The following is a 71,085-nucleotide window of genomic DNA, read 5'->3' as shown; positions in this document are numbered from 1 at the left end:
TGATCCCTGTCTCCTGTACAATGTCATGAACCTCTGTCCATAGTTCATCAGTCACTCTATCTATCAGATCTAGTCCCTTAAATCTATTTCTCACTTCCATTGTATAGTGTCCATGTGAGCAGAGCACTGTCCTAAGTCCTCAGAGGGGCAGAACCCTGACATGTTAGTAGGAAAGAGTCCGATATTTAAGACTGCTGTTCTCATTGACAATTTTTATATTTTTTCCATGTTGAAATGGTATTTTGGATATATCTGGTTGAAAACAAATCTTGGTGACTGTGTGTCCACACCTGAGCAGACACACACAGCCCTGAACACAGACACACACACACACACACACACACACACACACAGGTCTGTCCATGCCTTCCTCACAGGGGACCCATCTCTCCAAGGTGCTCTGACTTCACATTATAGTTTGGTGTCTTTGCCAGCCCTTTACAATTTGTTGTCTGAGCCTGGGAGCCCCAGAAGCACACCCTGAGGCACAGAGTTGAATGCAAATAATTGTTTGGGAGATGATGCCAAGAAACCCTGGGAGGGCAGTGGGAACCTGGGGCAGGGGAACAATGGACCAGTTGCTAGCAAGCAAGCCACCTGGGTACACTTGAAGGCATTAGGAATGCTGGGCACATGGGGAGCATCTTCTTGGGGTTCCCCACAGAGGGTGGGGAAGCTGACATGCTTACCCTCCACTCCCATCCCTGGAGGAGGCTGCTCACACCTGTGTCAGTCCCCCAGGCTATCTGGCCTGCAGCATGGTGGGCAGAGAAGCTTCTGGACCAGAGAAAGCCTCAGGCACCAGGGCTGAGGAGTGTTGGCTGGAAGCTGGACCCATGTGGACAGACATGGAACTGGTGAAGCAGGTTTCCATACGATGGGGAAACCAGTGGCATCTGGCATACAGTTCTCTGGACAAGTCACTTTTCTTGGGACTCAAGCCTCAAGGGGTTAACTAGCTGGAAAGGGACAAAGGGCAGATCAGATGATTATAGAGCCAGACCCTGACTCCATCCTTTGCAGCTTCCCCTGACTTTGCTCACGCCTGAAAAGAGCAGGCAGGAGTCTAACTCCATGAATTTTAAAAATTCATTTTTGCATTTGCTCACTCGATCAAGTTAGATGCTTTTAAAGACAAATTTAATTATTTTGAGCTCAATAAAAGCCTTTTAATAAGCTGAACATCATAGTTTCAGCCTTCTGCTTTCAGGGTTATCAGTCATGGCAGGGAGGGGGCACGAAGGGGAGGGAGAGAGGTGGTGGAGGGACGTGGAGAGGGAGAGGGGCAAATCACACACATGGGCATGAACACACACACACGCACACACACCATTCACACATACACACATGGATAGATATTTATTTTAAATTTTTATTTGCACATTTAAACCCATAATTTGTTCTAAATCATTTGATCGTATAGCTTTTATAATATTTTGTTTTATTTTTAGAAAAAGTTCTTTTACTTCGGGACAACTGAACGAAGTGTTAAAGAAAATGCGATGCTGGTTTGGCACAGACTTCTTGTGTGTTCTGTCTCTCCCGCTGGCTCACACATTCTTCCTCACTCTGAACGTTCCGTCTATGCCTGCGACTGAGACAGGAAGCCAGACACACATGCTGAAATAATTTCAACAAATATCAACTCTAAACCAACTTCAAGCAGTCAAAATGGCAGGGCTGGTTCAGGCACTGCTGCCTTCCCCAGTTGGTGGAGACAGCATGGACCACACAAGGCAAGAATGTTGCCGTGTTCATAAAAAGCTTTCATTTTTCATTATCGATGCATTTACTTGTCCAGTGTAATAGCCACCTACTGGTTTCGACTATCTAGCACCCAGCCCCCTTCTTCTGACACAATCACTCCAGTTTTCCTTTGGTGAACTCCCTCACTCCCATCTCATCCACAATAGATGGGAGTAAGTGACCTCAGCTCCAGGTCCACAGCAGGGCATACAACTCAAACCAGGCCAATCAGAGCACGCTCTTCTTGTGACTGCAGTGATTGGCTGAGAGATCGGTGCATGACCTGAGCCAGCCAATAGGATTCTATTCTGGGACTTATGATGGAAGATTGGGAACAAATTTCTTTTCACTTGACTTAGAGCTGTCAGGAAATGAACGTGGACAAAAGGCAGGGAGAGAATAATCTGCCTGAAAGAGAAATGGAGAGAGATGATGACCAGTTTGATGGAGACAGACACCTTCCTAACACCATGGTGTGTGCATCTGGACCTGGTCTAGCCCTGCTCCCAGCCAGTTACAAGAGTCAACAATTCCGTCTTCTGCTGAACACAGTGGCAGCTGGTTTGGGTCACTTGTTTTTGGCCATCTGCACGGCATGCAGGATCTCAGTTCACAACCAGGGACTGAATCTATCTACCCTGTGTGGAAGGGCAGAGTTTTAACCACTGACTCACGAGGGAAGTCCCTGGGTCACTTATTATATAAAGAATTAATGAGAGCATATATTATTATCAGACAGAAAACTAAAATACTGGAGGACCTGATTCAAGGCCACTTGGTGGGCATCTAGGGATGGAAAGCATTTTTGAAGGAGGAGAGAGAGGACAAGAACCCTTTTGCCACATGCTTGGTATGTGGCCTCAGCTTTTTCACTCTCAGTTTGGAACACTCTGTTCTGTAACAACATTAGTATTAAGTGCTTCTTTCTTTTATCCTGATGAGATAATATTCCCTATTGTATGCATGAACTATTCATCACAATTTAGCTTATAAAGGTATTGTTGTTCAGTCGCTCAGGGTCTGAGTGTCTGACTCTTTGCAACCCTATGGACTGTAGAACCCAAGGCTTCCCTGTCCTTCACTATCTCCCAGAGCTTGCTCACACTCATGTCCATCGAGTTAGTGATGCCATCCAACCATCTCATCCTCTGTTGCTCCCTTCTCTTCCTGCCCTCATCTTTCCCAGCATCAGGGTCTTTTCTAATGAGTTGGCTCTCTACATCAGGCGGCCGAAGTATTGGAGCTTCACCTTCAGTCCTTGTAATAAATATTCAGGGTTGATTTACCCTAAAGGATTTCAACCCTGAATATTTGATCTTCTTGCAGATATATATATATATATCTTTATATATACACAAAGGTGAAGGAATTATAAACCTAGATGTCCAACCAAAGGAGACCAGTTAATTTGGAAATCTGTACAGTAGAATGTTCTGGACGTATGAAAAAATGTGATATATAAAACTGATTTATGGAGAAAAGTGTTCATATTATATTTAAAAAAGATGTTTATAAAACTAGAGTATGATTTCATTTTTAAATACATGTGATTACGTATAACACAGAAAAGTGCCTAGAGAGAGTATGGATTATCTTTTAGCAAAACATAGGTGATTTGTATTCCATATTTTCTAATATTTTTCTACAATACATGTGGATTGCTTGTATGTCTTGTCCTCTGTGGCTGCCGTAACAAAATATACCAAAGAATGGTGAGTGGGGAGGCGGTGCTTAAAAAACTGAAATTTGTTTTCTCACAGTGCTGGAGGCTAGAAGTCTGAGATTAGTGTGCCGACCTGGTTGTGTTCTGGCGAAAACTCTCTTCTTGGCTGTCACATGGCTGCTTTCCAACTGTGTCCTCGGAAGATTGAGTGAAAGAGAAAGAGGTAGAGAGAACATGAGGTGGGAGTTTGGGGGAGTTCTCTGGTGTCTCTCCTTATAAGGACACTAATCTCCATCCTGGGGGCTTCACAATCACTATCTCACCTAAACCTAATTGCATCTCAAAGGCCTCATCTCAGGGGTTGTTGTTGTTCAGTTGCTCAGTCGTATCCTATTCTTTGTGACCCCATGGACTGCAGCACATCAGGCTTCCCTGTCCCGCACCATCTCCTGGAGTTGGTTCAAGTTCATGTCCATTGAGTTGGTGACGCCATCCAACCTTCTCATCCTCTGTCATCCCCTTCTCCTCCTGCCTCAGGCTTTCCCAGCATCAGGGTCTTTTCCAATGAGTCAGCTCTTCGCACCAGGTGGCCAAAGTATTGGAGCTTCAGCTTCAGCATCAGTCTTTCCAAGTTTTCAGGGTTAATTTTCTTTAGGATTGACTGGTTTGATCTCCTAGCTGTCCAAGAGACTCTCAAGAGTCTTCTCTAGTACCACAGTTTGAAAGCATCATTCTTCAGCACTCTGCCTTCTTTATGTGGGTTAGGGGCTCAATATTTGAATTTGGAGGTAGGGGACAAAATTTAGTCCATAGCTCTTTGTAATAAAAAATAGCAAAACAGTTCTTTTTACTGAATGAGACTTTGCAACACAATGAACAATATACGCATAGTCACAACAATGTGAAGCGCATTTACTGAGTTTCAGTTTTAGGATCAACTCACAGATAAAGCACAGAGGACTGAATTATGATACAGGGCAGAATAGGAATGTCACTTGTCTTGATAAGTTGGAAGTAAAAATGGAGAGAAGGCAGGTAAAAAGGAGGTGAAAGAAGATTGGGGGGAGGGGGCGAGCTAACGACCAGGCCAGCGGCCGCACAGTCTCAACTTGCCAGGTGGGGAGTCCAGAGATCCTGTCCCCTTAGAGGGAGCACCAAATAGTGTAGATAGCAGTAGCTGAAGTCACAAAGACAATCATAAAAGGAACCCCAAATAAGAACATCTTTATTGGGAAGTAGGGAGATGTGTCCATGTGTTAGATCCTCGTTTGTCAAAGCAAGAAGCCAGTAGGTAATGTCTAGACTTCGGAAAACCACAGACTTTGAGGCAGAAGATTATTGTTTTGATGATGAAGTGGTCACTCTCAGAAGGAAGGGGTCTAAGGACTGTCGTCACCTCCAAGAACTGGGCTGTGAGTTTGGGGAAGATGGAGCATGGGCCATTGCTTTGGACTTGTTTTACTTTGATTAAAAATGTAAAATATACACAATTTAATAGAACTATAACTTCGCCTGTGACAGATGATAAGGGACAACCTCCTGCTGATCTCAGGGGAGCTCTCAGGGAGGGGACAGGACTCACTGACTCACTGCCCAGGCCTGTTTCCGGGAGGAAACTAAGATTCAGATTCATAAAACGACCCACATCTGCAGGACCTTGGGGGGTGGGTGGTGGAACAGGTGAAAGAAGCCCAGGGGAGTTTCTCAATACAGTGGATCTCTCGTGTATGATACTGTACCGGTGGATACATGACACCATGCATGTGTCAAGGCTTGACAATATAAAGAATGAATCTTGAGGTATGTAAAAAATCATTTAGGAGGTCAGAGGATCCCAGGATGGCAGAATGCAGCAAGACAGTGGAACTATCTGACAAATGTGTGTCACAGCCTCAGGGAAATGGGTTGGGGGAAATGGTGCTGAGTATCTTTGGAAATGTGTGACCAAGGGGTTGGGGGAAATGGTGCTGACCTAAGTACCGTTTCTTTGGAAATACGTGACCCTTGATAAGTTGTGATGAGAAGGGCACTTTACCTTTGGAGTCTTCCTCCCCAAAAACCATCACCCCGGTCTAAACCATGAGAAAAACATCAGGCGAATTCTGATACATCAGACATCCTACAAAATACCTGACTAGCACTCCAAACTGTCAAGATCATCAAAAACAAGGACAGTCTGAGGAACTGTCACAGCCACAAGGAGCCTGAGGAGACGTAATGAATAAAAGTCATGTGGTGTCCTGGGTGGAATCCTGGACCAGGAAAAGAATGGTATGGAAAAGCTAAGGAAATCTGAATAAAGTTTAGACTTTAGTTAATGATAGTATATCAACATTCATTAATTAATTGTAGCAAATACACCACGTTGGTACAAGATGTTAATAATATGTGAAGCTGGATGTATGGAAACTCTACTATTTTATCAGTTTTTCCATAAACATAAAAGTGTTATAAAAAATAAGGCTTATATTTAGCTTTATGTTTTTTAATAAGATGCAAAGAAGAATGGGATTCTTTTTTACCTTTGAGTGTGATGCCTGGAGCTGAAGTGGTGTGATGTTCTAAAGCAGAGACTGAAAACTTTCCTGTAATGGGCCAAATAGTAAATATTTTAGGCACTGTGGATCATTTAGCAACTGGTCAATTTTTTCAATTGCACCAAAGCCGTCCTAGATGATGTGTAACTAGACTGATGTGGCTGTGTGCCAATAAAACTTTATTTCAAAAACAGGTAGCTGCAGATTTGATCCATGAATCATAGTAGGGTAGAAGGCACTGGCTTTGGGTCTTGAGGATGGTGGGTGATGAGGCAACCAGTTGACTTGATTTTTAGGTAACTGCTGAGGCTCCAGTCTCCAGGAGGGCCCATTGCCTGCCCCCACCCCATCTCAAGTCAATGTGAGACCTGCTGGAGGCCAGGGAGGGTCTCTTCCTGTTTCCTGCAGCAGGCACCAGCCTTGGGGCTGCAAGAGGGCAGAATGTATCTTGTCACCCTGTGTCCCTGGCACACGGAAGGTGTGAAGTACCTGCTTATCAGATTGTCTCTAAATGAAACTTTCACGCCTCTCTTGGTCACGTGGTCTACCTGGTGTTCCTAACCCTGCTGGATTTCTCTGTGCCCCGACTTCCACCCTGTCTGGTGCTCAGCCTCCCCCCTTCCAAGGCATCACAGTGCCTGGTGAATCCCCTTGCTGCCTCTGCGCATGCAGTCACCTGGTTTGGTCTGTACCATCCTGGTCTTCCTTTCTCATGTTCCCTAAGCTCCAAATCCAGCCTTCATAAAACTCTCCTGGCTCCAGACAGTCCAGTCTTCTTGCCCTCACTGGACTGGGCCATGATCCCGGGCTGTGACTCTGTCTCTAGAACCAGAAGGTGAGCTCATTGACTTCAGGATTGGGTCTGATGCACCAGCAGCCCCCAGCAGGGCTCAGAAAATGCTTTTTTTTTTTTTTTTTGCAGGAGCCGAAGGGCAGTGAGTACAAGGTGAAGCTGCCCCCTCCACTCAGATCTTAGCATCATGCTTGGCAGCTTGTAGATGCTGTTTCTTGTTGGTTTTGTTTAGTATGGTTTTTGTTGTTTAGTCACTAAGTTGTGTCTGATTCTTTTGTGACATCATGGGCTGTAGACCTATTCTTCTGTCCATGGGTCTCTCTAGGCAAGAATACTGGAGCGGGTTGCCATTTCTTTCTCTAGGAGATCTTCCTGACCCAGGGATAGAATCTGGGTCTCCTGCATTGCAGGCAGATTCTTTACCACTGAGCCACCTGGGAAGCCCTTCAATAAGTAATAGCTATAGTGGTTTCAGCCATTATTGGGCCAATACAACAATGTCTGCTCTAGCTAAACTCAAAGTGGAGAGGAGTGTCATCTTTTTGGTTAGAACTCGTGACTCCCCTCTCAGGTGCGGAAAAAGCTCTACTCTGACACTATGGCTTGGGGAGGTGGTGTTGTCTGTGTGCTTGGGAACTGAAAACTAATCCAGAAGCTTGGAGGGATATTCAGTGATATGAAAACTGTCCCAGAGAGCCTGTTATTAATAAATGGCTAATATTTACCTCTTCCAGGCACCCTTTGGCATTATCCAATCAGACCCCACCTCACAAGCACTGCTGTTAACCCATTCTGCAGACCAGGTGATGAGGGATCAGCAAGGGAAGTGGCCACCAGTGAGAGGCACTTGGGTTCCAGAGCTGGGCTGGGCACAGCACCATGCCCTGCTCTCACCAGCCGAGAGTAACGAGCTCTCTTGGTGTCTCCCCAGTTCTTCATAATCTGAAGCTTATCTTCACTAGATAAGGGGAACAGGTAAGGCAGAGGTGTGTTCTGGCTTGATCATAGGGCTCTATGGCCCAGAAGATTACAAAAACCCTGGAATGAGGCCAAAGTGTTCATCCCTGGAGACTGACTCAGTTTTGGCAGATTAAAAAAAAAAAAAAAAACACAAACTTTGACCAGACATGAAAAGTGTTAGTCGCTCAGTTGTGTCTGACTCTTTGTGACCCCATGGGCTATAGCTCGCCAGGCTCCTCTGTTCTTGGAATTTTCCAGGCAAGAATACTGGAGCGGGTTGCCATTCCCTTCTCCAGGGGATCGAACCTGGGTTTACCCACACTGTGGGCAGATTCTTTACCATCTGCGCCACCAGGGAAGTAATAACATGTGTAGTGGGCACTGCCTCACCCAGACCCTCTGGCATCTTGTCCCTGCTTCCATGTGAGTGGCTGCTAAGGGCTTGCACCTGGGAACGTCTTCAGGGGGCCACCTTGGGACCTGGGGGACCCCTCTCTGCCCCACTCTTAGGCAGGAAGAACCGGGAGCATCTGAGAGCCTGCCTCTCCTGGGGGTTGAGGGGGGTGGATCTGCATCTCAGAGCTTGCCACAGATCCCCTGGAGATCATCAGCCTGAGGCTGGGGCTTTGCCTAAAACAGTCCCCCTTGCACAACTTTTCCCTCTGCCCTTTTCCTGACCCTTCATTGTCTCCCTTGGGAGCACAACCTGGATACGTGCCTTCACACAAGTACACGCCTCTGGGAAGAGCCCCACCTGAGACAGTTTCTTGCAGCCCTTATCCGAGCTTTCATCATGTCCTGGCAGATGATATCCCAAGAGGAAATATACAATGTTTTGCAAACTCTTTACCCCTATGAGGCCCAATGTACTCCCTGCCTGTGCAAGTGCTTTCACTGAGCGCCCTGAAAGCTGCCTGAACTAAAACAGAGAGGTCGATGGAATTGCTTAAGGCCACACAGCAGCCCTGCAGAATTTGCTTCCTGCCCTCGAAAGGCATCCAGGGTTTGGGGCTGAGGGCGGCAGAAGGGACAGGGGAAAGCAACGCAGCTCAAGAAAGCGGAAGAGCCTGGCTCCAAAGAATTGTAAAATTTATTGTATAAGTATTGCAGCTTTTCAGAATGTCATCATTGCCACTAATGATTACTGAAACACAACAAGCGATTTCATCAGGCCTGTGGATTGGCATCCAAATACAGAGTCTTACGCAGCAGCAACGTGGGCACTGCACCCAGCGTGCCACGGAGTTTACACACATGTAACTTGAACAGAACTTGGGAAACGGGGCTGCAAAAGAGAGCGGTTCCAACACCAAGGGAGCAACGTAAAAGCGTCGCCATCAGCACAACCACCGTGGAATCAGGCAGGCAAATGAGAGCGCAGCGGGTCCTTCTGAGCTCTATAGTACAGCAAAATTTGAAGCGCAGTTTCCAGAAAACCAAACTGAACATTTTTCTCTCCTTTATCACTAGGATGTTTTATGGATCTGGAAGCATGGTGTTGCATGTAGAAAAAAAAAATTCTCTGAAATGTACAATTCACAGAGCAGACAGACAAGGAGGGGAATGGGTTCGGTCCTTGGCCTGCCCCGGTGTTCGCTAGACGTGGAGGGGAGTCGCTTTCAGCTCCTGGCAAAAACGTGAGGGAGCGAACGGCTCTGAGTGCACTCTGCTAAGGCCGTCTGTGTAGACCTGGGCTTTGCGGGGGAAACTTTTCCTCCACAGGACATATGATGATGGAAAAACAGGGAAATAACGTGAGTAGAAAAAGCTGAGCTCTGCCACCTTCTCTGAGCCCAGCCTGGTCCCCCTCCAACCAGCCACTGCTGAGGACCCCTCCCCTTCAACCTTCTCCTGGAAAAGGGGGCCCTCCTAAGGGATGCTCAAAGGCTTTTCAAGAGTAAGAGCATGACAGCCAACACCGAGAGGAAGGCTGTATCCTCAGGGCTCTGGGTTCGGCAGGGAAACCAAGAGCTCTGCAGAAACACACCCATAGTCTTCTTGGGAGGTGCCCTGGCCCTGACAAGTTGCTCTACCATGAACTTCTGCAACTGTCGTCTGCTGGGCCTGGAGCCCAGGCATGATACTCTGGCACCGAGGACTGGACTACAATACTGGGGCACAAGGAGAGGGATGCTCTGCCCTCAAGCCAGCTGAGGTCAGTAACCCCCGCCCCTGTTTCCTTTTCTAATTTGTTGCCCATCTGGCAAATGCAGACCACACATTCCCCCTCACAACCCCAGCAACAAGATGCAAGTTTTGGCTCAAGAGGAAGGACCCCAGGGGGACCTCAGGGACCCCTCGGTCTGGCCTTCATCTAACTCTAGAAACAAGGTCCGCATCTAGGCTTTTGACCCGGATAGGAGTTAAGTACTGACAGGAGGCTGGAGGGGTGGCCTGACCAAGGGAGGCACAGCCAGGGAGGAAGGAGGATAGGTGGGGCACGGCACGAGGGTGATGGGGGCGTTTTTAAAGCAGTCACCTCTGTCACCCACGAGTGAGAAAGGCAGGCCCGGGTGAGTAAGGGCGCTGTCCAGGAACGCTGCTGCCTGGCGACAGAAGGGGTCAACCGCTTCCTCAGTAAGGCACTAGGGAGACGCTTCACAGAAAGGAAAGATACGTTTTTTTAAAAAAAACTTTATAAATGTGTCCCTGTACCTTTCAGGACAAACTCTAGGGATGTCTCTGCATGAATGACCTTTACAAAGAATCTTCAAGAGAGAGGCAGAGGTGAGGCTGAAGACCCCACAGAGAGGCAGGTTTTATTGTCAAGGGACCAGAACTTTCTGCCAGGCTGGTGAGCGGGCACTCAGACACCTCGGTCACCTATTGGTCACCATATTCTTAAAAGGTATATAATAGAAATAGTTCAAATGGTCAGAACTTCAAAACTCTTCTCAAGTTTTTCAAGCAATAAAAAAGGTTGTTTAAAACATAGTTACTGCCTCTTTTCCTTTTCCTTTCTGTTAACCGGCTAGTCGGGATTCTGTCGAAAATGAAGAGACACTTCTGCCGGATGGGTAGGGCGGCGGGGGGAGGGTGCTACTCTCTTGCCAGGGGTGTCACCCCATGGAATATGAGCCCGTCCTTGGTGGCAGGAAGGACTCTCATTTGCTCAACTCTCTCCCAGTCATCTCCATCTACACACACACATGCCACCAGCGAGGGGTCCCACCAATATCTAAGCAGTAAAATCCTGGTAAACAAGAGTTGTGTCTGACAAAGACGCTTGTGAAAACAGACACACAAAGACACCAAAAACGATGGTTTCCACGGGGAAGGGAATGAAAATGCGAAAAGAGAGAAGGGGAAGAATTCTGCTTCTACGTCCTAAAGCTTGAGTTTGTGTTGGTTTGACGGTTTTTCTCATTTTCACCCTTTCGCAGTGTCCTGGGAGAAACCTGGGCATACCGCTCTTTCCTCTCTGGTCTTCTGGCTATGGGCCTGTTACGTGAGAACCGATATAAAGACAGGGGTGAGGTCACGCAGCTAGTCCTTTGGGCCTTTCCTACACACCAGCAGGCTGCACCCACCTCAGCTGGCGCAGTGTGGAGCCGGCTGAACTGCTGAAGCACCCTGCACATCTGAACCACCTAACTGCCTCTGGCGGGGCCCTGGCGATGCAGGCAGGGAGCACCTTGGCGAGCCCCTTCCTATGGGGACCTTCATGGTTCAAAAAAGAAGAGAAAAAAAAACCCAAAAACTAAGATTCCTTCAGTAACAGTTAATCTTCATTTCGGGAAGAGCAAAGCCCACCTTCCTGGAACTTGGGGCCTGGAGTTAACTTTTCCTATTTCATTTGCGATCCAAAGGCTGTCCTGGCCCAGAGGAGGGCTAAACACGTCTCCTTCAGGAGGGAATGTAGATCGAGGTAATAACCTATCACTAGATGAAAGCTTCTACTCTGCAGGAGGTCAGCCCTGGGGAGCCTCTCTCCAGCCCCAGCGTGGAACCCACGCTCTGCCTGAAGTTGACCGGGAAATTCCGACATTTCTCCCTTAAAAGTCTTGACACACGTGGATAGAAGTTTCCATCAAACAAGCACTGACATATTTATATTAAAAAATAGTGCAAAAGCTCAACATTTATATAAATAACTCTAAACCCCTGCTTTGTAGTTTTTTTTTTTTTCTTTACAAGGTAATACACACTTTCTCAGTTGGCACTCAAAAATTGCCATTTTTTTTTCTCTTCTAGTTCAGAAAACAACTTTTTTTTGTAATAGGCCTCTTCTAATACAAAAATACTCCTGCCCTCGCACATACAGTTTCTCTTATTTTATATATATTTATATATATAATATTGCAGATCTTTAAACAAAGGTTTTGTGCAAATATGTCTTTAAAGTTAAGTGAAATCATCATAAACAAACAAAAGAAAGTAAGCATTCACGCACGCAGCTCAACTAGAAACAGAAAAGACTAGTGTAGAATATTTTTTTTCTCTTTTGCCTTCAAGACACAGCTCAACAAAGAAACGTGGAATTTTTTTTTTTTTTGCTTTTTTTTTTTTTTGCAAGCTTTCTTAGCTTGTGCATTCAGACCAGACAGAACACGTAAATATTTATACACAGAGAGGTGGGGGGGTGGGGGGGGGGGAGGAGGATGGTTACGCGTCGCATTTTCTGTGTGTCGCCCCGGCCTCCTCTCTTTTCTTTCAAGAAGTGCGGAGTGATTTGCGGTTTTACCTACTGCGGCCCCGGCCCGCCCTCGGGACTCCTAGAGGGGGTGTCCCTTCTGTTTATCCTTCTCTTTGCTCCAGGCCGCTGTGCTCTCCAGGGGGGCGATGTGTGCGGGGTGCAGCCGGGTGCCCTCCAGCAAGGAGGCCGGCCCGCTGCTCTGCTGGTGCTGGAAAGTGGAGGTGCCGGGGTAGTGACCGATGACCTCGCTGTAGGTGGGGGGCGGCCCCTCCATGCGCCCGCCGCCCCCGTAGCACGTGGCGCTGATGCCCGAGTTACTGCTGGGGGGGCAGGGGCCGCCCAGCATGGCACTTTCCATCAGGTCGCTGTCGAAGATGGTTCTGTTCGGGGGTGCGCGCACCGACTCCCGGTTCAGCTCCAGCTGCTGCTCGGGGTCCCGCAGCTGGAGCGTGCAGGGGCCCTGGTAGGGCGGGGGCTCCTCCCCGTCCGACAGCGAGATGGTGGGTGGTAGATCGATCTCGTGCTGCAGGTACGGGTAGGTGGGCTGGAAGCGGTGGAAGCGGTCCCGCTGGGCAAAGGCGGGCACAGCCAGGCGGTCGGTGGCCCGGGGTGGGGCATACACCTGCGGCTGGAGGGCAAGAGCCAAGTTAGGGTCAGGGCCCAGCGGGGGGGGTGGGGGTGGGAGTGGGGGTGTTGGGGTGTTGGCGGGGGGCTGCTGCTTATGACTCTGCTCTCTGGGGAGTGAGGGTGGGGGTAGGGAGCAGAGCCCGGAGTCCAGCGCCCGATGCCTGGAGAGCCCTGGAGTGTCACACAGTGGCGTCACACGGTGGAAAGAGGGGCAGTCCGAGTCCTTCGGTGTCGCAGAGATTAAGGGCTGCTTGCTGGGGGTGGGGAGCGCACAATGTCCCGGCGGGGACCATCCCGGCTGCCCAGAGGGTTCTTCAGAGAAGAGTAGGAGTGGGCCTCGAGCAGCACTCTACTAACAGGGGAGGTGCCTCCGGCCTGGGGAAGGGAAGCTACTGGGCAGAGGGGCGTCCACGACAGCGGCCTCGGGAGCAGGCGACTGAGGGAGTCCCCCTCCATCACTTGGGGGAGTGATGGAGGGTAGGCAGCGCTAAGACTCACCTCTGGAATTCCATTGCCTGACACCGTGCTCTCTGAGGGCCAGAGGCATCCTTCCTGTATGGGTGGAAGGCCACAATCAAGATAATGAACATATCCATCAACCCAGATTTTCCTTGGGGACTTGTTTTCTTGAGGATCCCCAGGTAAGGCGGTTATCACCTACAGGGAGTTGGGGGCGGGGGGCGGGGGGCTTCGCCTGGAAGATTGTAATTTCCTATGAGGCCGCTAGGGGGCTCTGTGAGTCTCAAAACCGTCCCATCAGGAAAGCCGTTACCCTACACAGACTCACTGGGGTCTAGTTTATTCCCGGCGTGTGGATACAGAGAGCAGATACATACGGTTACTGTTAATATGGTCACGCAGGGCCCTTTCGGTACTGATGTTAGGAATGCCTTGGTGCCAGGCACTGTGCTCAGCTCTTTAAAGCACTAACTCAATTCTCCCGAAAAAACAGCGTGTAGCTGAACAGCATCCACCCAGCTGGTAAGAGGCAGGGCTGGTATCCACACCTTTTCTGCTGCTGCCAGACTCATTTGGACTCAAGCCGGCCCTACCAGGCTCTGTGGCCCCGGGGTGGGCCCCTGGCACAGCCCACATGGGCATCAGGAAAACATGAGGGCACACCCACCTGCTCCCCATTCAAGTTGGGAGCCCCGGAAAGGGGTGCAAGCAGCCAGGGTCAGCTTGGATCAACATGAACTTGCCTAAAACCCCTCTGTGAGGCCCTCTGTCCAAGGTTCAAACCATCTCCGCCCACCCACTAGCCCAGGGAGTCTCCACTAGGGAGCTTAGGAATATACCAGTCAATGCTGGGAGGCCCCACTGCAGACCCCAGAATCGCTGCCATCCTTGTCACCTGACTAACCCCAACTTGTGCGCCTGGAGGTCACCTCCTCCTCCAGGGAGGCCTCCAAGGACCACCCACCCACCAGAGGCCCCTCCCCAGGCTCCCACAGCATCTCTGCTCCTGTGCCAGCCCAGCCCCACTGTGAGTAACCTGGCATCAGCTTGCTGCCCTGCACCTGCCCACGGGCTGAGTCTTAACTTACCCTGTTCCCTGACTCAGTGAATGGCCCTGACACCTTTCCAGGTCCCAGTGCCAGACCCACGCGCTGCTTCTGGCAGCTCCTTCTCTCGCCCCCTCCACTCCCCAACACTTCCTTCTCTTCCTAAAAGCATCCCTGGAAAGCCTGTCCAGCCTGCTCATGGCTTCTCCATCTAGATCAGGGGTCCGAAAGCTGACTCCATCAAGGGCCAGGGGGTCTGTCACGCCACTAACACGGCTGCTGCCGGGTGAGCACAGCCATAGTAAGAGTCCAAGGGAATGAGCCAGGAGAACCTGATAGAGCGGGCAGCTGGCCCAGGTCTGTCTATACCCAGGTGGCCCCCGACCTGCCCTCAGCTGCAGACTTCGAGCTGCGATCTGTCACTGCAGCGGCTGGCATCTCTGTTGTCATCATCATGCAGTATTTTCTGGCTTCTCTGGTGCAGCGCCAGCTGGGATGTGCGGTCTCAGGGCACAGGGCTTACCTGAACATGAACCCCACCCTCTGACAGATGAGGAGATGAACTCCCAGGGGTCACCCTGAAAAGAGGCCACAGCAGGACAGCTATGGCAGGGGTGGTCTCTGCGCCAAGCAGACAATGGCTGTCTCTGGGTCTCTCCGGGAGGTCATGGGGCCCCAAGACTCTGCAGATGTGCCCTGTCTAGCAGGAGCCCCAGGGGAGCCGCTACACGTATTTCAGGTCTAACAAGCCTCTGCGTTTACCCAGCCGGGCATCCCCAGGGGCCCATGCAGGTGGCTGGTAGATGTCGAGGGGTACTTTCTTTTAGCCTCAGATGTTCAGGAACCAGAACCTGGATCCTGGCCTCCATCTGGGCACGAAGACCCAGTGCTGCCCACATGGCTGTCCCCTTTCCATGGTGACCAGGATCCCTCACATGGAAACCTCTGCCATCTTCCCAGCTCTCACCACTAACATCACTCTTCCTGTGACCCTGTGAGGGGGGTGGGCAGGAGAGAGGCGAGACCCTCCCATTTTACAGATGTGTACACTGAGGCTCAGAAGGGGTGAGATGTCCTGCCCTGGGGCATAGCTACCGGGCTGCAGTCTTCCCGTTTGTCCAAAGTACTCTCTTTTGCACCAGGATCTGAGAGGGGTAAAATAGGCCTCAAGCTGTCGCTTAGAATCTGTGTGCTGGGGCTGCTGCTGCTAAGTCGCTTCAGTCGTGTCTGACTCTGTGAGACCCCAAAGACGGCAGCCCACCAGGCTCCCCCGTCTCTGGGATTCTCCAGGCAAGAACACTGGAGTGGGTTGCCACTTCCTTCTCCACAGAAGCTGTATAGCCTCAGGCAAATGTTCCCGCCTCTCTGAGCCCGGTTTCTCCTAAGATGGGCAGATCACCAAGTGCAGAGATGGCAATGTAGCTGCTGGCTCCGCCCCTTGGGCAACAGCACATGAACACACGGGCGAGCCTCAGATGCTTCTGAGCAGTGGCACAGCGCCCTCCGGGCACACCGGGCCTCAGGGTTGGGGCGCCCCGTGTTCACAGTCGAGGGACCTGAGCGGACATGCTCCTTGCCTTGGCAGCCTGGCGATGTACACAAGCGGAGATGCCTGAACCCCCCAGCCCGACGTGGCCCAGTGAGACATCCCTCAAAGCTGAGAGGCCACAGTGGCCGCCCCGGCCTGCTTCTGTCACTGCCCCCCCCGATGCCCGGCCAACACAGGCTCAGGGACGTGCTCCCTGCAGAGCCCCGGGGCTGCCCTCTCTGTGATTCGCAGCCTGCCGGTCACACAGCCGCTCCTGTCCAGGTTGTTACACTCCACCTCACAGGTGTGGAGGTGGAAACTGTTTAGCAACGGACTCTGTACCGCCTCCTGGTCCATCTGCTGAGGAACACCCACTGGCGGGCAGGGGCGGCCTGAAGGCGCAGGCGAATGAGGGGGGGACGTGGGTGCTGAGATCTGGGGGAGGGCGAGGTCCCTTCCTGCTGGGAGCCGCTCCGTCTGCCCCAATTGTGAGCACTCAACCCCAACACCACACGCACTTGATGGGGGTGTCCAGGCCCCTGGAAGCTCAGGCACTCACCGAGGACAAGGCGTCTTCCCTCCTCCTGCTCTGGCTGTGCCGGCTGATGAAGGAGCGAGCGGACAGCTTGTAGTGGCTCAGCAGACACGTGATCACCACCACCATCACCATGACCACCACCACGATAATGGTGATCTCAACGAACTCCAGCTCCGCTGCAAGACCAAGGGGACACGTGAGACACTGGGGTTCCCAGAGCAGGCAGGGGCTCGGTGCCAGCTTTCCTGAGCACCCATACACCCCAACACACAAACACACCCCAACATCCCTGTACACCCCCAACACTCTGCCACACCCATACACACAAACACAGATAACACACCCACGCACAGACATATTTATCACACACACAAGACGCACAGAGACACCACCCTCGACAGGACGGGAGGGTATGAGGGCCACCCCCACCTCCAGGAAGAGGCCTCAGAAAAACCACATTCCGGGAGGCTGCAAACACTGCAACTCTCATTTCTTTTTTTCGGGTTGTTTTTTTTTTCCCCCAGAAAGCGGAAAAACCCTCAAGTGCTGGAAAAGGAAAGAGGTTATTTTGATCCTGCCAGAGTCGGGGCAGTTTCTGCTGACTCGAGCGGGTCTGTGTCGGGCCGATCGGCAGGTGGCCATGCGCAATGCCAGCAGAGCCCCCAGCAGTGGCAGGTGAGAGGCTGGGGGCCGGGGCAGTGACCTGGAGGCGGGGAGGCGGGGGGTGGGGGGGCGGGCACAGCCAGCCTCCCCTGGTCCAAGGCTGCCCACGGACAAGCCAGGAAATGTGTCTCCCCAGATCCCAGAGGGCAGGCAGGAAGACCCTCCCCCCCACCCCGCCCCCTGGCACTGACAAGCAATTAGCCGAGGTCTCCCCAGGGGTACAGGTTCAAGCTCAGGGCCACTGACTCAGCGCTTCCTCTTCTCAGACAGACATACGGAAGCTGGAGGAGTGGGGGCGGGCGAAGGTGGGGCCTCGAAAGCAGGCAGTGAGGCGCACTGTGTCACCGTGTGCCGTGTGCCACTCACCCGGGGCCTGGCCAGAGCCTGTGAGGGCAGCCCCTCCTGCCACCAGCCTCTGCTTCCAGCGGGAGATCGACTTGTCCCGGGTGGATGTTCCTGCTGGTTCGGCAGGACCCCTCTGCACGTAGCCCGCCCACAGCCCTCTTTGGAGCCCTGGCCACCCCTTCTTCCTACCCAGGCTCTGCGGGACACCCACCTTCTCCCACCATGTAAAGCCTTTTTGCCCAGACGTGCCAAAGTCTGCGTGATGCTGTTAGTTGAGTGGGTCTGCCCCCTGGGGGACATGTGGCAATGTCTGAGGACACTAGTGGCTCAGACTGGTGTCACTAGTGACACAACCAAAGGCGCTCCCAGAATCTAGAGGGTGAGAGCCAAGGTATTGCTTAACAGCCTACAGTCCATAAGACCACAGGGACAAAGAATGTGCCAGGGCTGAGCATCTCTGTGCAGGGCTGAGCCTATATATGGGTGCTTTGTCATCATCCTGCCTCACAGGTGAGGGGACCCAGGTTCAGGTCATGTGACAGGCTGCCCGCTGGTGACTCCCTCATTGGATGTCCACTGCTGCACCCAGAATTCCATCTGGAGCCTGGGTCCTGGCTCCAGCCTGGGGGGTGGGGATGGGATTCACATCCTTATCTCGCCCTGGGAGGGACAGGAGGGACGATGAAGTAGCCAGGGATTTCAGTGAGTCCTTCCTGATGCCTAAGAAGGCTGGGCCCCGCCTGGCGGGAAATCGGACAAGCCTCAAACCCTCAGAGGGACTCGTTCCCTTTCCCGCCAGGAAGGTGCGGGGCCTGAGCTGGCAAAGGCCAGGATGTTGGCCTGGAACCCAGTGGCTGTGGCCACGCCTCCTGCCTCCCCAGACAGGCTGGTCTGGGGCCTGTGCGCTAGGGCCTGGGATAAAGCTGCCCATTCAGGGGACACACAGGCTGGCTTTGTGCAACACCCACGCCCCCTCCTCAGAGGGGCCTGCAACCCCTCCCCCAACACCGTGCACTCTTCACCCCGGCCTGGACTTGGGGGTAGGCACCCTTGCCCTCCTCCGCCCGTCTCCAGGGACCCTGCCCACGCCTGGCCTGAAGCAAGGGAGGTGTCTGTGTCTCGTCCCAGGCCTGGCGGCCTGCAGGCTCCTGGCCAGGCCGCTGCCCTCCTCTAGGCAACATCCAGTGGCGAGGCAACAGGGCTGGAGGTGTCCTATTGGGTCAACAGATGAGGCCCCAAGGGCCGAGTGGGCGTGAACAAAGCCCACAGCTCTCCCGACCCCCAAAGGGCGGGAGGACCTGATTTCTGGGGTGCAGTGTCAGAGTGAGAGAATCACCCCCAGAAAGGAGCCCAGGGTGCTGAAGGCACTAACATGACCGCACTGGTTCCTGGGCCACAACCCCACACAAATCCATATGGGGGACGACGGGGCGAAATTCTCAGGGGACCACGAAGTGCTTCCAGGCTCTATTCGGGAAGCCAGAGGCCTGGGGTCATGGCCAGAAGGGAAAGGAGACGCCTAAGGGTTGCAGAGTCCCTGAGGCAGCTCCGGGGTGGCACAGCACTCCATGGGGACGCCCAGGCTGGCTCTGTGACCCTCACTCACTCTGAGTCCATGCCAATTTCCCCAAGTGGAAGGGAGAGGCTGTGTGGGGGCCCACATGGCCAGCACTCAGGGAACACTCCCTCAATGTGACCATGGTTAGCAGAGGCTCCCCAGCATACCAGCCAAAGCAAACAAGGACAGTCCAAACCCATACGTCTGAAGAGAGAGGGTCAAGCAGGACCCAGCTGGATATTCCAGGGTGTGCACAGACACGAGGTCTTCCTAGGTGGTATTAGTGGTAAAGACTCCACCTGCCCATGTAGGAGACGTAAGTGATGGGTTCGATCCCTGGATCAGGAAGATCCCCTGGAGGAAGGCATGGCAACACACTCCAGTATTCTTGCCTAGAGAATCCCATGGACAGAGGAGCCTGGCAGGCTACAGTCAATGGGGTCACGCAGAGTCGGACACAACTGAGCAACTGAGCATATGGAAAGACATGGAGACACGGGAACAGGGGGACTGAGGGGGTCAGGAAAGGCCCCCCAACCAACAGGTGATTCATCCCAACCCGTAAGGCAAAAATAAGCCTAGGCTGGGTGTCTTGACCTTGGCCATGGGGTGAGGGGGCTCTGGTCCCCTGGATAGCACAGTGAACTTTCACACTCAGGGTGCTCCTTCCTAGAGACTCTGCCATCAGGGGACATGAACTCACCTCTTTGGGACATGCATCAGAAAGCATCTGCTGGAATATGGGGCAAATGGGGGGCCTGAGGGCATTTGCATCCACAGTCCTGTCCCCACCCAAGCAACAAACAGAGCTGTGGGTGGCCACCCTCTTAACACAGGCTGTGCTGTCCACTTGCCCCAAGCTCCACCGGGGCCCTAGTTCTGCTTGACCTCATCTGCCTGGCCTCTCTGGATCTTCGTGCTCAGCTCCTCACTCCTGCTCCCACTGCAGGCATCACTAATCGAGCAAGAGCTCCTCCTCATCAGGTCAACAGGGTGCTCCAGACAGGCACTGCTAGCTGAAACCCCAGCAGGCCAGACAGCCCCCAGGCAGGCTGGGTCAGTGCAGCCCCAACTCCCCATCTCTCCAGAACCTAGGAACAGCTGGTGAAGCTGCCTGGCCTTTAACGCCGGCAGCATATTCAAAGAGTTTTAAAAGCAACGAGAGGCCAAAGTCTGCAGGATGGGTGGCTTCTAGACTTCCAGCCAAGAGAGGAGCCCCCAAGATGCAGAGCCACACCGATCCTGCCTCAGCGTCCTCAGTCTCACGGGCTTCCCTTTACCTGGACGTGGGACCAGGTGCCCAGCACACTGGCGGAAGGGATAGGTCCAACCGCTGCCCTCCACTCAGTTCAACTCTCCTGTGACCACAGGGCTCACAGCAAAGCCTGGTCACAAACAAAGGGGAATCAGAGCAGGAGGGGGTGGCGGGCTGGTCCCCAGCCCAAACTCCCTGTTGTCATAGCAACTACTCACTGGGACTACAGTCAGGATGCTAACATGTACAACATGTGCACCGCCCTGCACTGAGACCACCTCCCCCAGGTTTTGAGAGCCATCACCATTCTATCGTGTAGACGAGCCAACCAAGGCACAGACAGTTCCTCCAGATCAAAGGGCAGGGCCAGTCCCAAATCCAGAGCCTCCTTGAAGGAATGAGAGGGGAAAGGGCCTTTATCTCCTGCTACATGCTCCCAGCTTTCCTGAAGTATCTGTCAGTTCCCCCGCCTACGTGGGAACACCTCAGAATATGCCTAGCCCTGCATCTGCCAGCTGCTGGCCGTGTGACCCTGGGCATATGCACCCCTGAGAGCTCCAGGAAAGATGAAGAAGTACATGTCAAGGGCTCAGAACAGGGCGGGAGACAGTGGGTGATCCGCTGTCACCACCATCACAACCCCATGCCTTTGGGACAGCAGGCACCCTTCATCCAGGCTGATGCCCTGGAAACACTGAGCATGCTTTCATGGGCCTCTGTCCCAGGGTCAGTCAGAAAAGGTCACCCAGGGTGGTGGCTGGACTTACAGGCACCGGTCCCTGCTTAGAGGACCTGCGCAGAGAACAGGAGTCTTTGGGGAGGAAACATCACACTTCCCTCATTCTGATCTCGGTGTCAGGTCCGCTTACCATGGGGCAGCGGTCCTGTCATTTTTCTTGGTAATATCCCCCTTGGGGTGGGTGACGGATGCAGCAGGTTCTCTGGGGGTGGCCAAGCCCATCTTCCACATGCAAAGTAAGGTCACTCTTATTTAATTGAGCGTCTTCTTTCCTCGTGGAATAACTTCAAATTAATAGCTCCATCCACCTCACTGGAGCAGCCTGACTCTGCTTTTGTGTCTCTAGGGACGGATGCAGTCACTTTGAGGTGTGCATACGGGCGTCTCTGGTCCTTTCCCAGCTTGCCTCACACTAATGAGGGGTAGTGTCTGGGAGCCCCCTCAGGGCCAGGTGGGGCCCGAATCTCTTTGGGTATCATCTTATTGAATCCTCAGCTGCATTCTGTGAAATAGACACTAATATGACCCCCGCCGCCAACTTTACAGATGAGGAAACTGAGGCTGCGAGAAGGGAGATGACTGGCCAGTTCAAGACCCCAAACCCTCAAGCCTGTGCTTTCAGGGATGGGTTAGGCCGACAGCCCCACACCCAATGGTCCTGGGTACTGTGGTCCCAGAATGTCAGGAACAGTGTTGGTTCAAGTCAGGCACTCGCGTGGAATGGGACTGTTTGCCAGGGTAGATCAAGACTGCCTAGAGCGTCACTTGCCATGTGGTCCATGAAGCCAGTATCTTGACCAGTGGTTCCCACCTCCCCACCAGCACAGAGGAAAGTCACAGGATGGTTGTTAGAAAGGCCTCGTGCCATGCATTTGGGGGAGCTCTGGGCACCTCCCACGAAACTGCATAAAGACACAGCTGCCTTCTCCTCTGTCTCTATCTGAGTGCCAAACACCTGCCCAGGACAGGACATCCCTCCCCACTTAGTTCCCACAAACCGAGAGGCAGTGTCGGTCCCGTCAGGCCAGGAGTCAGAGAGCAGTCCTGACCCCATGGCTTCCTTCCCTGCAGCTGGGGGAGCCAGGATGAGGTCTCAGAATGCTTATTTTAAAATAAAATTAAACTGAATAAAAATTCATGTGAGGCTTTAAAAGGAACCCAAATCTACCAAAATATAGTTCTCAAACTCTCAATCAGACTTTCGATATAGAAAGAACATGCAGGATCACACAAGCGACATGGGATACTCACATTAAATGCGACCCAGCAGGTTTCCATGGATAGGAAGCCTGTGGTTTCTACTGGTGACCGGACTGCAAGTAGCTGCTGATGCCCTGTGGTTTGGTACCCATGTTCCTGTTAGGGGTGGTTAAGGTGAAGATGCAATTCTTTTGCAACCAAGTTTATGGCCCCCTGTTCTGAGTGAAAGAGCCAGACCTAAACCAAACGCAGGAGCCTCAGTTCAAATCCCTGTCCGGCTGCTTCCTGGCTGTAAATGGGGAGAGGGCTGGTGCAAAATTTGCCATGCAACGTGTGGGCACAACCATCACTGGGTTTTCAGTTAATCATCGGAGAAGCAGCCGGATACTGGAGATCTTTTCTCTTTCCTTGGCTGGAGAGCTGGGCCAGAGTCCACCCAGCTCCTGCCAGCCCACAGGAGGTTTCCAGACCAGACGACCCCCCCCCCCCCGTACTGCCCCCCGCCCTGTGTCTGCTCCGGGCGGAGGGGCAGCCGGCGTGCTCCCTGGTTAACAAGCAGTCCGTGCAGGCGGCCCTGTCTGGCCTCCTGGCCGCACACTGAGGAATTAGGAATTGGCACTGTCTGAAATTTATGAAAATCTAATCTCGTTAGGCCTGCCTGGATGAGACTGGCCGGGGCAGGCCTCATTGTCATTCTGAGGAGCCCCAGCCAGCCTGGGGTTCCTGCCACTTCATTTACTGCCCCTCCCCCACCATCGCATTTGAATAAGAACCCAGCTCCTTTTCCCCCCTGGAATTTCAAATAAAATTGAGCCAGACGTCAAAGGAATAACTTTCTGATCACTCCTGGTGCCATTTCAAACACCCCTGACGGCACATTGATTTCTTAGGGTAAGACCGTTTGTAAGTAAAAGAACGGATCTTTCTCTTAAGGTTCGGGAGGTGGGCAGAAATCTAGGCCAGTTTTCTCATTTTTAAAGACAGACTGTACGCTTACCCAGCCCCTACTCTGTGCCAAGCATGCAGCTGGGCGCCAGGCGCCTGATAGCAGAGCACATAACCATGAGATACTGTCCACGACGCTGTCCAGTGTTGGGTGCAGGGAGGCGAGGGAAAGCCTTGCACTGGGGCCCAGGGCTCCCCGCATTGCTGCTCATGGCAGAGTTCGGAGCACTGATTCAGAACACGAAGTATGCCCCCAAGATTCCTGGGTTCGAATCCCAACTTTGCCACTTTAACTGTGACCTCAGGCACATTACTTAGTGTCCTCATCTGGGGGAGAAAACACGGAGGGCTGACCCAGTTCCCATCCCATGTGGCTGTGGTGAGAACTGTATACCGGTCAGTTTGCAGCCACAGACTCAGGTTGGCAGCGCCTCTGCAAGAACACCCGAGAAGCCTCATTATGTGGAATCCAGAACCCCAGGCCCTGGGCCACACCTATCCTCTGCCCCACACAGACCTGAGCTGGGTGGTGGAATCACAGTGGCTGGAGAAGGCCCAGCAAGGCGGTCCCTCTGCCAGCACCATAGCTGACAGACGGTGCAAGCTGGGAGCATCTCTGAAAAGCAAAGTAACAATCTCTCAAAACTTTCAAGCGAGAACTCCTGACCAGACAAATCACCTCCTGGGTATTTATCTCCACACGCAGGTTTCCTGGGATTCTCTGCCTTTAGCGCTCTGTTCTAGTGAGAATTTTGTTCTGTGCTCTGTGAAAACAAAGTGGAAGTGTGAGTCGCTCAGTCATGTCCGACTCTTTGCGACCCCATGGACTGTTGCCCACCAGGCTCCTCTGTCCATGGGATTCTCCAGGCAAGAGTACTGGAGTGGGTTGCCATTCCCTTCCCCAGAGGATCTTCCCGACCAGGGATAGAACGAGCATCTCCTGCATTGCAGGCAGATTCTTCACCGTCTGAGCCACCAGCCAGGGAAGCCCCTGTGCTCTGTAAGAGGACCAAACACAGCCCACTCCAGGGCCTTTGAATGAGACCCTCCTTCTGTCTGGAATGATCTTACCCACGAGCCTGTGCTTGCTACCCCCTCACCTCCTTCCTGATCTCCATTCCAGTGTCACATACACAGAAAGCATGCTGAGCATCCTGTCTGCATCACTGTCTGCCCTGGTCCCTGGAACCCATGTCCCAAGCCTGCTTCACGGTTCTCTGTAGCTCTCATCAGGGGCTTGCGCCTCTCCCTCCCAGAACACCAGTGTCCATCGCTCATTCTCTGTGTCCCCAGCACATTCCCCAGGGCAGGCACACAAGAAATGCATGGCATAAAGGATTACAGTGTTCTCAAGTATAAAGAAGAGCACAGGAAGGCCCGCTGCAGGTGAAAAGGCAAAATCCCTGGGAACCACTTAAATGTCCCCCCCCGCCCAAGGGGCTGACACAACCTAGGAAGCCACTGCTAGCAGATTTGTGTACAATGATAAATTACACACCGATTTGTGCTTCTTCCTGAGCAAGAGAAGCTATCCAATGAGATGGGACCATCCTTGTTTAAAAAAGCACAGACGTGTATTTTAAAATAAAAGTGATTCGGGTGATGCATACGAACTTCTGTGAGTGACTACATGCATCTACATGGCCCCAGGGCCAGGCATGGTTACCCTGGGGGTGCCCGAGAGGGGATGGCTCCTTCCTTGTAATACACACTCCTGCACACTCACCTTTGAGCACGTGCAATTACATTCACAGGAAAAGAGACAAAGCATCTGCCGGTCTCCAAACCAGGTGGCTGATCCCTGGAATGGGGGTTCCCAGAGGTCTCCTGGCAAAGACGCTGTCATCTTGGGTCTAGCAGCACTTCTCGGGGGTTGGGGGGAGGCTGGGTCAAGCCCCTCAGCCTGGGATAGAGGGCAGTGGAGCCCTGGCTTTGGGTGCCTCTGATGGGCCCTGGGAGTTTAGGTGCTGAGCTGGGGTTGCTCTTCATGGGGCAGGCGAGGGCCTGACCGCCCCTCCATGGTGCCCTGGCTGAGGAGCCCAAGGTGATACCCAGGTGCCAGGTGGTCGTCTAGTCCCCTCACCTGGAGAGGGGAGACACGTGTGGCTGAACCCAAAGCTGCCCTGTGAGACTCTCCCTACTCTCTCCAGCACTGGCTGAACTGACAGCCACTCTGGGGATGAAAGTGTTGTATTGTAGATAGAGCAAATGGGACGACAGAAGATGAGCCACACTGACACCACTCCTTCCATCCACCTGAGCCACCTCCAGCCTTTCCTCGCCTGGCTGACTCCTTCCCTCCCTTCCCTCTTCCCCCGCTGGACTGCACCTGTGTACACAAGTATGCATGAACACACACACACTTTTCTTCTGGGCTTCCCCCTGATCCCTCCCTGAGCTCCCTAGCATGCGGGCATCACTCTCTCAACTCATGTCTACCCTACTCTACTCAAGAGCATCTCAGGATGGGAGCACCAGATCTCAGCTCTGTAGCCTGTCCAGCGGAGCCTAACAGAGAAGGCTCCACACTGGTCTGTCCCAGTGTCAGTGGAAGCATTCGGAAGCCCAGGGGACCATACAGTCAAGGTGCACTAATTAGCCAACAAATACAGAGCCAGGTTTAAAGGATGTGAACGATAAATCATCAGTCCCACATACCCTTCTGTGTTGTTCATCTCCTTTAACTAGTAAGACACTTAGTCCTGCATGTAGGCGAACTGCCTTCTTGAACCCAAGTGGCAACGTGTGCAGCGCTTCACTCATTTTGGGGCTTCAGCCCACACATCCCGAGGTCACCTTGCAGGAGGTCACCTGAGAGAGGGCTGCAGCTGGGTGATGGGTGAGCCCTGAGTCTCAAAGTGTGTGTGTGGCAATGGGGAGGTAAAATCAACTCCAGGGCGAGCAGAGGGCCTGTGTAATCATTTTAGAGCCTTGTGATTAAACGCTCCTTCAATAAGGAAAGACAAAGCCGTGCCTTTTATCTTTCTTGCTATTACCCAAATGGAAAGAACTAATGGGATTTTTTTTCCTATTGTCACCAACATCGAACATCTTTAAACACCCACTGTCAGCAAAATATCAATCACTGTTTCAGAGTTATTGGCAGAACGGAGTGAATTTGCGGCGAGAGAGAGCAGTTTCTGTCAATGGACACGGAGGTGCAATGCAAAGTTATTTAAAATAAATCAAATGCGCTTTGTTAATTGAGGAGAGGAGGCGTGGGTGAGTGAGCTGTCTGCGGTGGCAGCGTCGATGACCGTAATCAGCTTGGAGGGCGTCGTGGCAGGACCTATCAAAATCTAAAAGGCATGCTACCTCTCCAGCTTGCAATTTTAACTTCCAAGATTGTATCCAACAGAAAAATCCGCAGAAGGACCTGAGAGCATACACGTATAAGGACACTTCTGCAGGGTTTTTTGTGACTGTGAACAACCAGAGACCGTCTAAATTCCACTAACCTAACCATCGTATATATGTATCTCACTGTCTTGCCGTTATATGACCCCAAAATCCCATTCCTGGGCATGTATCCAGAGAAAGCCATAATTCAAAAGGACGCATGTACCCCAGTGTTCACGGCAGCACTTTTGACAATAGCCAGGACAGAGAAGCATGTCCACGTACAGAGAAACAGATAAAGAAGACATGATACATACATACCATGGAATATTACTCGGCCATCAAAAGGAACAGTACAGTGCCATTTGCAGAGACTTGGATGAAACTAAAGACTGTCATACAAAGTGAAGTAAGTCAGAAGAGAAAAAGAAATATCATTTATGCATGCATGCATGCTCAATCATGTCTGACTCTTTGTGAACCCATGGACTGTAGCCTGCCAGGTTCCTCTGTCCAGGCAATTTTCCAGGCAAGAATACTGGAGTGGATTGTGATTTCCTCCTCCAGGGGATCTTCCCAACCCAAGGATCAAACCCTGTCTCTTGCGTCTCCTGCATTGGCAGGTGGATTCTTTGCCACGCTGCCACCTGGGAAGCCCATATCACTTATATGGCGAATACAGAAAAATGGTACAGATGAATGTACTGGCAAAGCAGAAACACAGTCACAGCTGTAGAGAACAAACTTATGTGTACCACTGTGGGAAGAGGAGTGGGATGAATTGGGAGATTCAGATGGACATATACACACTATGTAGAAACCAGATAACTAATGAGAACCTACAGTTTAGGGAACTCTACTCAATGATCTGTGGTGACCTCCATGGGAAGGAAATCTAAAAAAGAGTGGATATATGTATCAGTATAACTGATTCCCTTTACTGTATAATAGGAACTAACAGCATTGTAAAGCAACTAAACGCCAATAAAAATTACACACACACCAAAAGACAGGTAAATCCTACAGTGGGGTTTCCCAGCCTTGGTGCTACTGAGATTTTGGGGCTGGATAATTCTCTGCGGTGGGGCCCATGCACTGCAGAATGTTTAGCAACATGCCTGGCCTCTGCCCACTAGAAATCAGTAGCACCATCACGGTCAAGTTGTGACAACCAAAAGTGTCTGCCAACATTGCCCAGTGTCTCCTGGGGAGCACAGAACCATGCCTGGCTGAGAACAGCTAACCTATATAGGTTTAAGGACGGATGGCTATTTTTGCAATTATTGCCAAGCAGAAATAATGAAACTGGAACAGTATCTATAATATGCACCCATTTTTATAGCAAAAACGAGGATAAAAATCAAATTGTTCATGATGACTACTACTGAAAGAAGCCATCTATCCTTTATTCTTTTTGTATTTCTATATTGTTTGCATTTTTTATAACAAACATGGACAGCTTTAGTTTCACCAATACTAATTTACATACCAAAGAGACCGGGGCGCGTGCGCTTGTGTGTGTGTGAGTTTCTGAACATGGTGACAACGTGACTCTGGCTTGCCCTCGACACTCGGGAGTCACCGTGTGCTCCTTGGAAACCAGCAGTGTTTCTCTCAATTACTGATTTTCAAGAGCCTGGTGTTTCCCAACATGAGCTCAGAGGGGCTTGGGGGCAACGCCAGGAGAGGGGATGTGAAGGGGGCTCCGTCTCCAAGCCTCTGACAAAGAGCTCAGCTCTGAATTGGCCCACAATGCGGCCGGGATTGAGCCACTTTTCAATAGCTCCTCCGCTAAAACGGCGGCCGCGTGCTGGGGGCCTTCAGGGTCGGCGGGACCAGTTTGGTCAGGAGGAGTCTCAGCGCCAGCTGGGGAGTACCCCTTTCTATTAGGACCATGAACAGCCCAGCTATTCTAGGTCTCATCCAGAGCAGAGGCAGGAGATGCAATGATGGTCAAGGTCACATGGCAGGAGAGGCCAAAGAAACTGTGAGGGCAGAATGGGTTCTCCTGCACCCCTGGGCTCTCTGGAACCGAATCAGATTCAGCAAACACCAGGAGCAGGGTGAGCAGAAGCCCTGGAGCAGGCTGCCTGGGCCCAAACCCCAGATCTACCCATGGCCAGATGTGTGACCTAAGGACAAGGCTAAATTCCTTATCAAGCGCCCAGTACATGTCAAGTGGCCCATAAGCATCAGCTGTTATCCACAAGGACTTGCGTGACTCTCCTAGGACCCTGGCCTCCCACTTTCCATGCCAATTGCCTCCTGACAGCCTGCACAGTCCTCTTGGCCCGGCAGCATCTCAGCTGCCCTCTGAGCAGAACCTCTGCTTCCCTCTGGCGGGGCCTTTGCCCAGGCTAATCCACCTGCCCGGGACACCCTCTCGCCTCCTGTTCCTCCTAATCCAGCTTCTGACCCCAGGTCCAACTGCCCCTGCGGCCACTTCCTTCTCTGGCTTTCTCTGGCAGTTGTAAGCTCTCCCATGTAACTGGAAGTTTCTTTTGTAAACAGCACCCTGGTTATCTGCTATGACTTCCTAGAAAATGCATGTCATGACTTAGCCATCCCTTGGTCTGTGTCTTAACTGTCACTGTCCATCTGCCCATCAGCATGCGGTCTCCTTGTCTTGCAGCTTCCCCACAGCCAGCATGAGACTGGCAAGCAGGAGACTTTCTGCACAGTCTTTGAAGGACTCCTCTTCAACCCTCAAAGCCCAGCTATGGTTGCTCCAGAGCAACTTTTACATCCTATTACAGTGCCAAACTCTGGCCATCACCATGTGGGACTCCCAGCTCCAAGGAAGAAGGCATCCCCTTTACTGGTCTCTCCCTGGTATCTGGCCTATCCTGGTGCTCAGGCAGCAAAGAAACTTGCATTGGTCAACACACAGTCAGGCAAGCAGCCAGGAGCCTGGAACCTCCAGAGCAGTGCAGGGGCTCGAGATGCAGACCTACAGTGGGGAGCTAAGATCAGCCAACAAGGAGTGGCAGTTCTCACGTGCCTTCCCAAATCCTCTGCTTGGAGCAGAAGAGTACCTTGTATTACACACTGAATCTGTGTCCCCCCTAAAACAATACATTGAAGCCACAACTCCCAAATGTGGCTGTATTTGGAGATGGGGCCTCCAGGTAAGTGATTAAGGATAACTGGGTTCACAAGGGTGGAGCCCTGGTCCTATAGGATTAGTGTCCTTATGAAAAGAGACATCAAAGGGAATTCACTGGTGGTTCAGTGGTTAGGACTCAGAGCTTTCACTGCTAGGACCTGGGTTTAATTCCTGACTTTGAGGAAGCTCTGCGTATTAGTGATGAACAAGGAAGCCTGGTGTACTGCAGTCCATGGGGTCGCAAAGAGTCAGACGTGACTGAGTGACTGAGCTGTGAACTGCACTGGGGAACTAAGATCCTGCAAGTTGCACAATGTGGCCAACAGAAAAAACAAAAAGGAAGAGAGACCTCAGAGCTCACTTTCTCTGCACACATGCCAAGGAAGGCTCATCTGAGGACATAGCAAGAAGGCAGCCATGTATGCCTGAGGAAGAGCCCTCACTGGCACCCTGAACTTAAGACATGAGCTCACTAACACATCTTGAATAGTAGGAGCTGATGTAGGGAGACTGGCTGGCTGCAAACTGTGGAAGTGGCAAACCTGCCCTGCGTGGGGGGCAGATGGCTGGCGGTGGGGGGGTCTATGGAGACACAAATGTACCTGTGGGGACACCAGCAGCCTGCCCACAACCCCATGCATGACGCCAGGGCCTCTGTGATCTTATTTTCCACGAGGGATGTTCTCTTCTGTGGTCTACTTCCTACCTCAGGGACTCTGCTGTCCCACACGATCATTCCAGGAGCGCATTCACCAAGCATCTGCTATGTGCTGGGCCCAGATCCTGGGAGCTGAAGTTTCCCAGGGTGATAAATAAATCCTGCTCTCCACAGCAAAAGGGTTCAAACCTGTGCTGCCAGAAACCTGGCTAAATTTATTTCTGGGACAGACGACTGATGGTCTGGACTCTCCCAAGGCCATTCATTCTAACAACACACCTACAACTGACATGGCCCCAGCTCCCAGGGCTTCCCAGGCCTGAGCTGTCATCTCACGGACCTTTCCCAGCAGCTCCAGGGTTGGGGGGTTTAGTCCTGTGGCACCCTTGTTACACGGACAGGGAACCTGAAATTTGGAACTCACACAGATCTCTACGTGGGGGCTGGTATCCTAACTGCTGTCCTCTGGACCAGAAACTCAACACAAAGCCGCAGCACAAGCCACTGCCTCCCGGCGGCCCCAGCTGAAGTGGTCCCTCACTCTGGCTTACCTCCTCTTGTCTTGTAGCAAGAGCAGCAGCCAGCAAAGGCCGATCCACTAGGGGCCAGACTGGACCACAAGGTGACACAGACGCTGCATGCTGGCCGGGGAGGTAGGACGGCTCATCGCCTGGATGTGGGATGCAGATCCAAGAAAGAGTCTGGAACCGGGGGGAGGAATTCCTGACTGAGAGTTTATTTACAGGCTTGGGGGGTTGGGTGGGGGCTCTAGAAACCAAGGAGGGATATCCTGACAGTTGGCCGCTGCATGGACCCCCTGGCTGGGAGGAGCTCAGGTGGGGGAGTGACCACACTCCTGTAGAACCATGGCTACCACACCCCAGCAGGTGGGAGCATCAGTGTCTGTCTCTGCCTCTCTCCAAAGGCCTGCAGGTCAGGCTTTATCTGAGGGTGTCCGTGCATCTGTCTCCTCCTGTTGACTTCCTGTGTCCGTACGTCCTTCTCTTTGAGCTGTCTTTCTGAGGGTCTCCTGTGGGTGCACGTGTGCACATGTGTTTCTGCGTGTGTTTGAGATTGTCTGGCGTCTAAATCTGTCCGGTCTTTCCCTGTGGTGCTCATGAGTCCCTTCCTCTTTCTTTTTTGGATGATGAACAAAACAAATCCCCAGAGGGCAGTGGAAAGCCTCCCAGACGCCAGACGCCTCCCCGAAAGCGGTTTGCCGCTCCATGGTCTCCACCCGACGGGTGAGGCTACTCCAGCCCTTGTATCATTTCCTCTTGAACATCTTCCAACAGCAGAGAAATCCCAAACAATGGAAAGAACAAGGTTCTCTGAGGAACACAGAGGCTCATGGTAGGACTGAGATGTGGACCAGCAGGGCAGTGGGAGGCAAGCAGCCTGGTTTCAGACTTGAGTCCAGACGTCCCACTTCCTGTATGTATGACCTTGGCCCCCTGCTCTGCTTCCTTACCATAAAGCATGGATCAGTAACAGCATCACCTGCCAGGATGACTGAGGATTACCTGAGCAGGTATTCATGGGGTTCTCAAGGCAAGCATACTGAAGCAGTTTGCCATTCCCTTCTCCAGTGGACCATGTTTTGTCAGCAAATTCTGACATTTTGAGCAAACTCCAGGAGATGGTGAAGGACAGGGAAGTCTGGTGTGCTGCAATCCATGGGGTCGCAAAGAGCCAGACACGACTTAGCGACTGAACACCACCACCACCCAGTGGCCCCATCCCAAACATCCTCACCTCTCACCTCACTCTGCATCTCCCGATGGCCAGTCTTGGCCACGAGGGGCAATGCAGTATATGTTAGGAGCCTGGATTTTCTGCTCTTTCCCACAGGGCTTCCCAGGTGGCTCAGTGGTAAAAAATCTGCCTGCCAAGGCAGGAGACGCGGGTTCGATCCCTGGGTCAGGAGGATCCCCTGAAGAAGGGAATGGAAACCCACCCCAGTATTCTTGCCTGGAGAATCCCACGGACAGGGTAGTGTGGTGGGCTACAGTCCATCCCACTCTGCAACCCCATGGACTGTAGCCCGCCATACTCCCCTGTCCATGGGATTGCAGAGTCAGATATGACTGGGCACACATGCATGCACCATGGCTCTGGGGGCAAAGGACAGTCCCTCCCTGGTCTTCTCGAGGACAGTAATGTACCTGCAGAGTGCCCAGCGTGTAGGCCAGCGTCTGATAAGAGTAACTGTCTTTATTGACGCACCTGCCTGCTGACTGCTGATCTCACCTCAGCAGCAGGAAAGCTCCATGCAAAGACCCTTGTTTATCTCTTTCTCAATGAATCCCTGGAGGGCAACACCATGCTTGGCACAATATGCTGCTGTCAATTAATAATTGAAGGAGGAAGGAATTCACGTCCAAGGTCCACTCTCCAGGACTCACATCTCTCTCCCAGAGGCCAGGGGATAGATGGGTGTTGATGAAACGTGGAAGGTCTTTTCACAAAACGAAATCTGCAACTACCATATGACCCAGCAATTACGCTCCTGGGCTTTTAGCCCAGAGAAACGGAAACTTATGTTCACACAAAAACCTGTGCGTGAATGTTCATGGGGTCTTTATTTGTCTCAGCCCCAGCCTGGAAGCAGCCCAGATGCTCCTGGGCAGGTGAATGGTCAAACTTACCCTGGGTATCTCCGTGGCACAGAAACAACAGAAAGGAATAAACTATTGATGCATCAAATGACCTGGGTAGATCTTTAGAGTCATGCCAAGTGGGAAAAAAAACCCATCTCAAAAGGTTACATACGGTATGATTTCATTTATATAACAGTCTCAAAATGAAAAAATTATAGAGATGAACAGATTACTGGTTGCCAGTGGTTCATCTGATAAAACTGCATAGAACTAAGCATGCACACAGGCGCACACAAATGCACGCACACACATGCTCACTCATTCGGATGAATGCATGTAAACGGGGGGAACTGGAACAAGGTCAGTGCATGTCAATTCCTGGTTGGGATACTGAACTATCACTATGGAAGACGTCAGCACCGGGAGAAGCTGGAGGATATATATAAGAGTTCTCCCTGTATCATTACTCACAACTGCATGCAAATCTACAGTTATCTCAAAATAAAAAGTTTAAAAAGAAAAGTGAGGCCGTACTGGGGCCCCGTCCGGTAGGGGGCAATACCAGCTACTTCAAGCGACCCCCGGGGTGTGTACAGCCCAGGCCTGGTGCTGGGTGAGTGGTTTACTTGTGGATGGGGGGTAGGAGCCGAAACAGAAGCCGCTCCCCGCACCCCGCCAGCCTCCCTCCGTCTCCCGCTCACAGCATCTGCCATCTGGCTGTTGCAGCCAGCCAAACGAAACCATCTCTCGGCTGTCATCTTTCAACTTGCAGGTCTGGCTCCCAGGTTTGAAGATTAAATTCTAAACATGCCATTTAAAATTTAGAAACGAAGAAAGAAGACTTTAAGTAACCTCTAAGCCCTGTCTTCCCCCCAGCAAAGAGCACAGCACCTCCTACTTCTTTCCCAAAGGGAGGGAGAGCAGCTGGAGTTCCCCCAAAGTATCACCACATCCCCAATACAACCCAAGACCCCAATTCTGCAGGTCAAAGTGTCACATGTCCCCAAAGTAAAGCAGCACCGCTAAGTGTCAGTGTGTCGCCAATGACGAAGTACCTGCAAGCTCTGCTGCCAGTCACCACCTCCGGCACAGAGGAGTCAGGAACTACAGGGGTCTGTGAACAACATGGGCATCTTGGGACACATCTGAGTGTCCTCTCAAATACTGTTCACCTGTCTTCTCTGGAAACTTGACTGGATCTGGAGTTGACCTGTCATGAGCGCTGGTCCCTCTTCACCTGGCATTCAGTCCAGCCCTGTGGTAGTTCTGGAGAAGCTAGAACACTCCAGTATTCTCACCTGGAAATTTCCATGGACAGAGGATTCTGGCAGGCTATAGCCCATGGGTCTGAGTACACAATATTTAAACTAATTATGATGACAGGGAGAGGAAGGGGTGGACGCCTAAGTGGTTCAGAGAACCTTGCAGCGATGGGGGTCATGAATGAGGCTGCCTGAAAACAAGCCTACGAGATGCTGGGCCTCTGGGGGAGGCAGCAGCTTGGAAACCCCCAATATGGTCAGACACAGAAATGATGGACCACAGAGGGAGGAGGGTTACTCAGAGTCACATAGCTACCTGGGCAAAGCTGGGGGTGGGGCCAGCATAGGCTTCCCAGTCCCTTAGATACCAGCTGCCCACACTGGCATACCTGGCCAGGGTCAGCACAATGCACCACTCTAGAGAATAAGGGACATGATCCTGCCTGTCCTTCCATGAGCCTGCCTCATACTCACTGAAAGTCCCAAGGAAGCCTGGTGTGATGAATAAATGGTAGGCATGACTTCTGCCCATCAGACACACCAGTGGTGAGCATTTTAGCTTCTATGACTTGGCTGTGCTGTGCTATAAGCTTTAAAAGCAAGCTGTCTATCATTCATCTACCTACCTACCTATCAATTAATTATCTATATGTATCTATCATTCATCTAGCTATCATATCTATGCCTTTCATTCATCTATCATCTATCTCTCTCTATTATTCATCTATCATCTATCTGTCTGTCTATCTGCCAATCAAGGCTCCCAACCAGCCACATGTCCTCTGTCTTCGCCCACCTGGACAGATGCAGAGACCACCAGGCTGCCCACACTCACGCACTACCTTGAGGGCAGGCTCTGAGGGTGAAGGCAGTGGTTCTCACTGAGGACGATTCTGCCACCAAGGGACCTCTGGCGATGCCTGTAGACACTCTGGTCATCCCACCTGGAAGGGTACTGCTAGCATCACGGGGGGAAAGGGGCCGGGGATGCTGCTGAGTACCCCACAGCACATAGGACAGCCCCTCAGAGAGGGATTATCCTGCCCAATGCTGTTATTGCCGAGGTCCAGAGACTCTGGAGTCACAGTGCCTAGAACATAAAACCTGCTCCCTAAACAGCATTCAGGCAGCATGAGAGTCCTCGTTTAGGCTCAACACGGAGACAGTGGCAAGGATGCGAGTTACACATGGCTGGATTAAGGATTAACAACAGCTCAGTCTGTTAATCTGATGTGAAAATAGACAAATGATGGAAAAGCCCTTGCTCAATGAACACCCGGATTATACGTTTCTGAGAGTTAGAGATGGAGCAACTCCCTCTTGTCCTAGGCACACAATAGGTGCTTCATAAATGCTTGTGAAAGATGCACGTGTGCTCAGTTGTGACCGACTCTTTGTGATCCCATGGGGTTCTCCAGGTAAGAATACTGGAGTGGGTTGCCATGTTCTCCTCCAGGGATCGAACCCACATCACCTGAATGGGCAGCAGATTCTTTACCGCTGAGCCACCTGGGAAGCCCTGTGAAACAGTACATGGGTGAGAAAGAGAAAGCAGCCCATGTTGTTTCCAGGCTCTTCTCTGGAGGATACAGAATGAACCAACTATGTGTGGGGCCCGTATCAGTGATAAAAAGGATCTCTAGATGAGACGTCAACCTGTAGGAAAACCAGGGTGTCTGACAACGTTTGGCTTCTGCCTTTTACGCAAACAGCAGTCACTATCTGAGAGCGCTTTTATGCAAACACAGAGAGACTGTAAGCCCCGGTGCCTCTAAGAAACCCAGTGTCTTCATTCAGTCTTGACAGAGAGCTGCAATGCCTCGGGTAGCTCAGGGTATAGCCTTCAGGTGTAAACCAGGGCCCCCTGATGGCTGGGGAACTTGGCATGGCCATCTTCCTGGCCAGTCCTCCTGAGCCTTGAGCTCCTACTCATCCACCCCAGGTTCTACCACCAATGGGGTGAGGCTGTGTCCAGGCCTACAACAAAGTGTGCCCTGATCGACTAGTGATGTCTGCCCCAGGTGCTGGCAGGACACACAAGAGATGTGTATGGTTCCAACTTCTGGTGGTTACAAGAAGCCCTGCCTCACTGGGATCTACTATGCCTTCCCAACCTGCTGCCTACCTGAGACCCAAAGGGCACCCTGACCCTGGCCTGTGTCTCCTTCCTGCCAGGGCAGTAAGGGGCACTAGGCAAGCTGCCCTGAACCTCTACTTCTAGACTCTACAGTGAGCAGGTAAACATAAGAGAAGTTTTTCTTCTTCTTCTTCTTGAGCCACAGTGATAAGGACACTAAGGAACCTGCACCAGGGTGATCCCAGCAATGAGAAGGGAAGGGGTCCTCCCAGGCCTTTCACTTTTTAGGACAAAATTTTTCTTCTGAGAAAACTGCAGATTTCAGGTGTCCTCAGTGGTCGTTGTTGTTGTTCAGTCACTAAGTCATGCCCAACTCTTTGCAACCCCATGGACTGCAGCACCCAAGGCTCCTCTGTCCTTCACTATCTCCCAAGTTTGCCAGGTTCCTATGCAATATCGTTCTTTACAGCATCGGACTTTACTTTCACCACCAGACACATCCACAACACAGCGTCGTTTCCGCTTTGGCCCAGCCGCTTCATTCTTTCTGGAACTATTAGTAACTGCCCTCTGCTCTTTCCCAGTAGCATCCTGGACACCTTCCGACCTGGGGGAATTCATCTTCCGGTGCCATATCTTTTTGTCTTTTCGTAGCATCCTGTAAAACTGCATCATTTGTGGCTTTCGCAGGTGACTCAGAAACTTCCCTACCTTTTAGTCAATCCTTGTTTTACAGAGCAAGGACTAAAACCTGATTCCTCCCCAATCCAGGTTTCACAGCCGGAAGACCCCCACGCCCTCACCATCACCGTTTCCCTGAGATTCTCTGCACCACGTCTTTCCATTGCTGGCTGGGTCCCACCCTTCAAGTCCCAGCACACGTGTCAGCCTCTCTGAGAGGCCTGTCAACTCCTGTCCGGCACAACCTCTGGCATGGTCATGTGACCCTGTCTTAGTTCCTTCCTGGCATCACCACTGTCTGAAATAACTACTTTCTGCTCTCCCACTAGAGCCTGAGCTCCGCTGAGGATCGGCACAGACGCTTTTCAGTCACCACTGTCCATCTATAGCTGCCTCAGGGGCACACACAGTAGGAGCTCAACCATCTGATGGATGAACACACAGCATTCAGTTCCTCAGACACTGGGGTTGTCCCCTACCTCCCTCCACAAGCCGCATGGACACAGGCACCAGGCTATGTTTGGCTGGGAGTAATGGTATGTGGAAGGCTGAAGTTGGGAATGAACGCTTGAGTAGAGTCTGAACAGTCTGGGTCATTTCTGGAACCAGCCCCAGAGCCAGGGGACCAGCTCCACCATCAATTTACCACCTGACCTTGGGCAGGCTGCATCTCTCTGAGCCTCAGTGTTCTCATCCATAAAATGCAGAATGGACACCCATGTTCCCTTGCAAACCTAAGCACGAACTCCCCACTGGTACGAGGTCCAGATCCAAGGTCTTCATATTAATGCCAGTTGCTTGCCCAGATGCGTCCCCCAAGACCAGCCTCCAACTGCCCCTTCTGACAAAGAGATGCAAACAGCAACAGGAAAGTGGGTCTCCTTAGCAAACAGCCCACTTTGAGAAGACCCAATGATGGGGTGAAGCACAGCTGCTCTGCCATGCTGGCACTCCCCATCCTGCATTAAAAAAAAAAAATTCCCTACAAAGTACCCACTGCCTGCAAGAGTCAGTGTTGCCAGTCGCCAGGAGAAACCAACTTCTGGAGGAAGAAAAGTTCAATTGACGAGCTATAAATATTTCTGTTCAATTCTGCTGGGGAGCTGGGCTCTCTGGCTGAGCAGGCCCCACTGAAAAGGAAGGCGGCCCACCAGATTTGTTTCGAATTATGAAAATAGATGTTGTCTCCCAGCCACATCTGTTTTGCCTGACAAATGAGCAGCGATTCGCGTCCTAAATAAAGCCACGCACCAAGGCAGTCTTGAAACTCCAGCTTTCCCAAGAAAAAGAAAAAAAAAAAAGGCCAGGCCTCCCATATTTGAGACTCCGACACGAGACTTTTTTCAATCTCGTCTCTCAAGCTGCAGGCTCTTGGGGCGTCTGAGCCACGCGCACATCCTTAAACTCGGCTTTCAAAGCTCACATCTCCCAGTGTGAACAGAAGCTGCTTATATTAGAGGGAATGGGGTTCCCGCTGTTCTTTAAAAAGAAAAAGAAGACCAGGAGACATATGATCAAGTATAAAAATGCAACAAAAAAGTCCCCCCAAACTCAAGCCAAGAGTGCATTTTTGATGTGCTGAAAAAGGCCAGTTTTTGGAGCACACATCAATAGCGGTGGCACTCGTTTCTCTATGCCACGCTGGCTTGGTGACTGGGTTAATATCATCATTTTCCTTTAATTACTCCAAGACAGACCCAATTAAGTGCAGACATGTCTGCCAGGCCAAGGATCCGATATTTAATAGCCCATCCTTCTTTAAGGACCATCCCTGCTCAAGAGCTTGGTAAGGGAAGTGGGGCCAGCAGTGTGCTTGCGGGCAGTACAGACTTAGTGATACTGTTCTGGGCTCTCTCTCCTATTTTTAAAAGAGGCCCCTGACCTTCCTTTTGAATCTTTCTCCTTCAAGATGGATGTTATAGTAATGTGGGAGCAGGTAGAGACCCCAGTGACTGTATAACTAAAAATATTACAGTTCAGTCACAAATCAGAACTTACAGATCAGGACTCGGAGACTTGCAGGCTGAGGTGACAAACAGGACAGACCGCCCTCTTGTTCACCTTTGGCGCTCTGTTCACCTGCCCCCACAAAGCCGGTAATAAACCAGTGCCAGGCACAGAGGGAGATGCCGTGTCACGGGCCACTCCTGCCTGTGGGTTTTGTCTGTTTTGGGGAAGAAATAAAAGGACTGGGCCAAGAACCCAGATCTCCCATCTCTTGCAGATGAAATGTCCAGGCCCACCCACTGCCCCCCTCCCCAACCTGCCCAAAGAAGTAGATTGATGTGCTGGACCTGCTTGGCCTGGCAAAAATGAGATGCAGTCTAGGGATCCCAGGAGACATCTGCTCGGCTGGCCGCCCCCAGCCCCCTCCTTTGTGCCCCCCTACATGTAAAACCCAGAGGGCAGATTGATGAGTTCGGGGTGGAGGGTGAAAATTTACAGCTTGGCAGCCAGGTCAACAGCGATGACAATAGTTCTGGAGGTGGGGGGAGTTGGGTTTGGATGGGGGAGGGGTGGAAGCCAGGGCAGCGGGCTCTCCATCCTGCAGCTCCCACTCTAGAGGGGAGCCCTGGAGTCTGCCTCCCTCCCAGCCTAACTTTCAGCTGGATGGCAGTCCCACTCCATTTCCTACCTCCTGGGCCTTGTGGCTGCCCCAAAGGGGAGGAGCGTTTGAGGAGACGCCCCAAAACACACCCCAACTCGCACTGCAGGGTTAGGACAGCAGAGCGGCCACTTGCAAACCACTGGCAGGACAATGTTTATTTGCAAGTTCAGGTCCTACAGGGCTGGCGATTGGCATCTGGGGGCCGAAGACCCTCCAGCCTCACAGGCTGCCCCCACTTCACTGAGGCAACAATCACCTAGTCACTATGGCAACGAGGTTAATGCATGCATCTATTTCGAATAAAACCCAGGACCCCATTCAAGTTGCCCTGATACTAATGTTTTCATCCTCAAAAAGCTATCCTCTGGTGTTTCATTAGTTTATATGTGACACCAAAAAAAAGAATGCAAAAGAGTGATAAGAAGCGGGGAAGTTGTAGGGAGGGGGTGGGAGGGGTCTCCGCTCACTCTTCAGAGAGGAGAAAACCTGGATGTCACTTTCTCTCTTTTTTTGGTGATGGTATAAAATTAGCACAGTCAAGTAAATGTGTTATAAACACAAAGACGCTGCCAGAAGGCGAAGTGCCTTAATTTAAGAGAGGGAAGATGGCGGAAGAAGAAGGTTCTGGGCGGGGGGCGGTAGGAGAGAGAAGGGGTGGCGTCTACAACCTTCCTACTCAGCGTCCCGTAACCAGAGGGAAAAGCCATTCCCCCCCCACCCCCCCGCCCGGGAGCGCACATCTGCAGGGCGTCTAGACGGTCATAAAGAGGACAATTAAAGAAAGAAAAAAGCTGCAAGCCCCAGTCACCCCTCGCCGCCTCCTCTCCAGGGCACCCGACTGCAGCCCGCTCACTGCCCAAACAGGCGAAAAATTATAAAAACAAGAAAAGCCAGCGTGGGCGAGGGGGAGCCCAGGGCGAGTGAGGGGGGTGAGGGGGGAGTCTGGGCCGAAAACAGTTTATGAGCAAGTGTTTTGAAATTCTGCTTTAAATAAGCCGGTAAATGAATTCAACCTTGTCAGATCTCTCTCCCTCACGCAGACCAAATATCCCGCTGGCGTGCTGTCTAGACACAGATAACAAAGGACTTTTTACGGCGCCCAGAGACGCGCTGACAAAGTCGCCATTTAAAGATGCAGTGTTGCTTTCTCCGTCGAAACCATTTGTCAGATGGACTTCAATGGAAATGCTAAGTTAACGGTCTGGTTCGGGGTCTGCGGGTGGACGGGGCGGAGAGCGGGGTCAGGCTGCCCTAGGAGAAATAGAAAACGCATCCTGTCTGATTGGGCCGTCTTCCAGTTGCGCAGAAAAGAGGACTGTTTGACAGTCCGCGGCCCACTGGCAAACGATTCTCGATCTTGTTTGAAGGAGCCGGCTGCTAAAATGTGTCTCTAACGCCCAGGCTGGGCAGATTCTGTGCGCAGGAAAGGTGGCAGAAAGGGTAACGTGGAAATGCCTGTGTGGGGGGTTGGGGGACCGGGGGGCGGTGGGATGAGAACCTGTCTCCACCCGCCTCTGGGGGGCACTGAGAAGAAGTAGGAGAAGGGGGATCTGGGGTACTTCTGACTGCGCTGTGCAGGTGCGCCCTTGCCCCACTGCAGAGTCGGCACGAAACGCCCTCCCTTCCCATGCTGGTACGGGGATGGGGGTGGGCTAGCCACAAGGGCACATGCCTGGCACACAGGGTACTCCAAATACCTCCAGAAACCAGGGGACGTGTTTTTACTCGGCCAGGCGTGTCAGAGGGAGGAGACACTGCACCTGAGGTCTTGAACCCCAGCCCAAGGCGTGGGCAGGAACTGGGGGGCCAGATGTGGGGCCGGGGCGGGGGGAAGTCCCCGGACATGGAGTCTCTGGTCTCTTCCATTCAGATTTTCCAACTTCTAGAGGAAGGCCTGGCGCCCACTGGGTGCCCAACAAAGAATCATTCTTTCCATCAACCTCACTGCCTTCTCTGCCAGGGTGCTGGGGTTCTGGTCTCTTTGAGCCTCAGTCTCCCCACCTCTGGAAGGGTGTCCTGGCCACCTGACCCAAAGGGCCATCCTGAGTATTAAATGCCCCCGCCACCGGCCCCACATCCTGCAGGCCCACTCCCTGGTCTGGGTCTCACTGCCCTCACCTGGGAAGTGGGTACAGCCTTGCTCGTAGGCAGAGAGGGGGAGGAAGTGGGAACACACAGAACACCACCAGGATCGGGGGTCCCACAGTCTACCCTATCCACTGGGGAGGACAGTGTGCGGATGACAAAGCCTCAGGTGGCCTCCCCTGCTGGTCCTTACAGGGACCCCAATCCACTCAAATAAAGGGGGGGGTTGATTGTGGGCTACATGTCAGAGGACTCATGACAAGCACTTCCCCCTGTTCTGTTTTTGGTTTCCAGACTCATCTTTAATAACTGCTTTTAAGAGGCTGCTTCTAATCTCTGCTCCTCCCACAGCGAACAACCCACGGGCTCCGACGTCTGTGGGCAGAACCCCTGGTTTTACCCAGACACACGGATGTGAAGGTTCTGGAAGACACCCACTGCTGTGGGGGATACGACGCCAGGGTTTAGAACAGTGTACTCTCTGGTCAAGGGTTCAACCGGAGCAATGGGAAATGGGAGTCCATGGTCTTCCTATGCCCAGGGCAGGGCCAGCGCTTGGTCAGCACTGCTGTCTAACAGGTGGACTCCAAGGCTACTGGCGATGCGACTTGGCCGGGTGACCTATCCAGGACTAGAGAGAACTCAGACGCTTCCTGCACTTGTGACTTCCTCCAGCACACACCTGATGTCAGTCTCATCAGGCAACTACAGCAGACATTACTAATCAATGACTGCACTTTCCCCCTCCCCCGACTGCCGCCCCCCCCCCCCGCCCATCTCAGGCCTCGGGGAGATTCCTGTCCCTAGAGTCCCAGGAAGTTAAGTGAAACATTTTTCTGCAAACACTTCTCCAAACATAGATGTGAGGAGTCTTTGAAAGGAAATTATAAAATATGGGGAGTAACTAGAAGTCCTGAAGGACAAGGTCTAGGGCAGCTGGGAGGACCACTGACGGACTGACCCCAGGGATTATCATAAACACCCACAGACACATCTTTCCGCACCTTCGCCCACACAGGCTCCTGCTGTGCCTGCCTCTCCATCCTGTTCCGCTTTCCCAGACACATCTCAGACCCCCAGGGCCTTCCAGATGGCTCCTGAGAAGTGGGAGCAGCTCTTCCCATGAGTGGAGGAAAGTGTCCAAGGGACAGAAGCCCAGTTCCCCTGACCACAGCCTCTGACCCTGACTATCCCAGGTCCTCTATCCCTCTGTCTTGCCCTCAGCTGTGACCACATTGAGGTGGTCCAGGGCCTTCATCATAACCTTGACCCTGCCCTCCCTCCCCCTACACCAGGTCCAACTGCTGTCCCTGGTACCCTGGAACATGGCAGGACCACCTCTGCCCTGTCTCAAGCCCATTCTCCACGCTGCAATTGGAGATGGGTGTCCACGGACCTTGTTACCCCTCCCTCTCCAGCTCTAAACCCTTGGAGGGCTCCTCAGTACCCCAGCATCAACTCCAAACTGAAACCTGGTGAGATCAGATCCCATCCTCCGAGCTCTAAGAGCCCCCACTTGACACCTCAGCTCCAGCCATCCTGGTGGCTTTGAAGGTCCCAAAGGCAACGCACAGGTTCACTGACCTCTGCAGGAACTCTTCATCCCTGGGCTGAAATCTTGCTTCTCCTTCTGCAAGGCTGCACCAACAGGTATTGTGGCCTGAACAGGTGATGGGTACCATGTGGTATCCCCATTCTAGGAGCTTCTCCCCAGCACAGCAGAGCTGGGAGGGGTCATTCAGAGCAAGCGACTGGCTGCAACACACAGCAAGTCCTTGGCAGGGCCCAGCCCCACTGGGCTGATTCCCATCCTGGGCACATCACCCCCAACCCAGCTCCTGGCTTCCCCAGCCGCCCCCACCTCCCAATGCCATCCTGCACCCTAAGATGCTTCTCTTCCTGACTGCCATGGCCTCTGCCCAGGTTGTCTACTGGCTCTGAATTTACCAGGGGGGTGGGGGGCTCTATCCCAAGAGGAACAATGTCACAATTACCAATGTCAAGAGGGATGGCACTCAGGGATTGTGGGTTAGCTCATGTTTGCCCCAATATACAGATGAGGCAGCTGAGGCTCTTAGTGCCTACAGACCTCCCAGTTAAGAACCAGGCCTAGAATTAGAGCTTCCAACTGTCTCTCTCCTAGGTCAGCGCTAGCTCCCAGGCAGAGACGCCCTGAGCTTCCTGTCACCAACGGTCACAGACAAGGCGTCTTAGGGACATTTTGGTCTACCCCACCCCGGATGAAGCACCCAGACATGGGGAGAATACGGGGCAGACAGAGCCTGGAGGCTGGGGGATGTGGTACAGACACGTCTCTTCCCACGGGGTTTCTTGGGCTCGGGCCGGGCCAAGAGCTACCCTTGGGATCCGGCTGGCAGCCTGGCCCAGATCTCCTGGCACAGGCTGCGGGGTTTTATTTAGATGGTGTCCGCTGGGCAGCTCTGGGCACACAGGCTCAAGTGGGCGTAGCTCCATCGGGTTTCACTGCGTGTCTCCGCTGGGAGCAGCCTCCAGCATTACAAATCAGTGCGTGTTTTGCTGGGAGGCTGGTCACTGGCCGAGGAGGGCAGACAATGGGCTGCCTCCTTTGAAATGGGTGTCCCTTCACCCTTCCCCTCCCCTTTCTTCTCTGGGGGAAGATCTCTTCCTGCCTCGGCCCAAGTCCCTTTCTCTGGGGCCTCTCTCCAACCCCTGACCCTCCAGAACAAAAGGGAGCGTGAGCGTCTAGACCGCCAGTCTGAACGTGAGAAGAGGGCATTGTATAAGCGGGACAGAGGCCTGCCTCCCCAGTGGAGAGGTCGGGGCACAGCAGGGGCCGGGAGGGGTGTGTGAGGGCCCGACACCTCTGGGGTCCCCCTGACTGCCCTCCTGGGGGACAGGGATGTGGCCAGAGCTCAGCCCCGAGGATCCGGCTTGGGTGGCTGCCAAGGCTGGATGTGCCATCTCCAAATGAAATGCAGGGAATCCCTCGGCCCGTCACTAAAAAACTAATTCACTCGAGGAACTAATTCACAAGCCCTAAGAGCAGCGCCTGAACACAGGCACGTACAGAAATGTCAGGGGCTTCCCAGGTGGTTCAGTGCGTAAAGAATCCGCCTGCCAGTGCAGGAGACACAAGCAGACACAAGTTCGATCCCTGGGTCAGGAAGATCCTCTGGAGGAAGGCATGGCACCCACTGCAGTATTCTCACCTGGAAAATCCCACGGACAGAGGAGCCTGGTGGGCTACAGCCTGTAGGGATGCCAAGAGTCAGATATGACCAAAGTGACTGAACATGCACACCCACGCACATAGAAGTCAGCTGTTTATCCTGACCAGTTGAGAAGCTTCAGGTGCGTTCTGGGCTGAGGTGACCAGGCTGGGGAGTCCCTAGCAGGGACCCAGGAGGTGAGGAGTGTCTTCTTGCATCTGGAAGGCCTTGCTTCGAGTAGCGGAAGGGACATCTGGGCAACAAACACTGGCTGTGTGACTCCACCTTCCTACTCACACTCTCTGGGCCTCTAGGACACCTTTGTGAAAAGAGGCTAGAGTAAGATCTGTGGTTTCTCAGACTATGTTTTACCAGGAAGACCTCTGCTTTAATGGAAGTCTGACTCAGGAGCATTGATCTATCGAATGGATACAGAAGCAGCACTGCTTGGCCAATGTGAGGCTTGGAGGTCAGAGACTTTACAACTACCCCCCTTAGCAGCTGGGGTCCACCAGACACCCTCTTCGTTCTGGGCATTGGCCCAGCCTCTCCAATGGGCATCAGCCTGTTTGGGACGTAAAGGCACAGGCTGCTACCCAGGCAGCCGGGATGAGCAGGAGGTCCCCACGGCATCCTCAGACCCCACGTCTCAGGGAGGAGACAGGGCACAGGCCACCCAGAGGGGACGTCTCCCTCCCCCTCCCCAAAGCTGCTGGGGCATGGTGGAGGCCCTGCACCCATCTCTCCAACCACTGCTATCCCCCCTTTATCAGCCTGCACTGCAGGTGCCTGGAGACAGGCCTGTGGAACAAACTAATCTCCATGTGACGAGGCTGTGAGCGTTTAGACGTCTGTCTCTGTCATTTATCAAATTCTTTGAATTTTTCTTAAATAAGGAGCATGTATCACTTTTTTCTATCAGAAGAATCGGGCTATTTTCACTGTGAAATTATCATTATCTCTTTAGGGCGGGTAAACATTGCTATGGGCATTTCAAGAGGTCTTCATGGAAAAGGCAGAAGCCTAAAAAGCAAGCATGCAGCTGGGCTAGCCGGTAACTCCTCTGCTGGGCCTCTGTCCTAGGAAATGCTCAGAGAGGACACAAGGGCTTCAAGGCCAGTCCTGACCCACCGCAACCCCTGGGGGTGGGCCCTGGATGCCGGCATTGCGGGGGACCCTGCTCATCAGAATTCAGGACCGTGGGGTCTCGAATCTATATCTCCTACAAGAAAACATAAAAATGCTGACTCCTGGCACACCCCCAGTTTCCAGATCAGCACCCCAGTGGGCAAGTCCAGAAGTTTCTCTTTTTCAGTTCCATGTCTGAGTTAAGAACACATGCATCTGATAAAACGGGCTGCACTGGTCCCACAGGACACCCCCATTTACAAGGCTGATGGAAAAGCAGAAGAAACAGAGAAAGCCAGCCCCGGCCTCCAGGCCCGCCTCTCTCCGATCTCTTCCTGTGGGACTTGGGGAAAGCTGTTTCACGTTCACTTGTTTCCTTACTTCCTGTCTGCCCCACTCAAGTCGGGCTGCCTTTCTCGTGGCTGTGAACTTCCAGAGCATTAGGCCCAGCACACAGTAGGTGCTCAGTGTGGTGCCTTGTGTGTGCGTGCTCAGTCACATCCGACTCTTTGCGACCCCACAGACTGTAGCCCGCCAGGCTCCTCTGTCCATGGGATTTTTCAGGCAGGCATACTGGAGTGGGTAGCTGTTCCCCTCTCCAGGGGATCTTCCTGACCCAGGGATCGAACCCAGGTCTCCTGCATTAGCAGGCACTTTCTTTACCAGCTGAGCCACGTGGGAAGTAACTGTGCTCAGTAAATGTGTTGAATTCACGAATGAAATACTAAGGCAAACTACCCATTAGTGAGGCTCCTACATGAGCACAAAATAGTAGATGACACAGCCACCCCAGCCTTCAGCACACCCGTTAGTTAGGATGGGCTGAGGGCTCCTTTCCTGCACCCACAGAAGGGCTCTGAGTTGGGGGGTGGGCAGGGGCAGGCTCTGAAGGGGTAGGGGCAGATTCACGGGGGTCAAGGTCCCCTGCTGTGCCGCAGGGCTGGATCACCAGGGTCTCTTGGGAAGGATGAGACAAGGGTGAAGGAGGCGCCCGGGGAGCCCAGGTAAGCAAGCCCACGGGCAGGGTCTGCAGGGCCCCCCCGTTAGGCAGCAGCTCCCATTCCTCAGAACACTTCTCCTGGCCCCTGAGGGGAGGGCAGAAGGAACTTTCCCCCAAAGAAAGCACTCCTCTGCGGTAGAAAATGAAATGGGTCAGAGTGCAGACTGGTAGATGCCAGCACCCTCATCCCTCCCTGAGCAGGGAAGACACTGGCCTGAGGCTAGAGAGCAGGCTGAGGCCAGGTGCACAGCTCCCGGTCTAGGTCTTGTCCATGACACACCCACAGCAGGTGGCTCAGACCACCTCGCCAGTACCCAGCCTCAGTACTGGTGCCAGCCCCCACTGTGCCTCTACTTCCTGTGGACAACGAGGTGAAGAGAACCCTGAATGTGCCTGGGAGGGGCCGGTACCTCTAACCTCATGGGAGAAAATTTTCCCTGGGTAGAACGCCCACTCATGCCTCAGAGCCTTGTCTAACTTTCCCCACTAGAGCCAAGGGCTTCCACGCCACTCTTTCCTCCCTTCTCATGGGCAGGTCCTAGGGTTCCCAAAGCCATCTCTCCCTCAATACCGGCCATGTCTTAACCACAGGAGAGGCCGCATTGGTGGAGCATCTACGAGGCACCCGTCGCTCAATTGAGCAGGTCTTCTCTCCCGCAGTCCTCACTATGACCCCATAACGTGGGTGGCTCTTACCACCCCCATTTTGCAGAGGAGGAAACAAGCTCAGAGAGCAGAGGCAGCCGCCCCAAAGACATTCTCCTAAGCTTCAGAGGTCGGAGCCTGGATTTCTTCTCCTTGGATCTGGGTCCTCTGCTCGCTCACTCCCTGCATGCCAGGCCTGGCCTCAACAAGGACTCTGAAGGCTGCTCCCCTTCAATGCACAGCAGATGTGCCCCTGGACCCACAGGGTGGGGCTGATACCCACGGGGCAGCCAGGAGCAAGGGCCTGGTCCCTCCCCCAGAAGCCCTCCTCCTCTGCTCCTTCAGGGAAGCTGAGGCCAGCAAGGGATGGACACAGCCACTCCTGGTCACAGAAGAATTCCTCGAGGGCCAAGGCTGCCAGATGGAGAAGAGGCAGGACGGCTCTCCCACGCCGGCTGGCACCGCTGGCTTGAAACCCACTAACGGGGTGACCCATGGAAGCTGGAATCAGTCAGCCTGGAATCTGGGGCCCCTCTGTCCACTGCCACCTCACCTGGACACTCTTCAGAGTCGAGAGAAAGGGCAGAGCTCTGCGACCCCAGGCCACCCTGGACTGGCCAGGCCAGTCCCTCCTGGTGCTGAATGGCAAGGCTGATCAGATCCACAAGGACCATAACCATTCCCTGGCCAAGCTCGTAGCCCACACAGATAAGTGTGGGAGCCAGACTGCTAGGGTTCAGGGCCCGGCCCACCACTCACCAGCCATAAGCCCTCAGGCAGCGCCCTCCCAGCCTCAGCGTGTGCGTGTCTATACAAGGGACCTAGTGATCACAGTCCTGCCGGGGGCGCCGGGAGGACTCCACATTACAGCGAGAGTCCTGGCCCTCATTCTCTGGGACACAGTGCGGCTGCCTAAAAGCTCTTACTCTTAGGACTAGTTTCCTGGCTTTCACACCTGATCACAATCAGCTCCTGATTTAGCCCCTGGCATGGGTTAAGGTCTTGGGGGAAGTAGTCAGACCAAAATCTACCCAGAATCAAGGAGGTGGGACCAGGGGGTGCAAAGGCCAGACGGGCCCCCGGGCAGTGGAACTGCATTGGCCCAGCTCACTGGTGAGCAGGCCAGGGGCCGCTGAGCCTGCATTCCCACCCAGGGGCCAGGACCCATGGGTCTGATGCCTGCCACACGCCCAGGATCTTCCACATTCCAGCCAAGCTGCAATGCCTCTGTGGGCTGCAATAAAAATTCCTAGACAGGTAGTCAGGGAGGCGGCAGGCCTGGATGAGCAGAGGGCAGGGGAGCCGGGGCTGTGTGCTCCCACAAGTAAGGCCAGTGGGTTGAAAGAGCTGCCTCTTTGCCCTTTCCTCTCAGATCTTTCGGGCTGGACCCAGGCCTGGGATCTGAGACTGGGAGTGCAGGGGCAGGAAGGTCCCTGAGTCTGAGGCTCTTTGGAAGGAAGCTTGGTTTTCCCCATCAAAACAGCCTCTCCAGTGGGGCCCACCAGGAAGCTGTGACACCGCCGAGACACTCAATGCCAGCCTCACAAGGGGTCTTCAAACAGCTCCCTCCACCATCTGTCACATGCTTTGACTGTTTTGAAAATAGTCGAAATAAACACAGCTCTGCCAACCCCCAAGTCAGAAAGGCAGCAGGACTTCCCCCAACGCAGGGCCGTGTCCCAGACATAATCAGGGGATGGTGGGGGCAGTGCAGCAGACGGCCAGTCAGGAGCCCATGCCCCACTGTGAGGCCCAGGACGGAGCTGGGACCCATGCGACTCTGTACTTCCCTTATGCCTGCCTCTCCCCAAAGCCAAAAAGGTGCATTAGGCCCCTGCACAATAAACCAGGTCTATTCTGCAAAATATCACATCATTCCAGGCACTGGAGGGCAATTAAGCTAGGGAGAATTTTTTTTTTCTTTTACAGAGAAAGAACACAGAAATCTTGATTCCAACACATACAGAGATCGGAGGACACACAGCTGTGTGGAGCAGGTCACGGATGCCAGGGCAATGGGCTGGCTTCTCCCCACCTTCCTGAGCATAAAGCCAGAGCCTGTCACCTGCAGGAAGTTGCTTGGAGCTGTGTGTCTAGGGGAAGGATGGGGGCTTCCCCCTCCATCCATAACTCCCTGCCCATGAACTATCCCCTTGGCTTCCCGCCTCTGACACGACCTTGCGACCTTGATCTCATTAGAACTGAGTTGACCCCGACCTTCAAACAGCCGGCTGACCCTAGGAGGGCAAAGAGCAAAGTGCTGTGAGCCTATAATTGCTTATTAAAGACCCCAGAGGACTCCCTGGGAAGTGCACCTTAAACATCACTTCAACCGGCCTTCCTGAGCTTTGCCATTTCCAAATACCCTGTTACAGGAATTTAAATTTCTTGATATTTAAAAAAAGTAAATATTCAATCCCTTTGACTACGAGGCCTTGTTTTAAGCAACACTCATGAAATCAATGATGTACTTTGCTTGTCCCATCCTTCCTAATTTACATTCAACATCTTTTAACCCAAGGACATAACTATTAAATCTAAAATGCCTGTCCACATGCTATCTAAGGTTTTCTTACGGGCTGCCAGTCGGCTTTGGGTCTGTCAACTTCTCTGAACTTACAAAGTCAGGAGGTTATGACTCAAGTGGTGTCAAAGGGTCCCAGATCTAACTCAGCCAATTATCCTCATGTGCCCTTGGGAAGTGACTCCTGTCCTCTGAGCCTCAGTCTGTCTGCCCATCTGAAAAACAGGTCTAGTAACAGCAGCTCCTGCAAAGCTGCATGTAGCATGGTGCCTGGCATTCAGTAAATACCTGTAAGTGAGCTGTGTGTTGTCACATGCAGCCCAGAGAGTCAGCACACTTACTAGCATCCCCATTTTACAGATGAAGAACTGAGGCCTGGGGAGTGACAGAGCTGTGATTCTAAACCGGCATTCCGTCTCTAAAGCCACTCTGTGAGGGTTCTTTCCTTCTTCAGGCAACACTCGATTCCAAGTGTCAAGGACCCCTTCTGCCAGCCCCACACTCTCCAATGAGGCATGCCCAACCCCCACGACATACAGCTCCATCCCAAGGTCCGAGCTGTCCGTGGGCATCAGCCAGCAGGAACTCAGCCTCAGTGCTCTCTGCCTCTGAGTAACCACCTCCCCAGACATGATTCACACCTGTCTGGGGTCACCCACATCCTCATTCCTTGCAGAGGAATGCGGGCCAGGTGAAGCAGGCTGGAGGACTGGCCTCTGCGGCTGGTGCAATCGTGCCAGGCGGCGGCAGAGGTATGGCCTGCTGAGTTTCCAATGCCTCTGCCACCATCCTGAGCCCCCCGTGCTGGAGCTGGACAGATGCCCAGGTCCTCGATGCCTGTTTATGGGGCTCAGATTCAGGTTATAAAACCTCTTCCCCATGGAGGCTCCTGGAATTCCACCGTTAAACAGTCATTCCTTTGGGTTCATATACCCCTTTGACAAGGCTTTCCCCTGTGTGAACAGCAACCTCATGGTTCACCCATACAATAGAGGGCTGCTCAGAAATAAAAGGAACCACAACTGAGACACACAACACGGATGGATCTCAAAGTCAGGAGGCTGACTGAAAGAAAGCAAACAAAAAGAACATACAGTGTGACTCCATTGATGCAAAGCTCTCCACTCGGAACATTTAATCTCTGGTGATGGAATCTGCAGTGACTGCCTCGGGGCGGGGCAGGTGTAGAGGGGCAAGGGGCAGAGGGGCTTGTGGGGAGCCGGAAGGACCTTCCTCTCGACCTGGATGGTTGTCACAGACACAGACACTTGCCAAAACTCATCACAGTGTGCACTTACGTCTGTGCACTTTGTGCTTCTAAATTATACCTCAATAAACACATGACAGCAGGGGAAACACAGATTCCGAAAGGAAGTTTAACAACTGAAGGGAAGAGAAGGGGCAGCTGGTGAGATCTGACTGGGCCTTTGCAGTATCTTCCTTCGCACAAGAACCCCAGGTTTCAATTAAGCCTGTTTTACAGAGAACAAAATTAAGAAGGGAGGAGATGAGGAGAGATGGTAGGGGACAGAGGATGAGCAGGGCTCATCGGGGGCTTCAGTGATGGGAAAACCTTAAGTCTGGAACATTCTGCCCTTGGCTACAAGCCCACCAGTGCCCTGTGTGATGCCCCTTCAAGAAGCAAGGTGCCACCCCCAGTGAAGCAGAAAGCCACACAGGTAAACCAAGAATGCCGGAGGCAAAAGGAGGGGGCAGATCCAGTCGAAGGCCAGGTTTCAGGCCGTGGCTGCCAGCCACAGGGAGCAGAAGAGGAAGCCAGGACACCGGGTGCTCATCCTCATCCTGGCAAAACCAGGCGCCCCACCGTTACCCAACAGACAGTAACATACAGCCCCTGGCTGCCACTCCAGCCACCAGGCCCCAGACCATCCCCTTGCACCATGGCGGGCAGAGGCCTCAGGTGTTGCTCGGCTGTTCAAGCACCTGGCCCAGAACACCAGACGGGTGCTGGAAGGTGAGGCCCAGGCCCCATGGGCCCGGCTGCCCGACTCGGTGCAGCTTGCAAGCATTGCTGCAGCCGGGCTCGCGCGGAGTCCCGCCAGCCCGCTGTCCTCACGGTGATGACACTATTAGTGGCAGTGCTCCCATAAGCCACAGAAGGGTTTCATGCCCAGGTTTCCTGTACTTCCTCAACTGGATCTCAGTTTCTCTATCTGCAAGCACTGCCGGGTGGGGGCCAGCCTAGCGGGGCTTAACCCCAGCTGCACCCTGGAATTCCCTGGGAAGTTTTAAGAAGCCCCACTCCCACCCTGGGGTACGTCTGAGGGTCAGAGTTGCAGAGGCACTGAGGCTGTGGCTTCCACGGTCAGCAGAATGGAGAAGGGCAGGGTTGAGAAGGGGACTGGAGGGGGTCCTCAGTGGGAATGGCCTCTGGACCCCCTTCTCACCCCTCTGCCAAGGCAACCTCGCCGGAAGCCCAGCACCCCACAGGTCATGACGACCCCTTTCTCCCGCCAGCGGCAATCCAACCCAGGACAGAGCTCTGCTCCTGCTGGCCCCGAGCCCCAGGATGACTGCCCATGACCATTCCAAGAAGGAGAGTGCGCGGAGGAGGGAGGAACAGGACGCCAGGCCAGCTGCAAAAGCCGGAGGGCAAAGACAGGAGGCCTGGAGTCGGCCACGCTAGCACATGGGTGACAGGTGGTTATGAAGCTGTGGGGAGAGACTCTGGAGCCCCGCGGCCCAAGATCAAGTCCTGCTCCGCTCCTGGCTGGCGATCTCTGTACCCTGGCACGTGCCCTTGCTCCGCCTCCTCCATGCCAACGAGGCGGCCACAAGAGCATGCATGATGCTTGGTGAGCATCTGAGACCATCAGCAGGACTAGCTGGGGTTCGAAGAGCCACAAAGCCACTAAAGAGATCACCAAGAAAATAAAACAAAGTCACTGGGGGCTCAGTCCCCAGATACTGACTGCCCAGCTTCTCTCCTCTCCTGCTCTTTTTTTTTAGAATCCCATCCCCATCTCCCGAGTCTATTCCAGGGAAAGGTCCAGAGCTCATTCTCACTACAGTGTAAAAGAACGCCACAACGCACATTCAAGGTGAAAACAAAGGTTTCTGTGACGTTTGAGTTGGTGACCCCAACTGTAAAGAAAGACAACTGAAGTACTGTCTGTGGGGGCGAGAGTAACATGGGTAGGGGTCTTATTCCAGATCTCATCAGGAACAAGTCTAGAGAACTGTGAGGAACCCAGGCCTGACAGCTGAAGCTGGGATTTGGGTCACATCGAGGTGGCGGCTCAGTCTTAGATCTGACAGTAGGGACGGTTCCTGACTTGTCAGGCAGCCCAAGGGCTTCCATGAAACATGCTGAGCAGATGGCGAGTCTCGGTGGCTACATGCAGGAGTGATTCCTCCTCTTTCAGGATTTCCGCAGCCCTTGATGCTTCCCCATGCTGGGATTGATTAGCAATGTCTGTCATAGGCAACAAGGGGAGTGCTGGCTCAAATGCCATGTACTCATTCTTGATCCACACTGTGAAAGTCACAAAGCAGCTCGGTAAGTACCAGCTAGATTCTCTTCTAACTATGTTAAAGACATGAAGGAGCTGGGAGTCCACAGATACCTGAGCTGATGCAGAGGACAGAAAACAATGGAGCAAATTACACAGACAGAATAAACCAGACAAGAGGACATCAGGAGAAAGAGCTGCAGGAAGAAATACTCCTTATCTCAACAGACCAACTTCTGGATTATGCACTAGCAGGCAGGGCCTAGATTTATGTGGACTATTGGCGGTTGGAATCATAATTGTACCTCTAGGCCAAGTAGCAGGTGACTCTAATCACTCTCCGGATGGGAGGACAGTGACATTTTTATTTAGGGCCAAAAGTAACTAATAAAACTAGACAAAATAGTGGCTCCACGTGTAAGTCTCCAAATACTTCAGGTTAATGCAAAGTCTTGACAACCGCAAACATCTAGTAACTATCCTCGTTAGAGTAATGGAGAGGGGATAGGAGTGGCCCTTGGCCTTTGAATGTGTATTGTGTGTATGCAGTCACTAAGTCGTGTCTGACTCTTTGCAACCCCATGGATTGTAGCCTGTCAGGCTCCTCTGTCCATGGGATTCTCCAGGCAAGAATACTCTAATGGGTTACCATTTCCTTTTCCAGGGGCTCTTCCTGACCCAGGGATCGAGCTTGCCTCTCTTACGTTGGCAGGCAGATTCTTTACCACTTGAGCCACATAGGAAGCCCCTTAAGCCTGGATATTTAAACTGTTCCATGGTGGACCCAGTGCAGAGACTTTTAAAAAAGGCAACATTCTCTGCCTTTGTGGCTTTTGGGTTGAAAACTCTGCTCGAGGCTTGATGGGGGTGTCCTTACATGTCAGCCTGCTCAGAGATCGGCATCCATAAATGTGGGAGAGATATACCTGAGATAGGAGTGCATTTAGCTGTGGTCCATCAAGGACCATCAACAGTGGCAAATGCAGGGATGCTCAAAGAGCTGGCTGGTGTTATTTAATCGGTTATACTCACCAGTGTAATTGACACCCTTCCCATCACTACGATACAGCCACCTCCCTCTCCCATATCATAAACAGATTAGGAAAAATCATTTCCCTATGGCTGTGACCCCCGTCGGCTGCTCAGTTCAGCCCCTTATGAATCACTCTGGGCTCACCGCGACGGCATTCTGAAATGACTGCATGATAACGGGGCGGCACAGACACCAATAAATGAATCATGCCTTCCCCAGGACCAAACCTTTGGCTTTTACAGACACCAATTACAAAGGAGAAAGAAAAGAACAAAGAAATTACTCAGGGTGTTTGCGCAAAGTTGATTCATAGGTTTACAGAATTATTACCGACTAAACTGTTTTCAGGAAGGCAATTAGACCTATGACCAGCCTGAATTCTCAGACTTGGGAATTTGCAAAATGGGGGCCCTGGCAGTTACCAAATTCCTGCAGGGCTCCCCAGGCTGAAAGAGCCTCCTTGCCCCCGCTTCACTTTCTACTTTCTTTTGGACATTTATTTCAGACCTTATAATGTATAGCCACATGAGCAATGTCTGGATGTAAGCACATATGCACTGAATCTTACAAATGTCTTGGTATTAACATTTATTTCATTTATCTAAGTGTAGCAGCCAAACAGACCATACAGGTTTTCCTTTCCCTGATCAGTGTTTTGAAACACATGACCTACAGTCACCAAATTCTTCTGTCACTTCTCAACTGACATCTACTGGAGGAATATCAGCTACTCTACCTGGTATAAAATTTAGGTTGATTCAGAAACAGTTTGTGGTGGCCACGTGCAAATTCTGAGCTTCCCCAGTGGAAGTGTGGCCTGTGGGACCAATCACCCCACGGGGCTTGGGTTGATGCTTGTTGACCAGGCACCTGAACCTTACGGGGCAGCTTTTGTTGTTGTTGTTCTTTAGTTGCTAAGTCGTGTCTGACTCTTTTTCGACCCCATGGACTGTTGGCTCCCTGCCATGCTCCTCTGTCCATGGGATTCTCCAGGCAAGAATACTGGAGTGGGTGGCCATTTCCTTCTCCAGGGGATCTTCTTGACCCAGGGATCGAACCCGTGACTTGACACTTGTGGGTCAGGCATCTGAACATTATGGGGCAGCTTGAGCACAGCAGAAAGCATCCCTCTCAGCAATGTCTGACTTTGGTGGGCAAAGTCCCATGAGTGAGAACAAACCTGAGCTCACCCCTGGCTGATACTCTTGGGCGGCAGCCCATCTTACCAGCAGCTGCCTGGACCATCTCGGGCAATGCAGGACAAGGGGGCAGCGGGGCTGTCCTGCCAAATCCACTCTGGATGAGCAGTTGGCAACCGGGTACCCAAGACGAGTGGCGCTGAGAAAACCTCTTCAGAGAAAGGGCAGTTTCTTTGCCGCACATGTGCAGGAAAACGGACTCAGCACCCACTTCTATTGCTTCCGAGGACGGAGCCTGAGAGTTCTGATTTCATTTCCAAGGGAGCCCAGGACAAAGGCAAGGAAAGCCTCAGGTTCAGTCCTAGCACACCTGCAGACAGAGGTGGGGAGGTCCCCCCACGACCTTGAGTAGAGGGACCTCAGAGATGTCTCCTAGTCTTGGGTGGAATGCACCCACCTTAAAATTTTCTGCATGTTTTATACTATAAATATATGTATGTATGTTTCTTATATCCAATGATACATGGTTTTATGGGCCTCCCTGGTGGTTCATTGGTAAAGAATCTGCCTACAATGAAAGAGACATAGGAGATGTGGGTTCGATCCCTGGATCAGGAAGATTCCCTGGAAGAGGGCATGGCAACCAACTCCAGTATTCTTGCCTGGAGAATCCCATGGACAGAGGAGCCTGGATGGCTGCTGTCCACGGGGCCAGAAAGCATCAGAAACAACTGAAGCAACTGAGCACACATGCATGAACATGGTTTTATATATTACAGCATATATTTCTGTATCCTTAACCACTGACACCCAAACAGATTCATGGCTGAATGTCACTTTTGTCCCCACCTGCAAAGCCAGGGATGGAAACACCAGCTCCTGTAGACCTTAAGGACCAACAGAGACTCTCCTGTCCCTAAAGCCTGATGTGATCTGCACGTGTTTCCCCATCTGTATGGTCAAGGCTGGCAGGCAGGCCAAGGGCCAGGAGTTTACAGAACCTCACTGTGGGCTCCCAGCAGCCCTGGGGGAAATGAAGGAACACCATAATCCACTCTTTCACCCACTGTTTCACTATTTATTGAACATCTACTCTGTGCCGATATCATGCAGAAGTGGTATCCATCCCAAGCAGAATGTGGCACTGCTGCCAGCCCCCATCACCACCAAAGGCCATATCAGGGACAAATGATATGGGACCACTTCTCCAAACATCGAAGAGAAGCTGGTGTCTCAAACCCACGTGACTGCTTAATGGTTCAGTTGTATCTGTCCAGCCCTGGGGAGCCGAGCCCTGTGCCACGCATGGAGCACCAGGAGGTGTTTCTAGAGGGCAGTGGACAGTGGGACATTAAGAGCTGGCTTGTGGAGGTCAGAGTCACTCCGATTTTACACTCATTACCAATAAGTAAAGCTCTCTTTTCTGCCAGGAGAGCCATTTCCCAAGCCCACTGATACAACACTACATGACTGTAGTTATGAATAAATCTAAGGGCTTCCCTGGTGGCTTCAGTTCAGTTCAGTCGCTCAGTTGTGTCCGACTCTTTGCGACCCCATGAATCGCAGCACGTCAGGCCTCACTGTCATCACCATCTCCCGGAGTTCACTCAGACTCACGTCCATGGTGGCTTAGATGGTAAAAAATCTGCCTGCAATGCAGGAAACCCAGATTTGATCCCGGGGTCAGTAAGATCTCCTGGAGAAGGGAATGGTAACCCACTCCAGCATTCTTGCCTGGAGAATCCCATGGACAGAGGAGCCTGGTGGGCTACAGTGCATGGGGTCACAAAAGAGTCAGACAGACTGAGTGACAAACACTTTCACTCTTTCTTTCCATAAATATATCTGAAGGGAAAGAAGAGAAAATCAGACTCCACATTTCCCGATGCTTTCAACATTGGAGCAAGTGCACTGCAGAGGCTCTGACAATAAGTCCAGAGACTTACCCTTTCTTCCTTCCACCCTTACCCCGGTGAAAAACAAATGCATTATCAGACTCTGTGGGAAAATTAGGAAGATCCAATCACTACCTGGAACCTCACAGTAGCTGCCTCACCCCTTCCAATCTACGGGTCTCACAGTCACGTTGGAGCCAGCGCCACACGGAAAGGGCAACCGAAGCAAGAGTGTGCAGAGAAGAGTCCCCCTAGAAATCCTCCTCCTGGGGATGTGGGGCAGGTCCTGGCGGTGTGCCTTTGTTACTTCTAAGCTCTTGTGTCATGTCCAACTCTTGTGACCCCATGAACTGTAGCCCACCAGGCTCCTCTGTTCATGGGATTCTCCAGGCAAGAATACTGGAGTGGGTTGCCATTTCCTTCTCCAGGGGATCTTCCTGACACAAGGGTTGAACCTGAGTCTCCTGCACTGGCAGGCAGATTCTTTACCACTGCACCACCTGGGAAGCCTAGTGGCACTGAAGTGACACTGAGAGACCTCCAACCTCCCTGGGCAAGGCGGCGGTGGCAGGGGCGTGTCTGCCTGGGCTTCTGCACCTGCCCCCACGTGCGGCTCTGAGGTCTTCAGGAGAGATGGTGGGAGGAGGATGGGAGAGGGCACGGCTTCCTGCCCCAAACAGTGGAAATGTCTCTAGTATTCAAAACGGCATTTTGTGCTAGAGGTGCTTTTGATTGCTGGGCGACTGTCTTGACAATTTCTGAAGTGGGTGTTAACCTCCCCTCTGTTCTGCAGAGGGGCAAGCGGAGGCCCAGCATGGAACCCCAAAAGGATGATCTTGCAGGTCTACATCCTGACCACATCCTGTCCTGCCTGGAATCTTTTAGGCATCTGCCTGTCCTTCCCTTCCATCCCCCCTCATACACAAGGTAGCAACCAGGTTCAGGATATAACGAACAAAACTGATACTATCTTCAGCCTCTCGGCACTTGGTAACCAGAAGAGAGAGAGATGACACAACTCATTACACAACATTCAACACTACGGACAGGTCTGGAAGGAAAGATCCACAGAGGGCTCGCAGAGCCCAAACAGGAATGACTAGTCTGGGATGCTCTGCTCCACACAGGTTCCCTGTAAAGTCTAGATACTCATCATTTCTGGCCAGAAGGCTGGCATGCCCAGACCCCGGATGACCTGGAAATCCTGGAAAAGTAAAGATACGGCCCCTCCAGGGACAGTCCTGGGTGACTTTCCAGGCCCCTGACACCAGATCAGATGGTGGTGGTTTGGAGGTGGGGGAAGGAGCTGGAGACAGCGACAGCCTGATGCAAGACACGTGTTTGACGTAGACCTTTCCGATGAACAGTCAGCCAGCACACTGTTAGAGTGAAAAGGACACAACTATGTGCCCTGAGATTTGTTGGTGCTTCTCCCTAATGAATGGGAGTTGGTGTGGTGTCATGGGGAAGAAATCACAGGAGCATGGGCTGCAGGGTCAGGGCACTGAGATGTGACTCCCAGAAGAACATCAGTTCCTGGCTGTGTGACCTGGGGCAAGTGTCTTACCCTCTCTGATCCCCACTATTTGCATCTGCAAATTGGTGACAGCAACAGCTCTCTTACAGAGTTGTTTTGAAGATGGAGAAAAATGCGTCACTAGTGCCTGGCACATAATAAGCTCTCCATATCCAGCTAGGAAAGGGAGTGGAAACAAAAATCCATCAGTCACCCTGGAAACAGAAGACAGAAGCTGCTCTGTGGCTCTGGGAAAGCCTGGGGATGCCCCAAACCTTTCTCGGCCTCTCCTGGGGTGCCGAAGCCCCAGCTCCTGTTGGCAAGCCATTCCGGGCCCTTTCCCAGCTTGCCGACAGACACCTCACGGGTGCCGGAGGAGGCTCTGGGGAGACCTTGCGTTACCCAAAAGAAAGAGAAGTTGACATGACTTCAGATGCAGGTGGCTCAGAGGCTGAGACATGAGACAACCCCCGCCCCCCACCGGAAAAGAAGATTGGAGTATCTTTATGATGGCCACCCCCTGGACCCCTGTAGAGTCACTTGTTAAAAATGGAAATGAATTTTCAAAACAAGAGCCTCACACCCACATTCTGAGTCTCTGGGCTGTGAGCTCCCATCTTAGGGAATGGATCCGGTGGGTATCTGAGGTCAGGGTGGTGCTGACTTCAGGGCTGCACACAGCCCCAGAGCCCAGCTTCTGCCTCCAAAGTGGGCTGTGGGCTCCAGGAAGCCAGCAGGGGACCCTAAGAGATGTCTGGAGCTTCTAGACCAAGGGAGGATGTGCTGGGGGTTTGCCAGCCAGGGACAATGACACACACAAATATTCAGTCACCTCCACTCTCAAGGTCATGGTCCGGCAGGGGCCTGTTCATTCCAACATTCCCAGCCAATTCTGGCACCCCAGGCTCTGAGTGGGGAAACCTTCTTCTGAAGGTCTTCTCAACAGGTGAAGGGCCAGAGTGTGACTGTTGGGGACAGGACAAGTAGGTCATCGGGCCAAGTCCACCCACTGTCACTGCTGACCCCCAGAAGCACAGGGTGCAAACAGCAGGCCAGACTCCTCGAGAATCCTCACAACACCCCAGCACACGGGAACTGTTGTCACCCAGCCTGACAGATGGACTGAAGTCAAGGGACATAGCCAGCATGATATGGGGGCGGAGCTTCCACCCCTCTGGCTCTGAACCCACTGCGGTCCTCGGGCTGGAAAGGGTCTGCAAGCAGGTGAGAAAACAAGAAATTGCTTGTACTTAAAATCCAGGAGTTTTACAACAAAATCTAGCTCAGTCCCCTGAAACTGGGAGATCTGGCCTCATGGGGCCCATGTGCCTTTTGGTCTCTGCAGCTTCCCCCCCCCCCCGCCCCCGACCCCGAGGACAACAAGTTTGCCACCCTTAGCTGTCCTCTTCGGGCCTCGGGAAGCCCCCAAGCAGCAGGTACATCCTTTCTGCTCCACGGGCTCACAAAGATGAAGGGGCATGCGGCACACACAGCACCCAGCCCTACCCCAACCAAGGGTACCTCACATGCACACACAGGCACACGTGCATACAACACCTTTTAAAAAGCACAGAATGAGTCCTCAGCCTTGATCTGCTACTCAGCACACGCACCAAAGAGCCCAATGCTGGCAGGAGTATAGCCTCCAACACTCAACCTGTCACAGCGCCTTCTCTTTGTTCCGGATCCCAGCCCAGCTGCCTGCCAACTTCTCTCCGGGTGATAACACCGGAGAAGACAACGCCACGCAGGCCTTCTTGGTGGGGGTCCACCACCAGCACCCTCCTCTCCAACACTTTCTTATGATTTGACAATTGCCAGAACCGTAAGCGTTTAAAAACCCTAGCCCTGGGCTAGATGAGGTGGGGCAGGTACATGGAGGTGGGTACTTAGGCACACCTGAGCGGGTTGCTCTGGGATCACTGGGGTGCAAATGGATCTTTTGCATCTTGCAGTCCCAAACATAAGAAGTGCCCCCCAACTCCCTGCCGCCAGCCTTCTCTCCTCTGCAGCCTCACCCGCAGCTCCATCTCCCTTCTCTTTCGAAGGAAGTGTGTGTGCACTTTTTCCCTTTTTATCTTTCTCACATGCCCAGAAGAAGCTGTAACCATTCCGAACCCCAAGAGAAGCTGGCAGGAAAGGCAGAAAGGGGTAGTGGCTGACTATGTGAACACATACGTGTGCATGTGTGTTTGTATGTCGAGGGGGTGTGTGTGGACACGCACGTGTGTGCCTGTGTATGCATGTGTGCACAAGAGCCACTAGTTGTTCTGTGTTTTGACAAACACTAAGCTCACCCCTGACCTCAGGTCACACTAGGGGATGTAGCTGGCTTGACCCAGGCCTCCTGGGAAGCCATGGCCAAGGGCCTGACCTGAGATCCAGTCAAAACTCAGCCTCTTATGGCACCTCAACCAAAAACCCAGACAGAAAACATGTGGGTTAAAAGTCCCAACTGAGAAGGCCCACGGGTGTAAAAGCTGGTGTTGAATCAATAGTTTAACCAGAAACCTGAAATATCTGTTTTCATGGGTGCCTGCGTCTTTCCTGGTGGTAAAAGCAAATTCAAGGCGAAAACCAGAAATTTCATCAAGAAGGAGCCCCAATCTTCCCCGTGTGGCACACAACAGGTGCTCAATAAAGGCTACATGGATGAGTGGCAGTGGCCAACTTGGGCTTCACAGGGACTGATTTCAGAAGGGAACTGACGACCAGCTCTGCCTTCCTCCCCTACCCAGTCCCCTTGGAAAAACCAGTAACTGATTAAAACAGTGGTTGTCAGCCAGGGACAATGTGCCTCTCAGAGGGCACCTGCCAAAGTCTGGAGACATTCTTGGTTGTTACAACTTGGTCGGGGGAGGACAATCCTATTCCTGATCTCTAAAGGATAGAGGCCAGGATGCTGGGTAAAACGCCAACACCCAAGACAACTGTCCCCTTCGTCCCAGCAAGGAACTGTCTGGCCCAGGCATCCTGGAGCCCGGGTTGACATTCCCCGGGATTCAAGTGTTACACATGCACAGCACACGTGCCACACAAACTGCCAGAAAACTGGGTTGTCCTGTGAGCTTCTGAGTCTCTAGTGCCCACGAAGATTTTTCGGGATCGGAGGAGAGGTCAGAGAAGAGGAATCAGAGGCTCATGATGCCAGTGTTTTTTTTAAAAAAAAGCTCCCACATTAGACACTGCTGCAGAGGTGCAGGGCAGGGTTAGGGCAGGGGTACCTCCCCGGATCCTCCCGAAATACTGCCACCAGAACCAACAGCTGGTTATTGTCTGGCCCCACAAGTCAGCCTGTCCAGAAAGCAGAGTGGGCACCTGGCTGCCCCCAAAAGTCTCAAGCAGAAGTTGGAGGAGAAAGGGGGTGATTTCTAACAGGCGCAGAAGAACTAAAAAGAGGTCAAAGAATGCCAAGAAAAATGCAAACATATGCCAGGAGGAATCCTCTCCTCAAAAGTCAGCGCGTCCGACTCCTTACCGATCATCTCCAGTAGGCTGTCACTTGAGCTGGCTGTGTCTGATTCTAAGACCCCTGGCTCATTTACAAAACGGGTATATTTTTTCAAGGGGTGTGTTCTGGGAACAGTGAATTCCCATCAGACAGCAGCCCTCACCCCTCAAGGCTCAGAAAAGATGGGACCCCTGGAGAGTCTGGGCAGTGTCTTGTCAAAGTCAAGATGATCCTCAGAGCCCACCCAGTTCCAAGTCTCCCGGGGGCAAAGGAGATGCTGCTGATCTCCAGCCCGCAAGGTGAAGGTGGACCCCTACTCTGGGGACCCCGTTCCATAATCAAGATGGTGTGTGCATTCCACGGGTACCTACGTCTAAGCATTGACTGGGGGCCTGGGTAAAGCTTTTCATTGTCACTTCCCTGCATCTCTAAATCAAGGGTATGAACCCCAGTTGTGAAATCTGGTGCCACTGAAGTCCATACCAGGGCCCAGCACTATTCAAGCCAGACTTTGGAGGGGAGAGGGCTCATCTTGAAAGATGGTAGAGTTTGTTTGTTTTTTCAACCATCACAGTCTCCTTTTTCAGATGAGAGAGCTGAGGCCCAGAGGACTTAAGGGACTGCCAAGGGCCATCTCCTCTTCTCTAGAAGAGGAGCCACCTGGACACTGCCCTTCAGCCCACCTCAAAATCCAACTCTGACCTACTGGAACCCCCAACTCAGACCACAGGAAATGCACAGTGGCCACTGTCCATTTCTTTCCTTCCTTTCATCCTTCTTTCTTTTTGTATAAAGAAACTCCAGGCCTTAAAGGCTTCCTCATCAGACCATTTCCGGGAAACCTGATTAGCACTTGCAACAAACTGTTATATTATACCTGCGCTTTACAGACGCTTCCCTCCCTGCCCTGGGCTTTCTTCCAGGAAGCAGGGGCCATGTGTAAAAAATACACGGAACATGGTGACTAATGGGCCACCTCGGGGCCAGCTGGAGCAGGCCCGGGTTCCAGGCGCGCTAACCTCAAGGGTCCCTCTCGGATGCCGATGCACAGCAGTCACAACAGGCAACGGACTTAACGGCCCCTCTGTGTCAGCCAAGATAACGTTAGGGCTAGTTAGCCCAAGAAGGCACAGAAATAAAAATGAAATTTTAAAAAGTCCTGAACACAAAGGAAGAAGAGTGGAATGTCTGACTATGCCCAGCCCTCATAATGGATAAGTTCTGGCTGCCACTGCCAACCCCTGGTGGGGCAGGGGGAGCTCCCTAAGGCAGCTTTACAGGAGGGGGAGGAATAAGGCACCACAGAGGAACGAGGCTCTCCAAACGTGTGCGAACATATTTTAATAATATCCTCGTGCATTTCATTAGCCTCCCGAGTTCACAAAGGGCCTTTGGAAGCAATCTGGTTTAGTGCAACTCAATTCCGCAAACGCTGGCTCTGGGCAGGTTCTCCTGGCATCTCGCTGCCCTGGCGTGGGGCAGCTGGGAGGGGTGGGGTGGGGTTGCGGGGAGCAAGGCTTTCAATTCCAGGACTGGAGGGCGGGGAAGGCGGGGGGACCAGCAGATGGAAGGACCCACCACCAAAGCCAGCCAGCCTGCCCCAGCCTGGCCGGTCACGGGTTATTTTTACCTCTTGCGCTTCACTGTACAGGCTCAGGGGCCGAAAACTGTGGCAGCCGCCTGCGGAAACTGGCTTATGAGTCACCCAGTGACTGCCCTCGCCTTGGTGGCGGCTGCCTCTGGACTCCTGGTCCCAGCTGGAAGGCTGGCCCTTGCGGAGAAGGGCTGTGTGCCACCCCCGCCTGGAGTGACTGGGGGCAAAGACTGGGAAGCTCAGAGAGGCAAGAGGTCCCCAAAAGGATGGGCGGGGGAAGGGAGTATAGGCTAGAAGGCAGTCCCCTGGGGGGTGGCAGTCAATTCACCACCTAGACCAAAGCCCACCTGGGTGGGCTACAGATGTTGGGACTCCAGGCTTATTCCCCTCTCAACTCCTCCCAGTGCAGGGCCAGTCAGCACCAAGCTTCAAACACTCCCCTCCCCACCCTAAGTCTACCTCCTCCTTTCGGAGCAAGGCAGTCCGAAATACAGACAGCCCCAAACTTTGACTCATTTGTAACCACCGTCCCAGCCAGACTGAGCCAAGCTGTCCAGACAGAGGCTATTTATAGGTGCGTCGGGGACACAGACACTCACACAATGACACACACTCAGGATCCACGTCTCGCCAGCGCTGAGCCCTGGACTCGGAAACCTGGACACAAATGGTCCCCAGACCCTCAGAGAGACACACACACTCAAAAGAGGCACCCAGACCCGGACACAGAGGGACTCAGAGACCAAGAAGACTCGGTCACACACTCCTGGGGCAGCCAGCCACACAGAGAGGGAAGCCGAGACCCAAACAGAGACACACAGTCACAGCACACTCCACGGACGGCACGGAAACCCACTCACATAGACCGAGACCCACAGCGCCACGCACACTCCAGACACACACCCGGAGCTCCAGACACCGCGCAGGCCAGACAGTGTCTCACACGCCCGACTCCCCCCCTGCCCCCAAGCCAAAGTTGATAAAGAGCCGGCCTAATTGCTCCAGTGCGACTGCCCCTTAGGGAAATAAAATGGAAACTTCACGGATCCACCCGCCCCAGCCCTCCCGCGCACGGTGCCCTGCCGCCCTCTGCGCCGCTTGGCCCCGGGTCCGAGTCCCAGCGGGCGGGGCGAGGGCAGCGGGGGCCGTGCCAGGCTCTCAGCGCCGCGGGACAAAGCCGGGCCGGCCGCCAGCTGCCGCGAGCCGGGAGGGCGCGCCCGGGGCGCGGCGGGCGCAGCCGGGGCGCAGGGCGCACAGCCCGAGGGGGCGCGCACGGCCCGGGCCCCCGCCCGCATCTGCATCTCGATTCGGGGTCCGAACCTGACGGGGCCTCCGGGGAGGGGGGCGCGGGGTCACTCACTGATCTCCATGCTCTGGAACAAAGAGCGTTTGCAGTTGCACGTGCAGGAGACATTGGGCTGCCCGGCGGCGGCGGCGGCGGCGGCGGTGCTGTTGACCCCCATCAAGCGGTGCATGGACGGCGCGGCGGCGCGGCGCGGGGCGCAGGGGGCTCGGGGGCGGCCGGGGGGGGCTCCGGCCGGCGCCCGGCGCTCGGGCCCCGCATGCAGGAGGCGCGCGGCGGGGAAGGCGCGCCCCGGCTCGCCGGGCTCCGGGCGCTGCCAAGTTACCGGGGCGCCGTGGGACTCAGTGTTCGGGGCCGCGCTCCTCTGCGCACCCCCCGGCTGCCCCTCTGCAGCCCCGGGGGCGTCCGCAGTGCCCGCGGGTGGCGTCCGGGAAATGGGCTGGCAGCCGGGGCGCGCGCTGCCGGCGGGGCTGAGCCTCTGCTGCTAGCTTCCCCCAGCCGAGCGCCTCCGCCGCCGCCGCCTCCTCCTCCTCATTCAAGTCCAAGGAGATCGGGTTTCGCTCCGAGACCGCGGTCGGAGGCAGGCAGACGGTCTGACGTCAGCGCTAGACGGGGCTGCCGGTTCCCACCGCGCGGGGGCCGGGGAGGGGGCGCGCGCTGCGCCAATCCCCGCCGAGGTTCTCCCGCACCCCCTCCCCGGGCCGCGGGGCGGGGTGACGGGGAAGGGGGCGGGCTCTTAAAGGGCCAGAGCAGGGCGGTCCGCGTAGACCCGGGACCTGCGAGGCGAAAGAAGGGTGCAGCGTCCCCTCACAAACGGCGGTCAGTTTGGAAGCTCTGCCCCGCGCAGGCCAGGCCCGGGAGAGCGGGATTGGGTCCCAGCCTTTGTGAGTGCGTTCCCCCCAACCCAGGCCTCGGGGTCCTTGACCGAGGCTTTGGGGGGGAAGCTTGTCCCCCTTCAAAGGAGCACGAGGTCCCTCGGACTCGGGGCAGGGGAAATTAGGGAAAGGAGGGGAGCCCTTCAGGTCGTCCGTTACCTGATTTCGCTGTCAACTCCCCGATTCCAGATCTGCAGCTCCAAGAGGCCCCAAGCCCACTGCGCCCCCCGCGCAATTTATCTCGACCTGGAGGAGGTAGACTGGGGAAAACTAGAACTCCTGTAGACACGCCCCGGACTGCTCCGAAAAACGCCCGGGAACCCTTGTCATGTAAATACGTGTCGGGGACTTGTACTGTCCCGGCCAGCGAGGCCCGGGGCGAATCCACACCCTACGTCTGCTGCCCAAAGGGCCACTGGCCTGCGGTGGGCGAGAGGAAAGAAGCGGCTCCGGAGTTCTAAAGACGGGGGAGGAAGTGCGGGGGTGTACTTTTATTTCAAGTTTTAATTACACAAGGGCTACAAGAACACATTCTCCTGGAATTAAAAAGATATTAAAATATTATGTAAGAGGCCCCCCTGCCTGGCACATCTCCATCCTCTAAACAATTCGGTGTGTCCTCTCCTAGACCCTGCCCTGAGTCTCTATTTATTTAACAAGTACTTACTACCTTGTGCTAGAAACTTACCAAACAAGAAGGCAATCTGACACCTACTCTGAGGGCCAGGTATATTATTATCCCCATTTTACAGACACGGAAACTGGAGGGGTGGGGGTGTCACACAATGGAGGAGTTCTAAGCTGAACCCAGGTCAGACCCCCCTACCCCAAATATTTTTAGTTCTTGAAATATCCTCCACATATCCGTGTACTGCCTGGAATTTTCTTAATAGGCAGAGAAAAGTTTTGCATTGGGGAGGGGGGCAGGGAGGGGGCGGGCAGCAGTGGTGGGGGGAGGCTTAAAAGTTATGGAACCAGAGCTGTATCTCCCAGAACTCAGAGAAAGCCAGCCCAGGAAGTGGTGAGGTCTCTTCTGCAACTGGGCACAGTGATGCCTCTTGCTTTCTTAGCACAAACCGAAAGCTTTTTCTAGAGGGTTCAAAGCCCAGGGCCCCGGAAGCGAGGGCCTGCTCAGGACTTACCATAGAGGGGACCCATGTCACAGACTCATGGCAGTCTCAGGCCCTCCCTTAAAGAAGAGGCAGGTCTCACCAACACATCTAAGGAAGGAGGGGGAAGGTCTTGCTGCAGTTTAACTTCAGCAGCTTGGAGAGTCTTGAGCATTCCTTGGGGGCAGGGCTGGGGTGGGGGTGGGGGGGTAGTGAGAATGTTGTCAGGGCCTGGGAATGACCTTGAGCCCCATTCACGTGTCAGGCCACCAGCATTTCCCCTCCTTTCAGCCATTCCTTGAGTCATTCAAACAACAGACATTCCCTGAGCTGTAGCGAGCCCTGAGTGCCAGGAATTGGCTGAGGCCAGGAGTGGCTGTCTCTACCCTCCTGAAGTCTTACAGCTGATCTGGCCTGTCCGGCCACAAGAATCACACAGGTTGATTGCCTTGGAAATGGGGCAGCATTTTATACAATCCAGGTTAAACCACTGGCTGGCAAAAATAACCAGTTAATTCAGTGGATGAAAAAAAACAAATCCACAATATCAACCTCTGGTTGATCTGTGTGGGACAACAGCACGGGAACATTTAATGAGCACCTACACTGTGATCACACTGTTTTGATGGTGTCAGCGGGGATGAGTTATTGGTCTCCATCCTGGTTCCAAAGTGAGTTTTGCCTGGAGGCCTAATGCAGAGTGTCAGTGTGGTGGTGGCAACTGCACCTCCAAAGATGACTGGGATACAGTCATGTGACCTCGGTGAGTACCTTCATCTCTCCGACCTCAGTTTCCTTCTCTTCAAAATGGGAATGCTAATAGTGTCTGTGCCTGGGGTGATCCAAAGAGGTGAAGGAGGCAGTAGCTTTGAAGTTGGTAAGAAGAAGGTTGAATATATATTAGCGTGCATGCATTCTCAGTAACTTCAGTCGTGTCTGACTCTTTGTGACCCCATGGACTGTAGCCCGCCAGGCTCCTCTGTCCATAGGATTCTCCAGGCAAGAATACTAGAGTGGGTAGCCATTTCCTTCTCCAGGGGATCTTCCCAATCCATGGATTGAACCCAGGTCTCCTGCACTGCAGGCAGATTCTTTACTGTCTGAGCCACAAGCAATCTATATATTAGCAGTTAGGCTAGTTAATCCTCATAGAATCTTGGGAGGGGAGGAACTGGTATGATATTATTTTCTCTTTTACAGATGAGGGCATTGACAACTGGAAAGTCTTCCCATGATGACAGGGCCCCTGGCTGAGTAGGAAGCAGGCAGGGACAGAGGTGCTCTGGAAGAAGCAAGCACCTGACTACCCACACTCATGGAAGTTCATGTGTGCGTGGGGCTGCCAGGTCAATGTGAATGTCAGACAAACCATGAACAGCTTGTTGTATAAGTGTATCTTGTGCAGTATTTGGGACATACTTACACTAAACATGTGTTGCTTATCTGAAATTTAAATTTAACTGGATAGCTTGTGTTTTTATTTGCTAAATCTGGCAACCCTGTGTGTGCCAGGCACAGCCCTATGTGATGCTAGGAATTCAGTGATGAGGAAGGGCAGAGCCCACTGTCGGACCAGGCAGGGAATGAGGTGATGTGGGCAGAGTGGGAGAACTTGCCCTCTTGGAAGCGGGAGGTGGCCCACCTTTGTAGGACCAGCCTGAGTCCGTGGGAAGGAGACTGAAAACTGGAGAAAGAATTTCCTTCCTTTGTGCCCCTCTTCAGTGCCAGGCACTGTGCTGGGTCTAGTAGACAGAGGGCAGCTACCCAAACAAACTCCCAGGGCTTCCCAGGTGGCTTGGGGGTAAAGACTCCACCTTGCAATGCAAGGGCCTCTGGTTCAATCCCTGGTCTGGGAAGATCCCACATGCCATGAAGCAACTGAGCCCGAGCACCACAATCATTGAGCCTGTGCTCTAAAGCCTGGGAGCCAAAACTATTGAGCCTACTTACCCTTAAGGCTGTGCTCCATACCAAGAGAAGCCACCGCAATGAGAAGCCTGCACACTGCAACTAAGAGTAGCCCCCACTCGCTGCAACTAGAGAAAAGCTCACACAGCTACAAAGACCCAGCACGGCCATAAATTAAAAAATAGAAAAGCAAACTCCCCACCCTCATGTGACATTGTGGGGGTGGGGTGGGCAAGAGAGACTATAGACAGGCATACAAATCCATAGCTAAACTAAGTTACGTCAGACATGGTAACAATGAGATAGAGGCTGGGTTAGTAATCAGGGTAGCCCACTCAGAGGAGGTGGAGTTTCATTCAACTCATCTTTATGGAGCATCTTCCTAGGGGCCTCCTGAGGCTCAGATGCTTGCAGGTGAGACAGACAACAGATTTGTAAACATAAGTCCAGGTGATAGTTTCAGAGGGACAAGAGTTAGAAAGGAACAAAGGGACTCAGCCTGGATGCAGCTGGATCCCAGGGGGCCAGACGGCCCCTCAGCAGAGTGGGACAGCAGGGAAGGAGCCCCAGCCTGGGGGCAGTAAGTGCCCAGGCCAAAGTTCTTGGTGGAAGGGAAACTAAAGGAAATCTGGGACTTAGAACACATTTCCCAACCTAGTTACAGGTGGTGGGATTGTGAAATGGGTGTGTGTTCCCAGACAGCCGCTGGGCACAGGTGTTTCAGGGCCTCCAAACAGCACATGCTGCTGTCTGCCCTGAGCAGGGGCTGGATCCACCACAAACAGGTTTTCAGATAGAAACCATGTGGTCCAGGCCAGTGAAGAGGCCTCGCTCCCACTGCAGGGCAGGGCTTCGTCCACATAGCTTCACAGGTGTGCAACCCAGCCAGGTGCCAGTGTCTCATGCTCAGAAGGGCCCCGTGCTTGGTTTGATGTTCTATTGTCACCATCTTGAAATTCTTCATAACTGATCATTTTTGAACAAAGGGCCTGGCAAATCCTGCAGACGTCCTGCTTAGGTGCCAGGCCCAGGTTGGCAGCCAGTCGGGGGACCAAGGAAGCCAGCGTGGGTTTTGGCTGAGGGTGGCTGGCCGTGTCCTGACTGTACCTGCTGGGGCCTGCTTTGACAGCGGACAGAGGGGACAAGACAGATCCCAGCCTCTGCGGTCCAGCTCTGCCCTCTCACGCCTGCCACCCCCAGGCCTGTGGGACAGAGCTGCCTTTTCAGAAGCAGTCTCCGATGGCCTGAAGTGGTTTAACCACTTCTACTCCCAACTCACCACCTTTGGAAACTCCTTCCAGGCTGAGTCACTTTTTCCCCCAGCTCCCTACCCCTTAGTCCTGCTGGTGGCTTAAGGGGCCTGTTGATGTTCCCAAGTTAGCATTTTGGGACTTTGTATTTTTATGATTTTTTGGGTCTTGTTTTCCTTTTAAACACTAATAAGAGCATTTATTGGAAACTGCCTGTGTGCCAGGACCTCTTCTGGCCACTTCATATTTGTCCATTTAATCACTCGACAAATATGTATCAGATTCCTACAGGGAGCCAGGGCTCAGTCCTCTGGATCCCCACAGCCGTCCTGTGAAGCATAAGCTAATGGCATTTCCATTGAGCGGGTGGGGACATTGAGGCTCGTGGACCCAGGAG

The 71,085-nt window shown here is 53.0% G+C and overlaps 1 protein-coding gene across 1 annotated transcript; it reads right to left on the bottom strand.

The window, feature by feature from the left end:
* Positions 1-12,323: 12,323 nt before the first annotated feature.
* Positions 12,324-65,718, bottom strand: PMEPA1 (prostate transmembrane protein, androgen induced 1). Its single transcript, XM_068987393.1, has 4 exons — positions 65,604-65,718; positions 16,555-16,709; positions 13,461-13,514; positions 12,324-12,963 (listed from the first exon to the last, which is right to left on the bottom strand). The coding sequence occupies exons 1-4, from the start codon at positions 65,716-65,718 to the stop codon at positions 12,415-12,417; spliced, it is 873 nt and encodes a 290-aa protein (XP_068843494.1). The 3' UTR covers positions 12,324-12,414.
* Positions 65,719-71,085: the final 5,367 nt, after the last annotated feature.

This window comes from Capricornis sumatraensis, chromosome 15 (assembly GCF_032405125.1).
Source record: "Capricornis sumatraensis isolate serow.1 chromosome 15, serow.2, whole genome shotgun sequence".
In the NCBI taxonomy this organism is placed as follows: Eukaryota; Metazoa; Chordata; class Mammalia; order Artiodactyla; family Bovidae; genus Capricornis; species Capricornis sumatraensis.
The sequence above is the reverse complement of the archived record's forward strand: the minus strand, read 5'-3'. Positions and strand labels throughout refer to the sequence as shown.

Excerpts from the sequence above, each read along its gene's own strand:
- PMEPA1 (XM_068987393.1), bottom strand. The coding sequence starts at position 65,718 with ATGCACCGCTTGATGGGGGTCAACAGCACCGCCGCCGCCGCCGCCGCC. Across the intron at positions 16,710-65,603 it reads GTTCCAGAGCATGGAGATCA|CGGAGCTGGAGTTCGTTGAG; the intron begins GTGAGTGACCCC and ends TTGGTCTTGCAG. Across the intron at positions 12,964-13,460 it reads CAGGCAATGGAATTCCAGAG|CCGCAGGTGTATGCCCCACC; the intron begins GTGAGTCTTAGC and ends CTTGCCCTCCAG.